This window comes from Rhinopithecus roxellana, chromosome 18 (genome assembly GCF_007565055.1).
Source record: "Rhinopithecus roxellana isolate Shanxi Qingling chromosome 18, ASM756505v1, whole genome shotgun sequence".
Lineage (NCBI taxonomy): Eukaryota > Metazoa > Chordata > Mammalia > Primates > Cercopithecidae > Rhinopithecus > Rhinopithecus roxellana.
In genome coordinates, this window is record NC_044566.1 from 31,673,303 (window position 1) to 31,745,391 (window position 72,089).

The following is a 72,089-nucleotide window of genomic DNA, read 5'->3' on the forward strand; positions in this document are numbered from 1 at the left end:
TCCCTCCTCCCCCCTCCCCATGATAGGCCCCAGTGTGTGATGTTCCCCTTCCCGAGTCCAAGTGATCTCATTGTTCAGTTCCCACTTATGAGTGAGAACATGCGGTGTTTGGTTTTCTGTTCTTGTGATAGTTTGCTAAGAATGATGGTTTCCAGCTGCATCCATGTCCCTACAAAGGACGCAAACTCATCCTTTTTTATGGCTGCATAGTATTCCATGGTGTATATGTGCCACATTTTCTTAATCCAGTCTGTCACAGATGGACATTTGGGTTGATTCCAAGTCTTTGCTATTGTGAATAGTGCCGCAATAAACATACGTGTGCATGTGTCTTTGTAGTAGAATAATTTATAATCCTTTGGGTATATACCCAGTAGTGGGATGGCTGGGTCATATGGTACATTTAGTTCTGGATCCTTGAGGAATTGCCATACTGTTTTCCATAATGGTTGAACTAGTTTACAATCCCACCAACAGTGTAAAAGTGTTCCTATTTCTCCACATCCTCTCCAACACCTGTTGTTTCCTGACTTCTTAATGATTGCCATTCTAACTGGTGTGAGATGGTATCTCATTGTGGTTTTGATTTGCATTTCTCTGATGGCGAGTGATGATGAGCATTTTTTCATGTGTCTGTAGGCTGTATGAATGTCTTCTTTTGAGAAATGTCTGTTCATATCCTTTGCCCACTTTTTGATGGGGTTGTTTGTTTTTTTCTTGTATATTTGTTTGAGTTCTTTGTGGATTCTGGATATTAGCCCTTTGTCAGATGAGTAGGTTGCAAAAATTTTCTCCCATTCTGTAGGTTGCCTGTTCACTCTGATGGTAGTCTCTTTTGCTGTGCAAAAGCTCTTTAGTTTAATTAGATCCCATTTGTCAATTTTGGCTTTTGCTGCCATTGCTTTTGGTGTTTTAGACATGAAGTCCTTGCCCATGCCTATGTCCTGGTATTCTTCTTTTTCAAATTTGTTTTGACTATAAAATGTCTTTTTAATTTTCATGTAAGTTTTATAATCAGTATGTCAATTTCTCCAAAAAAAGCCTTCTGAAATTTTGCAAAGATTTATGTGTAACCTATTGATCAATTTGGAGAAAATGAACATCTTAATACTGAGTCTCTGACTGATGAAGAGGATGTATCTCTTCATTTCTTTAGGTCGTTACTTTCTTTCATCAGTTTTTTAGAATTTTCAGTGTATGGGTCTTATAAATTGTTGAATCAGATTTATGCCTAAGTACTTTGTATTTTTTTATGCTATTTCAAATAATACTGTTTAAAGTTTAAATTTCTGGCCAGGTGTGGTGGCTCATGCTTGTAAACCCAGCACTTTGGGAGGCCGAGTTGGGCAGATTGCTTGAGGTCAGGGGTTCAAGACCAGCCTGGCCGATATGGCGAAACCCCATCTCTACTAAAAATACAAAAATTAGCTGGGCGTGGTGGCACACACTTATAATCCTAGCTACTCTGGAGGCTGAGCAAGAGAATCACTTGAAACTGAAAGGCAGAGGTTGCAGTGAGCCGAGATTGCACCACTGTACTCCAGCATGTGAGACAGTGCGAGATTCCATCTCAAAAATAATAATAATAATAATAATTAATTAAAAAAATTTAAATTTCTAATTGTTTAAGCAACTATACAAACATATAGTTGATCTGTATTTGTTGATCTTGTATCATGCAACTGTGCTAAATTAATTAGTTTCAACACCTTTTTGTATATTTCATTTTATTTTTTTCATAATCAAGTCACTTGTGAATATAGTTTCCCTTCATTTCCAACTCCTTTCCTTCCTTCCTTCCTTCCTCCCTCCCTCCCTCCCTCCTTCCCTTCCTTTCCCTTCTCTTCCCTTCCCTCCCTTTTCCTCCTTTCCCTCTTTCTCCTTTTTCTTTTTCTTTTCTTTTCTTTTCTCCTTCCTTCCTTCCTTCCTTCCTTCCTTCCTTCCTTCCTTCCTTCCTTCCTTCCTTCCTTCCTTCCTTCCTTCCTTCCTTCTCTCTCTCTCTCTCTCTTTCTCTCTCTCTCTCTCTCTCTTTCATCTTTCTTTCTTTCCTTTTGGCACTGGCCAGAGCTCTCAGAAAATGTTGAATAAAACTGATGAGAATAAAAATCTTTGCTTTGTTCCTCATCTTAGGTTGAAAATATGCATTTTTAACTCAATAATGTTATCTATATTTTTGGTAGATGGTTTTTGTCATGCTGAGGAAGTTATCTTCTATTCCTAGTTTGCTGAGATTTTCTTGCAAATCAAATAGATATTGATATTGTCACTTTTTTTCTGCATCTGTTGAGGCAATCATATGCCATTTTTTTTGTCGTTGTTGCTAATGTAGTGAATTCTATTGGTTTGTATTTAAATGTTAAAAATAAAGTTGCATGTCTAGGATAAACATTACTTAGGCATGATATATTATCCTCTTAATATACTATGGTAGGCTGAATAGTAGAACTCCAAAATAACAAAGTCCAAAATCCCAGAACCTGTCTATGTTACTTACATGACAAAAGGGACTTTGTAGATGTGCACAGATTAAGGATACTGGGATGGGGAGATTATTCTGGATTGTCTGTGTGGGCTATACAGTTACTCTTCAGTGTTTTCATAACAGGAAGGCAGAGAGAAGATATACTACAGAGAAAAGGTGATGTGATACTGGAAGCAGAGATAAGAGGGTTATGTTTTGAAGATGGAGGAAGGGACCACAAGTCAAGGAATACAGGTAGCCTCTAGAAACTGAAAAAAGCATAAATAAATAAATAAATAAATAAATACATATAAATAAATAAAAATGGAGTTTCCCCTTGAGCCTCCAGAAGGAATCAGCACTGCTGACACTTTGACTTTAATTCAGTTAAACCGATTTCAGACTTCTGACCTCCAAAAGTATAAGAGAATACATTGGTATTGTTTCAAGTCACTAAGTTTGTGGTGATTTATTATAATAGCAATAGGAAACTCATACATATTTTGGGCATGTAGAAGTGAGATACAACTGTAATAAATCACCAAAAATGTAGATGTGGCATTGGAGTTGGATAATGGGTAGAGTCTGGAAGAATTCTAAGGCACATAATAGAAAAAGCCTACATTGCTTTGAACAGACTGTAAGTAGAAATGTAAATGTTAAAGACTCTTGGTGAGAGCTCATAAGGAAATAAGGAACATGTTTTGGAAACTGGATACATATCTTTATTATATAATGACAGAAAGCTTAGCTGAATTATGTCTTGAGGTTATGTGTAAAAATCTTGTAAATGATTAACGTGGATATTTAGCTGAGGAAATTTCAAAGCAAAGTATTAAGATATGGTGTGTTTTCTTTTCTTTTTGCTGCTTATGGTCAAATGGGAGAGGAAAGAGATAAATTGAGGAAAGAATTATTAAGGCAAAAAGCAACTAAGACTTGATAATTTGAAAAATTTTCAGTCTATCCATATTGAAAAAGATGCCAAAATGAAAAGATTCACTGTCAGAAAAGAGTGCTCTTGAGAGCAATCCAAGAAGTAAGTAGACAACTTTTTGCAAGTGCTTCAGAAGTATTGCAAGATTAAAGTATTCAGTCACACAGAAGTCTCTTTGAAAAGATGAGTCAAGTGACATATGGGTTCTAATACATACATAGGAGAACCACAAAGTTTTTGAGAATGATATATTATATATAAAAAAGCTTACAGCAGAAACTCTGTAAGCTTTTACTGAAAGGGACAGAGGGAAGAGGAAATAAAAGAAGGCTGTTGTAGTTCCAAAATTTTACAGGTAGGAAACAGGCTGATAAAGTTATTCAGCTGCAATCACATACTATCATTTATGAAAAAAAAGAAGGGTTCAGAGAATGGAAGCTTGAGACACAAAAAGATAGCCTTGAAATCTAATAGAGTTTGCTCAGTTGGATTTCAAATTTTCTTGGGGTTGTGGACTCCTTTATTTCTTCTTCTTTTTTTTTTTTTCCTCCCTATTAGAATAGAAATGCCTGTAACTCTTATCCCATACCTGTTTCAAGTATTTTGACTTTAGCACAGTGAAACAGATCTCAGAATTCTGATCTCCAGGAATATAAGATAAATTTGGGGTTTTTTAAGTCTATACATTTTTGGTAATTTGTTGCAAAAGCAATAGAAAGTTTATATAAATGTTGTTGTATTCAATCTCATACTTTGTTTTTCAGTGTTATGGGTACACAGATGGAGGGGGATTATGCTTTAGGACGGAGCATATCTAACGACTGATTTATACCTAATTTATATGACTTAGATGATGAGATTTGGGATATCTGAGCTGATAATATTATTTACTTATTTGTTTTTTATTGATATATAATGTTTGTACATATGTAAGCAATACATGTGGTATTTTGATGCATGTATGGAATGTGTAGTCATAAAATCATGGTGTTTAGGGTATCTATTACTTTGAATATGTATCATTTTGTTTGTGTTGGGAATATTTCAAATCTTTTCTAGCTATTTTGAAATATACAATATACTACTGTGTATCATATATTATGTAGTTACCCTACTATGCTACTGAACACTAGAACTTATTCTTTCTATCTAACTGTACATCTATATCTGCTAACCAACCTTTCTTCATGCCCTCCCATCCCATACCATTCTCAACCTCTGGTAACTCTCATTCTTTCTCTACCTCCTTGAATTGATAATATTTAGATGAGGCTTTGGTCTTGAACTGATGTTGTAATAGGTTGAGACACTTGGGGAGGTTGGGATGCATTAAATGCATTTTGCATGTAGGGTGGATGCGAATCTTTGGCAGCCAGAGGGCAGACTGATAGGTTGAAAAATGGCCCCCCAAAATATCTACTTCTTTATCTCCAGAAACTGCAAACGTTATATGGCAAAAGGTATTTTGCAAAAGTGATTATGCTAAGTATCTTGAGATGACATTAGGGAAGATATCCAGATGAACAACAAAAGTAACCACAAGTGCCTTTATAAGAAAAGAGCAGAAGGAGATTTGATTACACGGAGAAGAGGGTGATGTGATTATGGAAGCAGAGTCTTGGAGTGATGCACTTTGAAGATGGAGGAAGATGCCACAAGTTAAAGAATACTGGCAGCCACTAGAAGCAAAAAAGACAGGTGAATGGATTCTCCCCTCAGAACCTTCAAGAAAAATTAACTCTGCGAATATTTTGAATGTAGCACAGTGAAAGAGATCTCAGAATTCTTACTTCCAGGAATATAAGATAAATTTGTGTTTTTTAAGTCTATAATTTTTTGGTAATTTGTTGCAAAAGCAATAGAAAGTTTATACAAATATTGTTGTATTTGATCTTCTAAAATTTTGATTGGAATTTGTGCTTCTGTGTTCATTAATGATATGAGTCTATAGTTTTTTTTTTTTTAAACGTTTATTTATTTATTTGTTTTTTAAATTATAACAATGGGCCAGGCATGGTGGCTCACGTGGGTAATCCCAGCACTTTGGGAGGCTGAGGCGGGCGGATCACAAGGTCAGGAGATCGAGACCATCCTGGCTAACATAGTGAAACCCTGTCTCTACTAAAAATACAAAAAATTAATCAGGCGTGGTGATGGGCACTGTAGTCCCAGCTACTTGGGAGGCTGAGGCAGGAGAAGGGCGTGAACCCAGGAGGTGGAGCTTGCAGTGAGCCGAGATTGTGTCACGGCACTCAGCCTGGGTGACAGAGTGAGACTTCATCTCAAAAAAAAAAAAAAAAAAAAAAAAATTATAACAATGTATTATTTCTTCAGTTTCAAGGGTATAATGCCAGAGATTTTTTTTCCACTTTATTAATTTTATTTTATTGTGGCAAGAACACTTAACATAACATATACTCTTTTAACAAATTTCAAAGTGTACAATGCAGTAGTTTCGACTATAGGAGAATACCTTGGTGATACTGTTGGTTTTGATTCTACACTATATCAGAAACATTAATATCACAATAAAATATCATACTGATTTTTTGGTTTCTGGTGCAAATAAAAGTATGTTTACATTATACTGTAGTCTATTGTGTGCAGTAGTATTATGCCTAAAAATGTACATACCTTAACTTAAAAATACTTTATTGCTAAAAAATATTAAATATCATCTGAGCTGCAGTAAGGTGTAATCTTTGTGCTTGTAGTGGGTCTTGCCTCAATGTTGATGACTGCTGACTGATCAGGGTGGTGGTGTTGAAGGTTGGGGTGGCTGTGGCAATTTCTTAAAATAAGACAACAGTGAGGTCTGCCACATCAATTCACTCTTCCTTTCATGGAAGAATTCTCTGAAGAATTCTCTGAAGAATGCTGTTTGATAGCATTTTATTCACAGTAGAACTTCTTTCAAAACTAGAGACAGTCCTCTCAAATCCTGATACTGCTTTATCAGCTCAGTTTATGAAATAGTCTAAATCCTTTGTTGTTATTTCAAAATGTGCACAGTATGTTCATCAGGAGTAGATTCCATCTCAAAAAAACAATTTCTAGGTCAGGCACAGTGTAATCCCAGTGCTTTGAGTAGCCGAGGTGGGAGAAGTGCTTGAGGCCAGGAGTTCGAGATTAGCATAGGCAACATAGTGAGACTCCTGTCTCTACTGAAAAGAAAAATAAGAAAAAAGAGAAGAAGAAGAAAGAAGAAGAAGGAGAAGGAGGAGGAGGAGGAGGAGGAGAAAGAGAAAGAGAAAGAGAAAGAGAAAGAGAAGGAGAAATCACTTTTTTTGAAAATTGCAGCAATTCTATCATGCCTTCAGGCTGCACTTCTAATTCTAGTTCTCTTGCTATTTCCACCACATTTGCAGTTACTTCCTCCACTAAAGTCATGATCCTCTCAAAGTCATCCATGAAGACTCGAATAAATTTATTTCAAACTTCTGTTAATGCTAATATTTGGACCTCCTCCGATGAATCACCAATGTTCTTGATGGCATCTAGAATGGTGAATCCTTTCTGTAAGGGTTTTGATTTACTTTGCCCAAATCTATCAGAAGAATCAGCTATCTATGGCAGCTATGGCCTTACAAAACATATCTCTTAAATAATAAGATTTGACAGTCAAAATGACTTTTTGATCCAGGAGCTGCAGAATGGATGTTTGTTGGAGACTGAAAGAACGAGAGTCATGACCAACTCAGTATACCACTGGAGGCTATATGAGTAAACTGCAAACTATTCTCATGAAAGCAGGTTGTTGGCAAACTAACTGCATCTGCCACCCAGAAGGAATGCTGAAGGCTAGTCACACCTCAAACACAAGTGTTTCTTGTGATTAGGCACATCTGAAGCCTGTTAGCCATAATGTGAACCTGTGATCAATTAAGCAGCTGATCAATTGTTACCTCGTCCTCCCTGCTCTTTCTACCCAATAAATATGAAGGGATGTAGACGCCCAGGGAGGCTGCCTTTGCTCACTAGGAGTAGGGAGCCCTTTTCTTCCCCTGGTCCCTTTCTTTGAAACAGTTTCTTTTAAGTGTTCATTTCTGTGTTCATCCTTCGTTCAGTCCCGTGGCAAACCATGGCAAACTGTGGTAAGTGGCACCTGAACAGAGACTATGGGGACAGATAGAGATTAGTAGAGACTAGCAGAGAATTGCAGGGACAGATAGGGACAAACAGGGACAGATAGGGTCTTACAGGGACATGAACGAAGAAGGTCTGCTGGAGCAGAAGTAAAACCAGATGAACCAGAAACCCTGTTACAAGTCTGTCGGCAGCAATATAAGGTCAGCGCCCTAAAGAGGTACAGAGAACGGGAAGTTTTATGAATCGGGGTAACATGGGGAATAATTTGGCTATTTCTTTTCCCTTTTTTGTTTGGAGTTTAGTTTGTACTGTCTTTTTGTCATTATTTCGGGGTTTGAGATAATTTTTTGCCGCACCTACAGCACCTGTCGAGGGTGGTGAACAGGAGAGGGAGGATGAAAATTGGCTTATACTGTCTTATTTTGTGGCTACAGAAAGGTTAACTTGACTTTTGAGAGTGCAAACATGGATTGTAAACATGCACTGGTACCTGTGAGATGTACAAAAAAACCTGCGAGGTTTTCTCAGAGCTTGTCAAGATGTGAGAAGTGAGCTTCATTACTCTACAATGTTGGCTCAAACAATGGCTAATTTGGTAGTTGACAGATCTAAAAGGGGCCAAGGGTCAAGCCTTAAAGTGGGAAAATGTTGTAAGTATAGAAAAATTGGACATTTTTAAGAGTGCCGTCAGACCTCTGGGCAGAAGGGATCTTATAACACAGTTCCCCTCCAAACAGAAAAAAATGCCAGGACTTTGCCCTCGTTGCAATAAAGGAAATCATTGGGCTAATCAATGCCACTCAAAATTTCATCAAACTGGAACCCCCCTGTCGGGAAACAGGAAGGCAGCCTGGACCGGGGCACCTCACACAATGAGGGCACTCCTCGTCCAGGCCACAGCTCCGTTTCAGGGGTGGGTTTCTGCAGGCACATCGATTCCCTCTCCCCAGGAACACCTGGAAGCACAGGATCGCCTCTCCCAGTCAGAGAACAGGTTACGTTAATTGGAGGAAACAAACTCACTCAGATTCCCGCTGGTGTTTGGGGACCTTTGCCAACAGGATACATGGGATTAATTTTGGGTAAAAGTCATCTTACAGGGCATTACTGCAGTCCCAGGAGTTGTTGATTTTGATTGTGAAGGAGAAATTCAGGTGGTGGTGGTGTCACAAGATCTTTAGGTTTTTGAACCAGGGAGAATATATTGCACCACCGTTGCTTATTTCCTGTAAATTGTATCCTTCTCCACAAAAGGAGAAACAAGAGAATCAGGGATTTGGAAGTACAACTACACAGGAAATTTATCTATCACAACCCATAGCATCTAGTAGATCCACTTGAGCAGTGCAAATTGAAGAAAAGTTTTGTGGGCTTATGGATACAGAAGCAAGAGGCTGCTCTCTCACGTTAATAGATCTTGAGGGGATTTTTTTGTTTTTTTGTTTGTGGTTTTTTTTTTGCCATACTGTTGCACGAGAAAGATAAGCCTTGATTTGTTTTCTCTGTGCCTTCTGTTAATCAGAAAGAGCCTGCCTCTCCTTATCAATGGAAAGTTTTACCCCGCGGTAGTTAACCAAAGAGGAAGAAGCTGAGTTGCAGCTTGTGGAGCAGATGCTTCAGCAACAGCATGCCTCCGCCTACGGCCACAAAAGCCTTTGCCTTTGTTTCAATTAATTTGTTAACATGGGGACAAGGGTACGCTTGTGTTTTTGCAGGAGATGAACAAACTCTGTGGGTGCCCTCAAGGTGTGCAAGAACATGGAATGGGAGACTGAAGGGACCCATGGATCCTAACCGTGGGCCTGGTTTCCCCAGTACGAGCTAAATGCAAAGACAGAACCAGCAATTGAAGGCTGCATATTTTGCAATTGCCTTTCTCAATTAATTCAAAAACACAAAGGGAGAGATGTTGGAGACCGAAAGAATGAGGGTTGTGACCAACTCAGTATGCCACTGGAGGCTGTATGAGTAAACAGCAAACTGTTCTCACAGGTTGGCAAACTGACAGTGTCGGCCACCCAGAAGGAATGCTAAGGGTGGTCACGCCCCAAGCACAAGTGTTTCTTGTGATTAGGGACGTTTGAAGCCTGTTAGCAATAATGTGAACCTGTGATCAATTAAGCAGCTGACCAATCGTTACCTCCTCCTCCCTGGTCTTTCTATCCAATACATACAAAGGGCTGTAGAAGCTCAAGGGGGCTGCCTTTGCTCCCTAGAAGCAGGGAGCCTTCTTCTTCCTCTGGCCCCTTTCTTTAAAATAGTTTCTTTTAAGTTTTCACTTCTGCATTTGTCCGCCTTTGTTCAGTCCCGAGGTAACCATGGCAAACCGCAGCAGATGTTGTGTTAGGTATGAAAAGAACTATCTCCTTGTACATATTCATCGGAATTCTTGGGCGACCAGATACACTGGTGATGAGCTGTAATATTTTGAAAAGAATCTTTTTTTTTTTGAGCAGTAAGTGTCAATATTTGGCCTACACTATTCACTAAACCATGCTATAAAAACATGTTCTGTCATCCAGGCTTTATTATCTCATTTATAAAGCATAGGTAGAATAGATTCAGCATAGTTCTAAAGGGCTATAAGATTTTCAGAATGGTAAACAAGTATTGGCTTCCGTTTAGTCACCAGCTGCATTAGTCCCTAACAGGAGAATCAGCCTGTGCTTTGAAACTTTGAAGCCAGACGCTGACTTCCCCTCTCTAGTGATATAAATCCTAGATGGCATCATCTTCCACTGTAAGGCTGTTTAACCTACATATAAATTCTGTTTTTTAATGTAGTCACCTTCGTCAATTACCTTAGCTCCATCTTCTGGATAACTTGCTGTAGCTTCTACATCAACGTTTGCTGCTCCACCTAGCACTTTTATGTTATGGAGATGGCTTCTTTTCTTAAACCTCATGAACCAACCTCTGCTAGCTTCCAACTTTTCTTCTCCAGCATTCTCATACTTCTCACCTTTAAGAGATTGAAGTGAGTTAGGGCCTTGCTCTGGATTAGGCTTTGGCATAAGGGAATGTTGTGGCTGGTTTGATCTTCCATCCAGATCACTAAAGCTTTCTTCATATTAACGATATGGCTGTTTCACTTTCTTATTCTTGTGTTCACTGGAGTAGTAGTTTTAGTTTCCTTCAATAACTTTTCCTTTGCATTCACAACTTGGCTAAGTGGTTGTTGCAAAGGTTTAGTTTTTGGCCTATTCCTGCTTTTGACATACCTTCCTCAATAAGCTTAATTACTTAGTAGCTTTTAACTTTAAATGAGAGATGTTAAACTCTTTTATTCACTTGAACACTTAAAGGGCATTGCCAGCTTATTAATTGGCCTAATTTTAATATGACTGTTTCTTAGGGAGCAAGGAGGCTAGTCAGCACAGCAGCCAGAACACGCATCCTATTTATGGTAAGTTTGCTGTCTTCTCTTAATTTTCCAAAAATTTTTTAAAAATGTAAGTTTTTATAAAACTTTTATTTTAGGTTTAGGGTACATGTGAAGGTTTGTTACACAGGTGAACTCATGTCACAGGGATTTGTCGTATAGATTATTTCATCACCCAGGTATTATCCCTAGCACCCAACAGTTATCTTTTCTGTTCTTCTCCCTCCTCCCACCCTCCACTCTCAAGTAGACCCCAGTGTCTGTTCCCTTCCTTGTGTTCATGAGTTCTCATCATTTAGCTCCCACTTATAAGTGAGAACATGCGATATTTGATTTTCTGCTCCTTTATTAGTTTGCTAAGGATAATAGCTTCCAGCTCCATTCATGTTTGTGCAAAAGACATGATCTCGTCCTTTTCTGTGGCTGCATAGTATTCTGTGGTGCATATGTACCACGTTTTGTTTATCCAGTCTGCCACTGATGGGTGTTTAGATTGATTCCATGTCTTTGCTGTTGCAAATGGTGCTGCAATGAACATACACATGCAAATGCCTTTATGGTAGAATTATTTATATTCCTCTGGGTATATACCCTGTAATGGGATTGCTGGGTTGAATGATAGTTCTGCTTTTAGTTTTTTGAGGAATCACCATACTGCTTTCCACAATGGTTGAACTAATTTACACCCCATCAACAGCGTAAAGTGTTCTCTTTTCTTTGCCACCTCACCAGCATCTGCCTTTTTTTTTTTGACTTTTTAATAATAGCCATTCTGACTGGTGTGAGATGGTATCTTGTTGTGGTTTTGATTTGCATTTCTCTAATGATCAGTGATATTGAGTTTTTTTTCATATGCTTGTCAGCTGCATGTATGCCTTCTTTTGAAAAGTGTTCATGTTCTTGACCCACTTCTTAATGGGGTTTGTTTTTCTCTTGTAAATTTGTTTACATTCATTATAGGTGCTGGATATTAGATCTTTGTCAGATGCATAGTTTGCAAAAATTTTCTCCCATTCTGTAGGTTGCTATTTACTCTGTTGATAATTTCTTTTGCTGTGCAGAAGCTAAGTTTAACTAGATCCTACTTGTCAATTTTTGTTCTTGTTACTATTGCTTTCGGTGTCTTTGTCATGAAATCTTTGCCTGTTGCTATGTTCAGAATGGTATTGCCTAGATTGTCTTCCAGGGTTTTTGTACATGTGGGTTTTACTTTTAAGTCTTTATCGTTGAGTTGATTTTTCTATATAGTGTAAGGTGGGGTCCAGCTTCAAAATTCTGCATATGGCTAGCCAGTTATCCCAGCACCATTGGTTAAATAGGGAGTCTTTTCCTTATTGCTTGTTTTTGTCAACTTTGTTGAAGATCAAATGGTCGTAGTCATGTGGCTTTATTTCTGGGCTCTCTATTCTGTTCCATTGGTCTATGTGTCTGTTTTTGTAATAACAGTATGCTGTTTTGATTACTACAGTCCTTAGTTTAGTTTGAAGTTAAGCAATGTGATGCCTCCTGCTTTGTTCTTTTTGCATAGGATTGCCTTGGCTATCTGGGCTCTTTTTTGTTCCAGATGAATTTTAAAATAGTTTTTTCTAGTTCCATGAAGAATGTCATTGGTAATTTGATAGGAATAGCATTGAAAATATGTTCATTACTTCGGGCAGGGTGGCCGTTTTAGTGATACTGATTTTTCCTATCCATGAGCATGGGATGATTTTTTCCTTTGTTTCTTTGATTTCTTTAAGGAGTGTTTAATTCTCATTATAGAGCTCTTTCACCTCCCTGCTTAGTGGTAGTCTTAGGTATTTTATTCTTTATGTGGCAATTGTGAATGGAATTGCCTTCCTGATTTGAGTCTTGGCTTGGCTGTAGTAGGAATGCCAGTGATTTTTGTACATTAATTTTGTGTCCTGAAACTTTGCTGAAGTTGTTTACCAGCTAGCTGAAGGAGCTTTTGGGCCCAAGAGTAGGGGGTTTTCTAGATACAGAATCATGTCATCTGCAAACAGAGATAGTTTGACTTCTCTCCCTATTTCGATGCCTTTTCTTTCTGTTGCTTGATGGTTCTGGCTAGGATTTCTAATACTATGCTAAATAGAAGAGTAAGAGAGGACATCCTTTTGTTGTGTCGGTTTTCAAGGAAAATGTTTCTAGCTTTTGCCCTTTCAGTATAAAGCTGGCTGTGGGTTTGTTATAGATGGCTGCTCTTATTTTGATGTATATTCCTTCAATACTTAGTTTGTTGAGAATTTTTAACATAAAGAGTGTTCAATTTTATTGAAAACCTTTGTGTCTTTTGAGATAATCATGATTTTTGTCTTTAGTTTTGCTTATGTGATGAATCACATGTGTTGATTTGCATATATTAAACCAATATTGCATCCCAGGGGTGAAGTCTACTTGATCATGGTGGATTAACTTTTTGATGTGCTGTTGGATTTTGGTTGCGGGCATTTTTTTTTTTTTTTTTTTTGGAGGAGTTTTGCATTGATGTTCATCAAAGATATTGGCCTAAAGTTTTCTTTTTTTGTTGTCTCTTCTAGGTTTCAGTACTAGGATGATGCTGGGCACTTAGAATGAGTTGGGGAATAGTCCCTTCTCAATTATTCAGAATAGTTTTAGCAGGAATTATGATACCATCTCTTCGTGCATCCAGTAGAATTTGGCTATGAATTTATCAGGTCCTGGGCTTTGTTTTTTTTTTTTTTTTTTTTTTTTTTTGGTTGGTAGGCTATTTATTAGTAATTCCATTTTGGAGCTTTTTATTGGTCTGTTTAGGGAATCAGTTTCTTCCTGGTTCCCTGAGAGGGTGTATGTGTCTAGGAATTTATCCATCTCTTCTAGCGTTTCTAGTTTATGTGCATAGAGGTGTTTGTAGTAGTTTCTGATGGTTATTTTTATTTCTGTGGGGTCAGTGGTAACATTCCCTTTATCATTTCTAATTGTGTTTATTTGAATCTTCTCTTTTCTTTATTAATCTAGTTAGTGGCCTATCTTAATTTTTTCAAAAAACCAACTGATGGATTTGTTCTTTCAAATGGTTTTTAGCATCCCAATTTCCTTCAGTTCATCTCTGATTTTGGTTATTTCTTGTCTTCTGCTAGTTTTGGGGTTGATTTGCTCTTGCTTCTCGAATTCTTTGTTTTGATGTTAGGTTAATTTGTGTTCTTTCTAACTTTTAGTGCTATGAATTTCCCTCTTAACACTGCCTTAGCTGTGTCCCAGAGATTCTGGTATGTTGTATCTTTACTGTCATTCATTTCAGATAACATCTTGAATTCTGCCTTAATTTCATCATTTACCTAAAAGTCATTCAGGAGCATGTTGTTTAATTTCCATGTAATTGCATGGTTTTGAGCAATTTTCATAGTCTCTTACATTTTTATTGTGCTGTGGTCTGAGAGTACATTTGGTATCATTTTGGTTATTTTACATTTGTTGAGAATTGTTTTATGTACAATTATGTGGTTGGTTTTAGGGCATGTGGCAATGAGAAGAATGTATATTCTGTTGTTTTGAGGTGGGGAATTCTGTAGAGATCTATTGGATCCATTTGGTCTAATGTTGAGTTCAAATCCTGAATATCTTTATTAATTTTCTGCCTTGATGATCTGTCTAATACTGTCAGTGGAGTGTTGAGGTCTTCCACTATTATTGTGTGGTAGTCTATGTCTCTTTGTAGGTCTCTAAGAACTTACTTTATGAATCTGGGCACTCCCATGTTTCATGCATAGATATTTGGGACAGTTAGGTCTTCTTGTTGAATCCATAATCATTATGTAATGTCTTTTTTTGTCTTTTTTGACCTTTGCTAGTTTAAAGTCTGTTTTGTCTGAAATTAGGATTACAACCCCTGCTTATTTTGTTTTCCATTTGCTTGATAGATTTTCTTCCATTTCTTTGAGAATATGGGTGTCATTACGTGTTATATGGGTCTCTTGAAGACAGCATACCATTGAGTCTTGCTTTTTAATTTTTATTTTTTTGAGATGGAGTTTTGTTCTTTTCGCCCAGGCAGGAGTGCAATGGTGCAGTCTCGGCTCACTGCAACCTCCACCTTCCAGGTTCAAGCAGTTCTCCTGCCTCAGCCTCCCGAGTAGCTGGGATTACAGGCACCTGTCACCACGCCTGGCTACTTTTGTACTTTTAGTAGAGACAGGGTTTCACCATATTGGCCAGACTGGTCTTGAACTCCTGACCTCAGGGAATCCACCCACCTTGGTCTCCCAAAGTGCTGGGATTACAGATGTGAGCCACCATGCCCAGCTGGGTCTTGCCTTTTTATAGAGCTTGCCATTCTATGCCTCTTAAGTGGAGCCTTTAGCCCGTTTACATTCAAGGTTAGTCTTAATATGTGTGGATTTGATCCTGTCATTGTGTTATTAGCTGGTTATTATTCTGGCTTGTTTGTGTGGTTGCTTTATAGTATCACTAGTCTGTGTATTTAAGTGTGTTTTTGTATTAGCTGGTAATTTTTTTTCTTTCTATACATAGAAAAATAACAAATTCCCTCAACATTTACTAATCTGAAATGGATCTTATTTCTCCTTTAAAAAGGTTTTTGGCTGAATATGAAAAATCTTAGGTAAAGGTTTTTTTTTTTTTTTTTTTTTTTTTAAGAATGTTGAATATAGATCACTAATCTCTTCTGGCTTATAGGGTTTCAGCTGAGAGGTCAGCGGTTAGCCTGATTGGAGTTCCCTTTGTAGGTCACCTGCCTGTTCTCTCTAGCTGCCTTTAACATTCTTTCATTTCAACCTCGGAAAATCTGATGATTATATGTCTTGGGGATGATCTTCTTGTATAGAATTTTGTAGGAGTCCTCTATCTCCAGAATTTGACTGCTGTCCTCTAGCAAGTTTCAGAAGTTTTCTTGGACAATATCCTGAAATAAGTTTTTCAATTTGTTTGCTTTCTCCCCCTCCCTTTCAGGGATTTCAATGCTTCATAGATTTGGCCTCTTTATATAATCCTATATTTCTTGGGTTTTGTTCATTCTCTTTTATTTTTATTTTTCTTCCTTTTTATTTTGACTGTCTTACTTCACAGAGCCAGTCTTCAAATTCTGAGATTCGTTCCTCAGCTTGTTTTATTCTGTTAATACTTGTGATTGCATGGAAATTCTTGTGTTATTCAGCGCTGCTAGATTCATTAGGTTCTTTTTTATGCTGGCTATTTTATCCTTTAGCTCCTGTATTATTTTATTGTGGTTCTTAGTTTCCCTGGATTGGATTTTGCCATTCTTCTGAATCTCAATGATCTTCCTATCTACATTCTGAATTCTATTTTTGTCTTTCCAGCCAGCTCAGCCTGGTTAAGGACTCTTGTTGGAGAACTGGTGTGGTCATTTTGAGGAGATACGACACTCTGGCCATTTGAGCTTCCAAAGTTCTTGCATTGGTTCTTTCTCATCTCTACATGTGGGTGTCCTTTAACTGCAGTGTAGATTGAATACAGTCCATAGACTTGTTTTCTGGATGTTTTCACTGGGCCAAGGTTTTGTGTAGGGTGTTTATTTGAAGCTGACTTTTCATCTCTGGTTTCAGAGAGGGGCATGTTAGTGAGGTATTTTTGGTGCTGACACCTTGGGGCATGATCCAGTAGGTGTTATTTAGGTGTATTTGTCAGTAGTAGACTGTTGCCCAGTTGTGTGGCCCCTCTCTGTTTCCTCAGAGTTGCAGCCACGTTCCTTCCAAATGCTCTGGTGAAAGTATAGGTTCCCCTCCTCTTTGAGTGCTGACTGTAGATAATGGCTGGGCACTCCTGGGCTGCCCACTGCAGCTCAGGGGTGATCTTAGTGTTGCTTTTTTTTTTTCTTTCCTCAACTTGGAGGCAGCAGAAGGGACCTTAATAGTGGTTTGTGGCCAAGGCTGCTTTGCTTGTCTCCTGCGGGCTCCACCCGGGAGAGATGCAGATCAGCAATCACTCAGTGCAATCAGCTCAGAATGGGCCCACATTTGGGGTTCCCTGTCTGGTGACAAGCAGCAGAGGTGGGTGAGGTGAGCTCTGTGGGAGACAAGCTGGCCTCCTATCCTTGGGTCAACTGCAGCTTGTTAGAGGTATGGATAAGGCACTTAGGGTCTTTGCTCCTTCATTAGTCCAAGGGTAGCAAGTGCAATTCCACTGCAGAGGCAGTGACAGAGCCTTTTCGTTTCCCCTGGGAGATCTGCCCAGGGAGTTGCAGAGCTGCTGCTGGCTCAGTAGCCGTGACAGGGAGTGGTTAGAGGACCTGCCCAGTGAGGAGATATGAGAACAGACACCCATGTAACAGTCTGGCCACTTTTCCATAGGGCTCTGTGGTATGCTTGGGCTTGCTCCAGTCCTTGGTCACCTCAAATTTTCCAGTACCTAGAGGTATCAACAGTGAATGCTGCGAAACAGCCAAGGTGGTAGCCTGCACTTTTCTCTGGGAGCTCCATTCCAGGGAGATACAGACCTGTTGCTGGCCCAAACACACCTGTGGGAGGTGGCTGGACTAACTTGGTTGGGAGGTCCCTCCCAGTGAGGAGGAAAAGGATCAGGGACATGCTTTAAAAAGTAGTCTGGCCATGTTTTAGTACAGTAGCTGTGTTGTGCTAGGGGACTGCTTCAGCCCCTGGTTGGCTTAGACTCTCCAAAGTCGGGAGGCTAAAATGGCTAAATCATCCAAACAGCAAAGATGGTAGCCCACCCCTTCTTCTGGGATCTTTATCCCAAGGAAGTTTCAAATCTCTGTCAGTCAGAAAATACCAGCAGCGGTGGACGGAGACCCTGCTTTGGAGGTCTTGCACAGTGATTAGAAATGGGATTTGGGACTCGCTTAAAAATGTCTGGCCACATGTTCCTAGTGTGGCCACAGCTATGCTGTGCTGCAGGACTGCTTCTGCTCCACCTCAGCTTGTACTCCATCTCCAAAATCCGATGGCTCAGCACTTGAAATGATTAAGTTGTTCAAACAGCAAAGATGGTGGTCTGCCCCTCCCCCTAGTAGCTCAGTCTCAGGGATGTGCAACACCACCTGGTGGCTGGTTGGAATTCCAAGCCAGTGGGTCTTATCTTGTGAGGTGCCATGGAAGTGAGGCCTGCAGACTGTGGCTGCTCAGGACCCTGGGTTCAGTCACTTTCATGTGCTTGAGCAGCTGCTCTGCTGAGACTCCATGTAGCTCTGTGTGTCAGACTGAAGGCCTTGGTAGAATGGGTTCATTAGGGGGTTTCCTGACCCAAGGGTTGCAATATGTGTGGGAGAAGTGTGAGCTTCTGGGGTCGCACATTCACTCACTGCTTTCCTGGGTGGGGTGTGGGGTTGCAGGAGGTTCCCCTGGTTCTGTGACTCCTGGGTGGGCTGTCATGCTGCCTTGCTTTTCTCTATTCTTCATGGGACAAATTATTTCCTTGATTAGTCCCAATGGGTATACCTGGGACTAATCTTCATCACCTCCTGTGTTTGCTGTCTTTTAGGAGTGCAATTTGTGGTGCTCCAGAACAGTTACAATAATAACATCAAAAATCACTGATCATAGATCTCCATAAGACATAATAATAAATGAAAAGGTTTGAAGTGTTGCGAGAATTACCAAAATGGGACAGACATAAGTGAGCACAGCTGTTGGAAAAATGGTACTGATAGATTGCCTTCACACAGAGTTGTCACAAACTTTCAATTTGTGACAACTTGCAATTTCATTTTTTGACCCACACTTCACACATTTAAAATTTGAAACAGATTTTTAACTTTTTAAAAAAATATTTCTTGTAGAACATTTGAAAAAGGTATGGAAAAGCACAATGACAGAAGTGAAAGTACAAATAATCCCATCACCCAGTCTCTTTAATTTTACCTTTCTCCTAGTGGCTATATATATTTTTTTCTGACTATAAGAGAAATACATATTCATGATAAAGTTTTCAAATAATACAAAAAGTATGAGGAATGGAATAAAATTGACATAACTCCATTATCTTTAAATAACTACTGAAAATGAGTGCAATTTGCTCCAGTGTTTTAATAATTTTTTTTTTTTTTTTTCCCGAGATAATCTCAGTTGCCCAGGCTGTAGTGCAGTGGTATGATCTTGGCTCACTGCAAACTCCACCTCCCAGGTTGAAGTGATTTTTCCAGCCTCAGCCTCCTGAGTAACTGGGACCTGCGACTTACAGGCACATTCCACCACACCCAGCTAATTTTTGTATATTTAGTAGAGGTGGGGTTTTACCATGTTGGCCAGGCTGGTCTTGAACTCCTGACCTAAAGGGATCCACCTGGCTCGGCCTCCCAAAGTGCCGGGATTATGAGCATGAGCCACCACATCCAGCCTTGTTCCAGTGTTTTTTACTTAACTTGGTCATGCAGTATATATGACCATATGTATATATTTTTAAATAATCTTTTTATTTTAAGGTAATTGTAGAATCACATTCAGTGTTAAGAAATAATACAAAGAGATACCATGTACCATTTATTTGATTTTCTTCAGTGGTGTGTATAACTGTAGTGGAATATCACAACCAGGTAATGATGTTAATGAAGTGATACAGAATATTTCTATCACCACAAGGATCTGTCATGTTGCCCTTTTATAACCCCCTTCACTTCTTCCACCTTCTATTTTCCGTTAAGTTACAGAAACCAATAACTTCTTTCATTTATATACTTTAGTCATTTCAAGAATGTTATATAAATATAATCCACCCCTTTTAGAATTGACTTTTCACACAGGATAATTCTCTAGAGACTTATCTAAGTCTATATTTATTAATAATTTGTTCCCTTTTTGCTCAGTAATATACAACATTACTATATCACAATTTGTTTTACCACTAAAAGACATCTGAGTTATATTCAACTTCTGAAATAAATATGAATAAAGCTGCAATAAATATTCATGTGTAGTTTTCTTTTTTCTTTTTTGTAAGCACAAGTCTCCATTAAGTCTAGGGTAAATGCCCTGAATAAAATATCTGGGTCATATGATTGTTACGCGTATAGTTTCAAAAGAAGCTGCGAAAATGTTTGGCAGAAGGGTTGTACCATTTTAAATTTTCACCAGCTATTTATGAGAAACTCAGTTTCTTTCCATCTTTGCTACCATTTGATGTTATCACTAGTTTGTGTTCTGGCTATTCTGATTAAGTGTCTCACTGGCCACTTGGATTAAGTATGTCACTGTGGCTTGAATGTGCATCTCCCTAAGGGCTCACAATGTTGAACATCTTTGCATATGTGTTTATTTTGCATATGTGTGTTCAGTTTAGTTAATCTGTTCATGTCTTTGCCCATTTTCTAATTGGATAGTTTGATATTTAACTACTGAGTTTTGAGAGCTTTTTACACATCCAGATACAAGTCCTTTGTCAGATATGTAGTTTGCAAATGTTTCCTTCCAGTCTGTTGCTTGTATTTTCATCCTTTGAACAAGATTGTTCAGTTTTTAATTTTGACGATGTCCAATTTATCAATTTTTCTTTAAGGGATTATTCTTTGGTGTCAAGTCTAACAGCTCCTAGCCTAGCCCTAGAAACTTGTCTCTCCTGTTTTTTTTCCCAAAGGTTTTATAATTGTTTGTTTTATATTTCAGTTCATATTTCATTTTAAGTAAGTTTTTATATAAGGTATGAAGTTTAGGTCAAGTTCTATAGTTTTCACCTATCAATATCCAATTTTTCCAGGTTCATTTGTTGAAGAGACTGTGTATCTTAATTTTTTTTTTTTTTTTTTTTTTTTTTTTTTTTGCACCTTGGTTAACAATTAATTGGGCATATTTGTGTGTCTATTCTGGGATCTCCATTCTATTCCATTGATCTATGTGTCTATACTTCCTCTAATAACATATCCTAATTACTACAGCTATAAATTAGGTTTTATAATCAGGTAGACTGATTCCTCCTCCTTTTTCTTTCAAAACTGTTCTAGCAGCCTCTATTTCTCAGGCTCAAACAATACTTCACCTCAGCCTCTCAAGTAGCTGGGACTGTAGCTGTGTGTCACTACACCTGGCTATTTTTTGAATTTTTTGTAGAGATCGGGTTTTGCCATCTTGCTCAAGCTGCTCTTGAATTCCTGGATTCAAGCAATCTACTTACCTCAGCCTCCCAAAGTGCTGGGATTACATGTGGAAACCACATATGCCCGACACCCTCTGATTTTCTGCCTTGTCTGCAACTAGGGACAGTTTAAAAAATTATTTTCCAATCTACGTGTCTTATTTCCTTTTCACAACTAGGATATTGACATTGATGAAGTTAAGATACATAACTTTCTGATTACCACAGGATCTTTTACCTTATCCTTTCGTAGCCACACCTCACTCCAGTATGTGGCTACAATTTCCAGTGTTATGTTAATTAAAGTTGACTTCCTTGATCTTAGAAGTAAGCATTCAGGTTTTTACTCTTACATTTAGCATTAATAAAATAATAGCTGTCATTGTTAAAATATATACATTTTCATTTGTTTTCAGTACGAGCTTTTAAGATCTGAGTTTAAAATATTACTGATTGAAAAAATAATTTTTAAGAAACATAGGCTAATTAAGAAATCCAGAGGGAAATTTGAATGACTATGAAAATACAGCAAGATAAAGACTTTTATTATATTTTTTGCATATGTTATTTAATAAGGTTTCCCTTTATTCTTATTTTCTGGAGAATATTTAGCCTGAATAGCATCAATTGATCATGCAGTTTTTCATCTTTTTTAACCCTTGTTGCATCAATTGATATGATTGTGCAGTTTTTCTTTAGCTTATTAATAGAATGGGTTCTGTTGATTAATTTTTTGAGTATTAAACCAGCTTTGCATACCTGGAATAAACTCAACTTACTCATGCAATATAATTTTTTAAGCCACTGTTGAATTTTATCTGCTAACTGTTTTGATTTTTATACCGGGTCTTATTCTGTTACCAGGTTGGAACTACAGGAATGCACCATCACCCCCAGCCTTTTTTAAAATTAATTAATTAATTAATTAATTTATTTATTTTTTTAGTAGAGTTGGGGTTTTGCTATGTTACCTAGTCTAGTATCAAACTCCTTGCCCTTGCCCTTACAAAGCACTGGGATTACAAGCATGAGCCACTAGGCCTGGCCTATTTAACATTTTCATGAAACATTTTATGTTATAGTCTTGAAATATATTGATTTGTAGTTCTTTTTTTGTGCTGTCTTTGTCTGGTTTTGGCATAAGATTAATACTACATGATAGAATAAATCGAAATTGTCTTGATTTTCTGGAAGAGCTTATGCAGAATTTGTCTTAATTCTTCAAAGATTTGATAATTCTCCAGAACTACACCTGAACCTTGATGTGTATTTCTTGTGGAGTTTTTAAATTAGAAATTCAAATTCCTTAATAGTTATAGGGCTATTCAAATTGTCTGTTTCACATTGGATAAAGTAAAATTGTCTGTGCTTTTCAAGGAATTGATCCATTTAAGTTGACAAATTTGTGTATAGAGACGTTGATAGTATTAGTCATATGATATCTGCAAGGCCTGTAGTAATATCCCCAGTTTCATTCTTGATATTATTTGTGTGTTATTTCATTCTTATCTATTAGTCTTGCTAGAAGTTTCCTAATTTTATTAATTGTGTCACAGAATCAGTTTTCTTTTAATATTCTCTACTGTTTCTCATTTTTAAATTTTATTGATTTCTGCCTTTGTTTTATCTTCTGTTATGATTGCTTTGACTTTACTTTGCCCTTCTTTCTTTTTTTTTTTTTTTTTTTTTTTTTTTTTGAGACGGAGTCTCGGTCTGTCGCCCAGGCTGGAATGCGGTGGCGCGATCTCAGCTCACTGCAAGCTCCGCCTCCCGGGTTCACGCCATTCTCCTGCCTCAACCTCCCGAGTAGCTGGGACTACAGGCGCCCGCCACCTCGCCCGGCTAATTTTTTTGTATTTTTAGTAGAGACAGGGTTTCACCGTGTTAGCCAGGATGGTTTCGATCTCCTGACCTCGTGATCCGCCCGTCTCGGCCTCCCAAAGTGCTGGGGTTATAGGCTTGAGCCACCGCGCCCGGCCACTTTGCCCTTCTTTCTATAGGTTCTTGAGGAAAGAGCTTACATTATTTATTTGAGTCATTTTCCTGATATGAACATTTGTTACTATAAATGTCCCTCTCAACATTCTTTAGTTGTGTCCTAGAAATTTTAATATACTGTATTTAAGTTTTCAGTAAGTTCAATGTATGTTTAGATTTCCTTTGTGACTTCCTCTTTTAACCATGTTATTTAGAAGTGTGACTTACTTTCCAAGTGTTTGTATGTTTGAGGATTTTTCTGTCTGATTTCTGTTATTGATTTCTAGTTTTATTCCACTGTGATCAGAGAACATACTCTACATCAAGTCTTTAAAACCTGTTGAAGCCTGTTTTATGGGCTAGAATATGGTCCATCTTGGTGTGTGTTACAACAAATCTTGAAAGGATGTCCATTCTGCTGTTGCTGGGTGGAACGTTCCATCAATGTTGAATAGCTCCTGTTGCTTGATGGTGTTTTTGAATTATTTTATATCCTTATACTGATTTTCTATAGAGTCGTTTTATTAACTGTTGCAAGAAGGGTGTTCAAAGGGAAATATAAATCATTCTACCAAAAAGACACATGGTAGAATGATTTATATTTTCATCCCATATCTTCATCACAGCATTATTCATAACAGCCAGGACATGGAATCAACCTAGATGTCCATCAGTGGTGGACTGGATCAAATATGGTACACATAACACCATGGAATACTATGCAGCCATTGCAAAAAAAAAAAAAAAAAAAAAAAAAAAAGATATCCTTTTCAGCAACATGGATTCAGCTGGAGGCCATTATCCTAAGTGAATTAATACAACAGAAAACCGAATGCTGCATGTTCTTACTTATAAGTGGGAGCTAAACATTGAGTACACATGGACATGAGCGGAACAGTAGACACCAGGGCCTACTTGAAAGAGGAGATTGGAAGGAGGGTGAAGATTGAAAAATTGTCTATAGAGTACTATGCTTATTAGCTAGGTGACAATCTACACACCAAACCCTTTTGATATGCAATTTACCTAGGTAACAAACCTGCACATGTACTTCATGATACTAAAAATTAAAGTTGAGAAAAGAAAAAAGAGGGGTGTTGAAATCCCTAACTATAATTGTCAACTTATCTATTTTTTTATCTTACCAGTTTTTGCTTCAAATGCTTTGCAGCTCTGTTTGTTTTGGTGCATTCACATTTAGGATTGCTATGCCTCCTTGGTGTATTGAATATATTTATCATTATGTAATGCCCTTCTCTGTCTCTGGTAATTTTCTTTGCTCTGAATTATATTTTAACTGACAATAATACACCTATGCCTGCTTCCTTTTAATTTATGTTTTATATGATATATCTTTTTAATACTTTTATTTTCAACCTACCTATATAATTATATTTGAAGTGAGTTTTTAAAAATATGTAGCATATAGGTGAGTGTGTGTCTGTGTTTACTACTCTGCCAATTTGTTTATTAATTGGTGTATTTTGACTACATATATATTTTCATTATTTTACTTTAATCTACTTGTGTCTTTTTGTTTAAAATGCAATTTTTTTTCATCATTTCAACTTTTATTTTAGATCCAAGGGTACATGTGCAGGTTTGTTACCTGGGTATCTTACGTGATCAAAATGCAAGTCCTACAGAAAGCATTTTGTTAGATCTATTTTTTTGTTTAGTCTGACAATCTTTGCCCTTTAATTGTACAGTTTGATTATTTACACTTAATGTACTTATGTGGTTGGATTTTGTTTTATTATCTTACTATTTGATTTGTATTTGTTTCATCAATTTTTGTGTTCATTTTCCCCTCTTTTCTTGCCTTTTGAGTACATTTTATTTAGCATTTTATTTTATCTTCTCTGTTGACTTATTGGCTATTACTTTTTAAAAAGTGGCTACTCTAAGGATTGCAATATAAAAATCTGGCTTATCATAATTGAATTTCAAGCAATATTATATAACTAGAAATAGAATTCTAGTTTGGTTATTTTCTTTAAAATACCTTACATATTCCACTCTCTTCTTCCATGCACCGTTTCTAACAATAAGCTCTTGTGATTCTTATCCTTGTTCCGTATAGAAGGGTGTTCCCCCAACTCCACACTGGCTCCTTTTAAGTTGTCTATTTGCTTTGGTATTCTCTAATTATGCCTATGCATGATTTTTTTTTTTTTTAAATTTATTCTTGGTGTTCTCTGGCTGTTTGAATCTGTGGTTTGAGGTCTGTCATTCATTTTGGAAAATTCTCTGCCATTACTTCAAATATTTATTCTTCCCTATTCTATCTTTTCTCTCTGGTATTTTCATTATGCATATGTTATATACCTTTTGAAATTTTCTAATGGTTCTTGACTGTTCAGCATTTTTTATTTTTGTATTTTGCATTTCAATTTGGGAAGTTTCTATTGTTATACTGTCAGACTCACTGACTCTTCAGCATTTTTTAGTCTACTGATGAGCCCATCAAAGGCATTCCTCATTTATTGTACAGAATTTAAAAGAATTTCTTGTATTTCCTCATGATTCATTATTAGTTTCTGTTTCTCTGCTTATGGTACTAATCTTTTCTTGCATATTGTCTTGTTTCTTATTTTTATTAGAGTTTATAATTTTTATTGAATATTGGCAAATTATAATGTATATATGTATAACCATAGTTATGTTTAATTGCTTTTCTAATAATATCAACATCTGTATCATGTCTAAGTCTGGTTTTGAAGCTGTTTCTTCAGACTGTGTGGGTTTCATTTTTGTTTCTTTGACTCGTAACATGCCTTGTATTTTCTTGTTGAAAGCTGGATATCTGGTAGTGTGGCAAATTTTACTGAGGTAAATAAGTCTTTAGTATGAGGTTTTATGTTGATTTGGCTTAGAGTTAGACTGTGCTCATTGTTGTAGAGGTACATGCCGTAGGCTTTCAGTTGCTCTAGTGTCCTTGTTTTTGTCTTCCTATTGACTTTGTGCTTCCCTAAGTATTCCTCCTCAGAGTCTGTATTTGCAGCTCTTTCAGCTATGACCACTGTTATGACACTGGAACCCTGTTGATAATGGTGGCAAAGGGTTTTGGGGGAGGCGTTCTGTGATTTTATTAAATCTCAGTCATTTAGCAGGCCTGTCTCCCTGGGCTGTAACTTCACTATTGTTTCTTTGCTTTATGACTCTCCTTTTCTCCATCTGGTAAGACAGGAAGGTTCGAGGGAGCTGGAGAGGGAGAAATGTCCTTTCCCCAGGTCAAATAAGGCTTTGGTAATGTATTTTTCACAGGAGAGTAAGCTTTTTAAAGGAGAATGCTCTCACTATATCTCACAATTGTTACTCTTCCCCTTCTCTGAGCCACAAGACAATCTTTGAGAGCTCTTCACTGTGAGAACCTGGCCAAATTACTGGAGGTAAAAACCCATGAAAGTGTGAGAGCCTCCCCTAACACCTTGGCTTCCAGGATTCTCTCACTCTCATACCAGTCCATATTCAGCCTCCAGCAATTTGTCAGAATTACTATTTAAGTGTTCCTCCTATTTTAGGGCCCTCTTGGCCTCTGCTTTAGATAGACAGATCTTAGCAGTGACTCTGGTATTTCTTGTTTCTCCAGATTTTAGGGTGGCAGTTTTTCCTATGACCTCAGTGTTTTGATGGGTCTGAAAAAAATCATTCATTTTTAGTTTGTTCAGGTTTTTCTATTGTAATAATGGCAGTGATTACTTCCAAGGTCTTTATATGTTGGACCTGACACCAGAAGTCTGCATCATTTTTGAAAGACATTTTGCTGGGTATAGAATTCAAGTTTGATGTGTTTTTCTTTCATAACTTTAAATGTGTTCTACTATTTTCTAGCTGCTATATTTTCCCATGAGAAATCATGCTTATCTTTGTTCGCGTATATGTAGCAGGAGGTCTTGTTTGGTTATTTTTGCTTTGGGCTTTTAAGTTTTTCTTTTTATTTAAGGTTTTGAGCAATTTGATTCTACTGAGCCTACTGTTCCTATTTTTGTTATTAATCTCTTCTCCCCTTGTCTTCTCCCCCTTGTCTCCTCCCCCTTGTCTCCTCCCCCTTGTCTCCTCCCCCTTGTCTCCTCCCCCTTGTCTCCTCCCCCTTGTCTCCTCCCCCTTGTCTCCTCCCCCTTGTCTCCTCCCCCTTGTCTCCTCCCCCTTGTCTCCTCCCCCTTGTCTCCTCCCCCTTGTCTCCTCCCCCTTGTCTCCTCCCCCTTGTCTCCTCCCCCTTGTCTCCTCCCCCTTGTCTTCTCCCTTGTCTTCTCCCTTGTCTCCTCCCCCTTGTCTCCTCCCCCTTGTCTCCTCCCCCTTGTCTCCTCCCCCTTGTCTCCTCCCCCTTGTCTCCTCCCCCTTGTCTCCTCCCCCTTGTCTCCTCCCCCTTGTCTTCTCCCCCTGCTCTCCTCCCCCTTGTCTTCTCCCCCTGCTCTCCTCCCCCTTGTCTTCTCCCCCTGCTCTGCTCCCCTTTTTTGCCAGGGCACACAGAGGTGACCAGAACCTTTGACAAAGAAACACAGATCCTAGCAGGTAGGCTGTGAACTGTTATAAGATGACAATCACACCAGTAGCCAGAACCACACTTATAAGCAGATTTCAGGGATGTCTTAGAATACAGCCTTACATAGTTTTTAATGCACACTTAGCTTTTCCTAAGCACATTAGCCGAAGTGTGATACATTAATTGCACTAGTAGTTTATATGGCCTCTTGCATCCAAGTTCTTTTAATAGTGTTCTGATTCTGGGCTTATCCACATGAATTTCTTTGGCCAATAGGATAATAGCAAACATGATTCAACTAGAGGTTTGAGAAAGTACTTGCATGATTCTACTTTTTTCCTTGGAAACCTAATATTTTTATGAAAACAAGCCTGTGTAGTTTGTTGGGGGATATGAGGCCATATGAAGCAGGAACATTTTTCCAATGATGCTAGTCTAGCTTACCTTTTATTTCTTCAGCTGACTGAAAATCCACGTAGGACCCCAAATGAGAGCAGCTAAGTCCAATCTAGATAAATAAAAAAAAAAAAAAAAATCCAGCTGATATGTAGATTTATAAGAAGTAATAAATAGTTCTTATCTTAAGTCTAAGTTTTAGGATAGTTTGTTACACAGCAATAACTGCTACATGGATCAAAGTTCCAGAAATAGAGAAGAGGGTTCCTTAGAGGCTTCTTAAGCATTTTTGTCCGCTTCTCTACTTCCAAAATTGGTTCACTTAAACTGTCAGGCAGATGAGATTTTTGGCTTTAATTCTTAATTTCAGACCCAAGTAGTTAGTGCTAGACAGACTCACACAAATTCAGCTGAATCCTTCTGAGAAGAGAAGAATAAAAAAGACGTTGGATAAATTATTCTGATTCTCATGACCTGAAACATTGCATGGGTACTTTCTTCACTAGGCTCAGTTTTAAGAAATATTAGTTACTTCATATTATTAATCTCTTAAGATATTTTTCAGTTAAATGTGGAGGTAAGATGAAAACTTAATTAGGAGAACTGGCTTTATTTTTCTCTTAATTTTAAATACCTAAGCTGTTGTTTAGCAAGGGATAACATCCGTTGTGATATAAGGCTGAAGATGCCTGGTCACAAGAATTTGTGGATGCTATCTCAGAGAGAAACTATATTAGGTTTAGCACTGAGGTGAATGAAAACCAAGAGGTTTTGAGTGTGTTTTAAAGGGGAAACAAGGTATCTCGAATAAAATCAGGAGACTGGGACTGTCTACTGCAAATTTCTGTCTTTATAAGAAGTGGCATACACATCAGGATGCTCTATAGGAAAAAACAACCCCCAGTCTCAGTGGCTCTTAACACAACTGTATTAGTCTGTTTGTGTTACTATAGAGGAATACTTGAGACTGGGTAATTTATAAAGAAAAGTTTAATTTGCTCACAGTTTTGCAGTCTATATAGGAAGCATAGTGGCTTCTGTTTCTAGGGAGGCCTCAGGAAACATACAATCATGGCAGAAGGCAAAGGGGAAGCAGGCACATTCTACATGGCCAGAGCAGGAGGAAGAGAGAGTGAGGGGAGGTGCTACACACTTTTAAACAACCAGATCTCTCCTGAGAACTCTATCATGAGAACAGCCCTAGGGGTAGGATGCTTAACCATTCATAAGAAACCACCCCTATGATTCAGTCACCTTCCACCAGGCCCCATGTCCAACACCGGGGAGTACAATCCAACATGAGATTTGATGGGGGCAGAGATCCAAACTGTATTATTCTACCCCTGGCCCCTCCAAATCACATATCCTTCTCACATTGCAGAATCAAATCATGACTTCCCAACAGTACCCCAAAGTCTTAACTCATTCCAACACTAACTTCAAAGTCCAAAATCCAGCATCTCGTCCAGGCAAGGCTTGTCCCTTCTACCTATGCGCTCAAAAAATCAAAAACAATTTAGTTACTCCCAAGATACAATGAGGGTACAAATACTCCTATTCCAAAGGGGATAAATTGGCCAAAAGAAAGGGGCTACATGCCCCGTACATGTCTGAAATCCAGCAGGGCAGTCATTAAACTTTAAAGCTCCTAAATGATCTTTGACTCTATGTCCCACATCCAGGGCACACTGGTACAAGAGGTGGGCTCTAAGGCCTTTGGAAGCTCCACCACTGTGGTTTTCCAGGGTTTAGCCCCCACGTCTGCTTTCAAGGGCTAGTGTTGAGTGCCTGCGGCTTTTCCAGGAAAGGGTGCAAGCTGCTGGTGGATCCACTCTTATGTTGTCTGAATATATTAATACATTTTCACTCAGCTGTAAAGAACTTCTTGAGCCTGGGTAATTTATGAAGGAAACAGGATTGACTCACAGTTCCACATGGCTTGGGAGGCCTCAGGAAACTTATAATCATGGTGGAAGGCAAAGGGGAAGCAAGGCACATCTTTTTTTTTTTTTTTTTTTTTTTTTTTAACTCTACTTTAAGTTCAAAGATACATGTGCAGAACATGAAGGCTTGTTACATAGGCATTCATGTCCCATGGTAGTTTGCTGTATCTACTGACCCATCTAGGTTTTAAGCCCCGCATGCACTAGGTATTTGTCCTAATGCTCTCCCTCCCCTTGCCCCCCAACCCCTGACAGGCCCCTGTGTGTGATGTTCCCTGCCCTGTGTCCATGTGTTCTGGTTGTTCAACTCCCACTTATGAGTCACAACATGCAGTGTTTAGTTTTCTGTTCCTGTGTTAGTTTACTGAGAATGATGGTTTCCAGCTTCATCCATGTCCCTGCAAAGGACATGGACTCATTCTTTTTTACAGCTGCATAGTATTCCGTGGTATACAAAGGCACATCTTATATGACAGCAGGGGAGAGAGAGAGTGAACAGAAGGAAAGGTGCCACATTTCAAAACCAATAGCTCTCATGAGAACTCACATATCACCAGAATAGCATGGGGGAAACCACCCCCATGATTCAATTGTATCCCACTAGGTCCACCCCTCAACGTGGGGATTACAATTCAGATTATAATTTGAGATGAGATTTGGGTGGGGATGCAGTCATATCATATGACTGGAGGATGGTGGCCCTCTTCTCAGAACTTCACTAGGCAATGCCCCAGTGGGGACTCTGTGTGGGGGATCCAACCTCATATTTCCCATTTACACAGCCCTAGTAGAGGTTCTCCATGAGGGTTCCACCCCTGCATTAACATTCAGGCATTTCCATACATCTTTTGAAATCTAGACAGAGGCTCCCAGGCCTCAACTGTTGTGCTCTGTGTGCCCACAGGCTTAACACCACATGGCGCCCTCCAAGGCTTATGGTCTACACCCTCTGGAACAGTAGCATGAACTGTACCTGGACCCTTTTGAGGTATGGCTGGAGCTGGAGTGGCTAGGATGCAGGGACCAGTGTCCTGAGGCTGTGAAGGGCAGCAGGGCCCTGGATCTGGCCTAGGAAACCATTCTGTCCTCCTAGGTCTCTGGGCCTGTGAGGGGAAGGGCTGCCACGAAGGTCTCTGAAATGCCTTTGGTTTTTTTTCCCCATTGTCTTAGATATTAGCAACTGGCTCATCTTTACTTTTGCAAATTTCTGCTGCTAATAGGAGGAATTTTTGAATTCCTCCTTAGAAAATGGGTTTTTCTTTTCTATCGCATGGGCAGGCTGCAAATTTTCCAAAATTTTACATTCTGCTTTCCTTTTAAATATAAATTCCAGTTTCAGATCATTTCTTTGCTCACACATATGAGTGTAGGTTGTTAGAGGCAGCCAGGTCACATTTTCAATACTTTGCTGCTTAGAAATTTCTTCTACCAGATACCCTAAAATCATCACTGTCAAGTTCAAAGTTCCACAGATCCCTAGAGCAGGAGTACAATGCAGACAACTTCTTTGCTAAAGCATAACAAAAATGACATTTGCTCCAGTTCCCAGTAAGAACTTCATCTCTGAGACCTCCTCAGCCTGGACTTCATCATCCATATCACTGTCAACGTTTTGGTCACAAGCATTCAGCAAGTCTCTGGGAACTTCCAAATTTCCCTTCATCTACCCGTCATCTTCTGAGCTGTCCATACTCTTCCAGCCTCTGCCTGTTATCTAGTTCCAAAGGTGCTTCCATATTTTCAGGTATCTTTATAGCAATGCCCCACTCCTTGGTACCATTTTTTAAAATTAGATTATTCTTGTACTGCCATAAATACTTAAGACTGGAAAATTTATAAAGGAAAGGGGTTTAATCGGCTTACAGTTCTGCAGGCTGTACAGAAAGCATAGCAGTTTCTGCTTTTGGGGGAGGTTTCAGGAAACTTAACAATCATGTGGAAGGTGAAGGGGAAGCAGTCACCTCTTACATGGCGAGAGTAGTAGGAAGAGAGAGGAGGTGGTATACACTTTTAAACAACCACATAGCATGAGAACTCTATCATGAGAACAGCGCTAGAGAGATGGTACTAAACCATTCATGAGAAACTATGTCCATGATTCAGTCACCTCCCACCAGGCCCCACCTCCATCACTGGGGATTACAATTTCACATGAGATTTGGTGGGAATTCAGATCCAAACTGTATCACTTACAATCATGGCAGAGGTGAAGGGAGAGGCAACACATCACTTGGAGAGAGTGGGAACAACAGAGAGAGGAAGGAGGTCCTAGGCTTTTAAACAACCAGATTTTGCATGAACTGAGTGAGAGTTCACTTATCACCATGGGGATGGTGCTACATTACTCATGAGGAATCTGCTCCCATGATCCAGTAACCTCTCACCAGTCCCCACCCCAACATGGGGAATCACATTTCAATGTGAGGTTTGTAAAGGACAAACATCCAAATGATATCAACAACTTTACTTTTTTCACTTATCTTATGTCCTGTATGGCTCACATCAGTCTTTTAGGGACATAGCATGAGAAATGCTGCACCTCAACACTCACTTCCATAATTACCAAGTCAATAAATAAATAAATAGGGCCTGTGAATTACATACTAGCTCTTAAAGCCACAACATGGAAAAACCATATGGCACTTTCACATTTTTGTGGCCTAAAAGAGTTAGAGAAAGGGAAATAGAATCCTTTTGTTTGCCTGGAAGGAGAAGGAAACAGAACATATCTTAATATCTTCCACAGTTGTTCCGTGCAATAAAATATTTTAGTTTCTTTTTATGTGCAAAATACACTTACTCCCATCCCAAAAGAAACAACCAAAAAGTCATAGAGCAATGACACCAAATGCAAAGCCCAGGATGCCTGGTGATATGCTGTAGTCTCTACAGCTGGTCTAGATGTGGTGTTGTTTTGGTCTAGAGACTTTAGTAAGTTTTCTCTCCTTTATACATCAAATATACAATGATAGTATTGGATAATTACACTGAACTCTTTCCCACTTGGAAAAGGAACAATTGGGAAATGTATAGTAGAGCAATTCTAAAATCCCACTGCACAGACATTTTGAGAGATCTTTCACTGAGAGCACTGGCCCTCTTTTTTATAATGCAGGTTCAATTCATGTAATTCATGGCCTCTGTCCACCTCCTTACTCATTCTATCCAGAGAAAGAGTTATTTGTCATCAATAAATTTTGAAAAATGAATTGGGGATGCTTACTTAGGTCAGCTCTGCCTTTCTTGCTTGTGGGAGTGAGCAGCCTCAGGTAACGAACATTCACCTGTGCTTCTCCATGTCCATGATTTAGACTCCATCCTTCTATTAATACTTGTCAGGTGAAATGGTCCACTCCGATTTAGCATTGCCTAGTGGATAAGGTAAGCCTGCCAAATACTGATTCAGACAGCATGTCTATTTAGCTGTACAACTAAGCTATATCCTCTGCCTTCAACAATAATGAAATAATGGTGATATTTTGATTTTTTAATCACCGACTTCTTTTTTCAGATGGGAATGATTAAACAGATTTATCTCAGAGAATTAAAGAATTGGGCTTTCTATGTTAGAAATTCCATTTAGCCTTATGTTTGAATGTGTTTTATCAGTATTTTCTCTAATTACTTTGATCCATTTGTTTTGTCATGTGTCCATGACTTTTTCCAGGATGTTCTTTAATGTTAGGAGTAATATTTTCTGGATTCCTATTGTTTTTCTTTCTAACTTTTAAGTTATTTAATAGTGTCATTTTAGTCTTAAATGTTTTAAAGTTATTTAATAGCGTCATTTTAGTCCTAAATTACTGTTTTTGCAGACGTCTCTTTTATACTCTTTTGCTGATATTTGAGTCATAGTCCAGATGTAAATGAAAATCTACATTAATTTTTACAGATCTTGACAAACTGAATAAGAGTGATGAGGGGATGGAAGTGTTAAAGATAGCCCTTGAATGTCTGGCTTCAATAATTGGATGGTACTATTGATATCAAGATTTCAGCAGAAGGAAAATATTTTGATATAGAAAGAAATTTGTTTGCACATTAGACCTGATTGTTTTTCCAGAAACACCTTATACTTGAAAAATTAGAAATTTTGTTTAGCGAAAAAGGAAAAATGGATCACAGGGCAGACCCGAGTGGGTTGTCTCTGTTTGGGTAGAGAAATTTAAGAGACCTGTAGACACTGAGTTTCTGAAGACAGTAGCTCTAAAATGTTAGGAAAGAGTGCTAAAAAGTATTGAAAAGGTGATGAAGAATAACTTAATAAGTTTCAGTAATTTATGTCAGTTTTTACAATCCTGAACTTCAGTAAAAAGGAAACCATGTTTCTTTTCATGGTTTCTTATTTGTGTATATTATGATCCCAAGTTCCAGAATTCCTTACTCTATAATACCATAATTTATTCCACCTTCTAGGTTAGTGGGCTAATATTAGAATCTAGGAGCTATTTATAACATAGGAAAAAAAGCTTCAATTTCCAAAAAGAAGACAATGTATGAGAAAGTGCTATTGAATTGCATGGAAGATAAAACAGGAATTCAAGAAAAAGGGCTGAGGATTGGCTGTTCTTGGTCTCTCATCTCCACATCTTCCCATGCTTCAAGTCCATCTCCATGAGTTAGAGAACTTGGCTACTATCAGCTTAGGGGAATACTGAGTAGGAGGTTTTTATTCAGTATTATAAAACATAATGTAATATTAAAAAATCACCTAAAGGAAAAAGAAGACAATCACCAATACTTCCATCCCTTTAATGCAGTTATTGGAATGTTTTCATTTCTTTCTAGCCATATTCTGTAGATTTATATATATATTTTACATGGTTGCAATCTTAGATTGATTTTTTTCTCAATTAGTAACATAAGAATTTTTTAAAATGTTGTTATATAGTCCCCATACTTTTTAAAATGGCTTTTAAGTTTGTTTTTGAGGGGAGATATATTTGGACACTAAATTTTAACATTTTTGCCACTTTAAATAATGCTTTTATGATTATACTGACAGTGCTTAGGACATGCTGTCCTGAAATATGGCACCTTGGCTTTTGGAAGAAAAAAAAAATAAAGAAGCAGGAGGATCATTTTGACCGTCTCCCACTCTTTGTCCTTGAAGCAGGCCATAAAACTTAGGAAGGTCACTCTCTGACCACCTCTTCCTTTCTCCCCTTGAAGACCTTCATGTGACAAGTATCTTGCCCTAGACCAGGAGAAAAGGAAATGTTACACAGGGATGCCAGTGAGAATCTGAACAAACAGACCTTGCTGAATTCCTCCCAGTTTATCACCACTGGGTACTACTACCCTTTTTTTCTCCAGTCAGCTTCTGCACTATTATTCATAAAAATATGCAATTTCCTGTTTCTTTGGGTCTTCACTTCTGCAGACTGGCATGTCACGTACAACATATTAAATCAGTATGCTTTTCTCTTCTCAGTCTGTCTGTGTTATAGGGGTTTCAGCCCTGAAGCTTGTGATAGGTGAGGAAAATACATTACTTTTTCTCTTCTACATTTTCTGGCACATAGAGTGACAGACATCCTACTGACTCTGGAGTCTGCAAATGAGATCCCGGGAAAACTGACAGAAGGGTAAGAATTCTTCCCAGGGACGGCTCTCTCAGATCTCTGTAGCTCCCTGTAGAGACTGAGAGGTACTGATTTTTTTTTTTTTTTTTTTTTTTTTTTTCCTTGGCTGGCACAATGGCTCATGCTTGGAATCCCAACACTATGGGAAGCTGAAGTGGGAGGCAAGAGAATTGCTTGAGCCCAGAAGTTTGAGACCAGTCTGGGCAACATAGTGAGACCTTACCTCTACAAAAAGCTTAAAAAAAAAATTAGTTAGGCATTGGCATGTACCTGTAGTTTCAGGTACTCAGGAAGCTGGGGCCAGACTATTGCTTGAGCCTAGGAGTTTGAGGTTACAGTGAGCTCTGATCTTGCCACTGGAAAAAAATTTTTTCTTGTCCCTTTTTTTTTTTTTTAAGGTTTAGATTAATCAGCAGGTGAATACTTCACACCCTCCATCTCAGATTGTGAAGTGTGTGAAGTATTTCAGCTGCTAATTAATTTTTTAACTTTTTTCTTGTTAATCTGTTTTTTGTTATAGGAATCTCTGCCATGAACATTGTGACAGGTCAGAAAAACACTGCTTTTGTCTCCTACAATACAAATATAGATAGGCCCTTTCTATTGGATTTTTACATAGAATAAAATTATCACAAAGGAGAGATTACTTGTAGAACAATGAATGTAATTCTTTTTAACCAAGTACTGGCAAATTGCTTTCCAAAAGTTTTCTTTTTTTTTTTTTTTGAGATGGAATCTCGCTCTGTTGCGCAGGCTGGAGTGCAGTGGCCGGATCTCAGCTCACTGCAAGCTCTGCCTCCCGGGTTTATGCCATTCTCCTGCCTCAGCCTCCTGCCTGTAGTCCCGAGTAGCTGGGACTACAGGTGACCGCCACCTCGCTCGGCTAGTTTTTTGTATTTTTTAGTAGAGACGGGGTTTCACTGTGTTAGCCAGGATGGTCTCGATCTCCTGACCTCGTGATCCGCCCATCTTGGCCTCCCAAAGTGCTGGGATTACAGGCTTGAGCCACCGCGCCCAGCCAAAAGTTTTGTTTAATATATGTTGACATCAACACTGTGTGTATATTTTGTTAGTGTTACATGATCTAATTTTAAAGGCAACAATTATTAGTTTTTATTAGGCAGATGTTATTATATAAGTTAAAAGTCAATAATGATTATTCATCATAAAATGTTACTGTTTTAAAAAATTGCCTAGTTTTTGTTACCGGTGAGGCCAAAACTTTTAATATTTTGTTTATGCATTGTATTTTTATGTTAATTGATCATCTATATTTTTGTTCATTGAGCTGTCTGCCTTACCATTTAAATTATTTGGTTGTTCCTTAAAAAGTTTAAGTTTTTGTGGAATTAAATTTGTTAATTTCCTTTTGTTGTTTCTACTACCTTTAAACCTTTAAAAGTCATTACCTCTCCAAAGACATGAAAAATATTCTTTCCTAGGTTTTTTTTTTTTTTTTTTTTCTCTGAGACAGGGTCTCACTTTGTTGACCAGACTGGAATGCAGTGGCACAATCACGGTTCACTGCAGCTTCACCTTCCCTGGCTCAAGTGATCCTCCTGCCTCAGTCTCCCAAGTAGCTAGGACAACAGATGTGTACCACTATCCGTGGCTGCTTCATTTTTCGTAGAGACAAGGTCTCACTATGTTGCCCAGACTGGTTTCAAATTCCTGGGCTCAAGTGATCCTCCCACCTTGGCCTCCCAAAGTACTGGGATTACAAGTGAATCAATGTGCCCAGCCCTTTTCTAGTTTTATATGATTATTGGATTTATAAAGGCAATGTACTCATTGATCTAACAAAAAATATTTTTGTGTAGAATGTAAGATATATCTCTATACCTTGTCTTTTGCCAAAATTTTAACCATTAATCCTGTGAAAGATTTTTTATAGTAATCAGAGCTGCACAGAAATGGAGCGGTTCACTAATCCTACAGGAGGACCATATATTGGACACTGATTATTGTGTATTTCAAGCTCCAAATGGGTTGAATTGAATTATTATTTACAGATAGGATCTTGCTATGTTGCCCAGGCTGGTCTTGAACTCCTGGCTTCAAGCAGTCTTCCTGCCTTGGCCTCCCAAAGTGTTGGGAATTACAGGCATGAGCCACCATGCCTGTCCTGGAAGATGTTTTAAGAACTCCTTCAAACTGGAAGTTCAAGGAAAAGATGTGTTTAGATGGGAAATTATATGTGTCTATTTCTCATTTGTGAGAGATTTCCTAAGAAAAATAAACTCTTTATTGCTTTCCAGATGACTAATTGCAGAGGATTGTGATGACAGTTAATTTAAAAAACTGAACTAATGATTTATTTAGAAAGTATTTTCTATCGACAAGAAGTAATCTGCTTAGTCACAAGTCAAACTCCTCACACTTGATCAGTTGTTAGTCTTTACAAATGACTGTCTGAAAAACTCTTCCTACTGTTTGATTTGCCACAAAGAAGAGCTAACTATGTATCTTTTGGGTATGTAGAGAGAAAGCTTCTTTGGTCCTGTAATGAATTTGTTCTCTTAGTCAGGTACAAACCACTCTTCAGTGGAAAGTAGTACTCAATTGTTCACAGTCTGAGTGGTTTCTGATGAAATTTTTTACAACCACTTTATTTTTAATTTTTTTGTGACAGAGCCTTGCTCTGTTGACCAGACTGGAGTGTAGTGGTGTTCATTGGTCATCACAGCCTTGATGTCCTGGGCTAAAGTGCTCTTCCTGCTTCAGCCTCCCAGGTAGCTGGAACTACAGGCATGTGCCACCATTCCTGGCTAATGACTCTTTTTTTTTTTTTTTTTTTTTTTTTGAGACAGAGTCTCGCTCTGTGGCCCAAGCTGGAGTGCAGTGGTGCGATCTCAGCTCACTCCAAGCTCTGCCTCCCGGGTTGGCACCATTCTCCTGCCTCAACCTCCCGAGTAGCTGGGACTACAGGTGCCCGCCACCATGCCCGGCTAATTTTTTTGTATTTTTAGTCAAGACAGTGTTTCACCATGTTAGCCAGGATGGTCTCAATCTCCTGACCTCGTGATCTGCCCGCCTCAGCCTCCCAAAGTGCTGGGATTACAGGTGTGAGCTGTCGCACCCGGCCTTTTTTTTTTTTTTTGTAGAGACAAGGTCTCTGTTTTCCAGGATGGTCTTGAATGCATGGGTTCACACAATCCTCCCATCTCAGCCACCTGAAGTGTTGGGATCACAGACATAAGCTACTGTGCCCAGCCTACAGCCACTTTAAATTCTGCATTGACTACTGTTGTTCATTGTCTGCACAATGGAAGGCAAGGTTGTTTCGTACTGTTATTGGTGGAAGGTATCTGAGTTACCAGCAGCAAACCTATACATGTCTGCAGCAACCTCAACTCTTGCCTCCTCAGAAGAAAAAATTTGACTGAGGGGCATAAGGCAGAAAAAGAGACTGAGGCAGTTTCAGAGCATGAGTAGAAGTTTAATTTAAAAGGCTTTAAAACAAGAAAGAAAGGAAAGTACACTTGGAAGACACCCAAGCTGGCAACTTGAAGGACAAGTGCAATGTTTAATCTTGATCCTAGGACTTTCTAGGCTGTCCCACTTCTGGCATCTTGCACCTCTTTCCTATGATTCTTCCCTTAAGATGGGCTGCCCACATGCTTAGTGCCCTCCTTATCCTTGGAAAGTGAGCATGTATGGTGTGCTTAGGAAGTTGTACGCATGCCCATCTGAGACTTTCTTCCCTTTTCAGGTAGAGTGCCCCCAGAAGGTCATATCCCGCCATTTTGACATGTACATGCCTGGCAAGTTGCTTCTCCCTGGTATCTATGCTCAATTAACACTTTAGTGCAACAAGTGTGGACCATCAGGAAATGGCCTTTCCCTGGCACTGGCTACCAATTTATCACTTTTAGAAAGGCAACGTGACAATTGCCAAACCATCACCCAACATGCTTGGTGGGTGGGGGAGAGCCCTCCCTTGCCCCACTCATGCCTCTAACTACCTGTAACCGTACCAGAAGTCTTTAGTTTCACAGTGGCATATTTCCTTGTTAGACATCAAAATATGCCACACTAAAATATTGCTGAAACTTTTCATAAAACAAATTTACACCTATGAAGGGAATCTTCATTTGTAAGGTTGTCACTCTGTCCCCACACTGAGAAGAGAAGGATGACTAAATCTCTAGAGATTCCAAATCAATGTCCAAATCAATGGCGAAGGTACTGACTTAAATCTGTAGTGCAAATTTTTCTTTAACGTGATTTACCTGCTCATTCTATTTTGACTAGACATTTTCTCACATCCTTTTTTCTTTGTTTCACAAAATGGTACTTAAACTATACCTTTGAAATCAACTCTAAGGATTTATTCATTTCTCTGGTTATCTTTCATGTATATCTTCCAGGGAGATATACATATTATCAGACATACAGGAAGTGTACATGTTATTAAACTTCTATTTGCTTTTCTCGTGTTAACCTGTTTTTTTGTTGCAGGGAGTACCATTTAAGAACTATGAAAAGTAGACAAAAAATCATTTGTTTTCGTACACCTGTATCTGGAAACAGGATGGGGCAAAAAATAAGATAGTTTACTCATTGGTGATGTTGGGGCTCAGAAAACAGTATCCCACAATATGACACTTTGTTATACTCAGTACTTTGAATTAATGGCAATTGAAAGGCCTCAGAACCAAAATCTCCCTAACTTTTGCCTGCCCCCATTTTCTTTCAATTCCAAAGTTCAGAAAGGGATTCTCTCTGAAGTTTCCTTATCTGATAGAAGGAAGTTCCTCAAAGGAATGCAATTGTCACAAACCCTCTTTCTGGAATCTACAATAACCAGAAAAATTAACTTGTATCGCTGGAGAGGAGACTAAAAGGCCTCCACACCCAGGCCTCAGGCCCTGACAGACTTTTCACCAATTCTTCTAAGGGCTGCTCAGAACTGGTGAGAAGCCTGTCTGGGCATAGCGACCTAAGAGACTTTAACTGCATAGTAAGACAACCTTTGTTCATCACGCATTTCCTTCCCTCACCCTCCACAGCTTGTGTCACCACTTCTCCAACGGAAGTCACCATTTTTTTTTTTTTGGTAGCTCAAAATGCTATTTAAAGTTAAACCATCTGACCCTTCTTTGAGTCTCATATTTTGTAGTACTACCATGCATATACACATAAGTTTGTATGTGTTTTCTTCTATTTAATCTGTCTACTGTCAAGTTTACTTCAGAAATTCAAATTATCAAACTTTCAGAAAATAGAGGAAAAGTTAAAAACATTCATATGGAGAAAAAAAGCACTGGTTATTATCTCTATTTACAAACGAAAACTGAGAATAGAAAAATTAATATCTGATCTATTTTGTCAGTAGACTTATTTTATTTCACAATTACATAGTGATTATTAGGTGCCAGGTATAATTCAACCCTATGAGGTTAGCATTATTTTTATTCCCATTTTAAGATAAGGAAGCTGAGGCACAGAGAAGTTAAGTAACTATCTCAAGTCACAGAGTCTGGCTCCATAGACTGTCCTGTTCACCACTCAGTAATGCTAGGACAAGAAAGAAAATCCTGGCTTGTGGGGTTAATCCTCTTTCCAGTTAAGGTAGGTGCACATTCACTTATCTCATGAGTAATCAAAGCCATATTTATATTTCTGTCCAACGTATTCTTGAAAAAATCTCTTCCTTCTCTTCTGGGTTCATTGGGTTGTCTGTAAATTAAATTAAATTGACGTAAGGCAGATTAACAAGAGAAAAACAATTTTAATTATGTACACATGCATGAGAGTCCCACAAAAATATGAGACTCAAAGAAGCTACATGATTGAGGCTTATATATTATTCTGAGCTGCAGAGAGGAATAGAGGTTTGGAGTATCCTGGGAAATAATGGAGACACATTATGGGAGGGTGAAGAAAAAAAACCCAGTTAAGATGAGATGGCCAAGAAAAGCACCTTAAACAAATGTAAGGTTTCTCTAGTCAATTAAGACTCTCTAGGGATTTAGTCATTTTCTTTCTGGTGCAGAGGAGATGCCCTTACAAATGAAGATTTCCCTTATAAATTTCTGACAAAATGGTAACTTTCCTGAGCTTCTGTATCTGCAGTTTATGAGAATAACCAGCTTAAAATGATCAATATGCCAAAGAGGCATATGTTTTTTATTTTTATTATACTTTAAGTTATGGGATAAATGTGCAGAACATGCAGGTTTGTTACATAGGTATACACATACCATGGTGGTTTGCTGCACCCATCAACCTGTCATCTACGTTAGGTATTTCTCCTAATGCTGTCCCTCCCCTTCCTCCCTACTCCCACCCCGACAGGCCCCGGTGTTTGATGTTCCCCTCCCTGTGTCCATGTGTTCTCATTGTTCAACTCCCACTTATGAGTGAGAACATGTGGTGTTTGGTTTTCTGTTCCTGTGTTAGTTTGCTGAGAATGATTTCCAGCTTCATCCATGTTGCTGCAAAGGACATGAACTCATCCAAAGAGGCATATTTGAGGGGGGTATACTCTGGCCTCCTACCATAATATTTTGAGATGGCATTTTCTGAACCCCATCAGTACATACTCTATCAATTGTTTCATTAGGTGCACCTACCAATCGTACTCCTTCACTTGATCTAATGCTTGTTTTATGTGACCCCACCATAAAGAAAAAATCAATTCCATTCTGTAATGAGATGAACTACTGGTACATGAGGTTAGAAAGTACTTGCAAATGAAAAATAAAATTCTAAGGCCTCTCAACCATGTGAATGGACTCCCTCGTCTTGGCCAAGACACTCTAATGTTAACCTGAAAGACTAGTTCAGGCCATGACAGAAAGTAGGGGTTGGGCATGCCTCATTATGCTCTCCTCTCCTTTGGAATTTAAGGAAAGCTGACCAGCATTTAATATCAAGACAGACCTTAAGTCTGATAAGAAACATGTATAATCTATTCTCTCAGAAGCCTGCTACCTGGAGGCTCCATCTGCCTGATAAAACTTTGGTCTCCACAACCTCTTGTCATAACCCAGACATTTCTTTCTATTGATAACAACTCTTTCAACCAAATTGCCAATCAGAAAATTTTTAAATCTACCTATAACCTGGAAGCACCTGCTTTGAGTTGTCCTGCCTTTCTGGACTGAACCAATATATATCTTAACTGTATTTGACTGATGTCTCATATCTCCCTAAAATGTGTAAAACCAAGTTGTGCCCCATCCACCTTGGGCACATATCAGGATCTCCTGAGGTTGTGTCATGGGTGTCTCCTTAACCTTGGCAAAATAAACTTTCTAAATTGATTGAGACCTGTCATAGATACTTTTGGTTTCACAAACTGAAACTTTGAGCTGGAAGCCATATTCTTTAAAGGATACATGTATTAAAGCAGGATATATTAGTTTGGCTGCTTCAAAGACATAAAAAGGAAATCAGACAAATGTGGTCAGGTTAAAAAGAATGGGAAGATCTTGCATTCTCTCATATAGAAAGTTGGAAGATGACCACACTAATCTTGTTCTCATCACTAGGCTTGTTCACAAGTAATACGAAGGCAAGGATAACCCTTTGTCAACCAAAAGAGATAAGGAGACTATCTTAACATTACATTATTGAATTGACTATGAAATAGGATGCAGATAATTATTACAGTGATTTTCCCCACTTCTATTATAACCTGCATTCAATTGCTACAACTATAAAGTATCAACTAACTTTGCTGTGACTCATAGAAGAGAAGGAATCATGAGCTTATAGAAATTATCTTCTATTTTTATTCTGTTGGATCTCTTCCTTAAACAAAATATACATTTTGAAGAATTGTGCTAAAATGTTTGGTCATTTTGTGTTTCTTTGAAATATCTAAATTTTAGGTTTTCCTGATTTAAAAAATTAGAAAACAGAATACAACTTAAAATGTCAATGTTTGTCACAGAGGTATCAATATTTTTATTAGTATACCCTCTTCTCATAGTAAAATATTTACTTTTCTGTATAATGAACTCAAGAATTTCTTTAACCAGAACTTTGAGCTGCCTGCTTACGAGAACTGCAACATATGGTTTTCCTCTTCCACTTCTTAATATTTTGGTCTCCAGTGAATCCACATACAAAAGCTTCCTTCCTCTAGCTGGAGTCCACAAATGAAAGGCTTTTCTTTTTCTAATTGTAGATTAGCCTGCCAAGAAACAAACACGAACTGGAGAGCATCACTTTAATTTATTGATGGGATACAGATGACACGGAAGTCTGTCCTCTTCTAGGCTTTTGGGAATGCTTTAGGCTGACCCAGCACAGCTGAGTTCATATGGCAAAGACAGCTTTTGCCAAAAACCAAAGCCAATAGTCATTGCAAACCTCTGAACCAAAACATTCCTTAAGTGCTTGAATTTCCCTATAATTTGTGTAGGTTCCCTTTTTGTCAATGAAGCTAGCAGTGGATAACGAGCTCAGCGCAATCAGACAAAACAACTGTACCATTCATTCAGTAATTAGATGATAGCTGTACTGCATGCTTTATGGTTTCCGTTCTTCATTCTTTCTTTTCAAGTCCTTGGAGACAAACTGGGATGTTTGGCAAAGCAGAAGTTCTTGTTGAAAAATATCCTGTCTTTACTTCGGGGTTGCTAATAAGTCCTATTCTCAGAGGCAAAACATTAGCTGCACACAGCAGGGGAGGATCAGCCAAGTTAAAAAAAAGTTTGGTTCTTGTGTATATTATTACCTTTTGCCTTACTTTACGGTTCTGCCTTACTCAACACTGAAGAAGGTTTCTTATATCTAGCGGGATGTAAATGAATTTGATACATGAGCTAAATGCTTAGTCGATTTTACATAAATTTTAAGATTTTCAGATATAAAAGTTTTAAGCACAGTCAAAGATAGAATAATTAAATGGAGAGGAAGGTTGTGTGATTAGAGTTAATCTGCTTTGAAGAGCACATGGAAGATTAAATTACTGCTTGTGAAATTGGGCTAAGAATGGTGAACTAATGCTTTTTCTTTTTTCCAAACTGTTTTTGTTTCTGAAACCATTAGAATAAAAAGGGAGGGAAACTTTCTACAAGAAAACAGTAATATACTCTTAGATTTCGTTGCCATTACTGCCTTTAAGAAGTAAAGATATCACATTCATGAAGTTGATGCTGCCTGCTGCCTGCACTGAAGATTATCTGGTCTTATTAGTCAGGAGTCTTGGTTGCAAGTGACATAGCTTAAGCTATTTGAAGGAAAAGAATTATAGTTTTGGCTTTTCTGTCTAAACCAGGAAGGGCAGGAGTGGAGCTGTCTTTAGGAATATCTCGAATCGGTGATATAGGTCCTCATCAAAACTCTTCCTCCTTCCCTTCTCATAGCTGTTGCTGCTTTGGCTTGACCTCCTGGGGCCATCTGGAGCCATAGCTAGAAATGTGGCTAATGAAATATTCAGCCTCAATTACAGCTCTGAGATCAAACATTTGAAAATTTGAAACTCTTAAACTCCAGATAACCCAGGACAGTCCTATGATTTGCCTGGCTTAAAGATATGTCCCTTCTCTTGAATCTGCCACTTTGGACACTGAGATGAGACGTAACTGGCCCAGCATAGGTTGTAAACTCATCCCTGACTTTGATGCCAAGGGCTCAGGACATGTATCCAGAACAGGGAAAGGAGGACAGAGCAAACAAAAATAAGAATCTCTAGAAATTTCTCACTGTTCCTCAGTTTGTCCCCTCAAAAATAGTATTTGATATTTGGAAATGTGTTGAGATTCTTCTCTGAAAACGTAGTATGACTGAGTATACCAAGTAGATTTTACTTGTAATATTGGGAGACAGGAGGTAGTCAACTGAATTGCAAAGGAAATGGTGTTGTAGTCCTTGATATATGAGCACAAGAAAGATTGTATACTTGGACTGAGGTTATGCTTGCCTTGTACTTTAAAGAAACAAAACTATTTTTTCTAAGTTTACTCAATGGGAAAGTAGTACTTACAGTACATTACTGTTAAATATAATCTAATTTGTCTCATTATTAAAGTGTAAAACACATTGGCTTGAAGGTCAGGTTAGCCATAGTGTTCAGGAGAGAAAGGGGTGCATAAAACTGTCACCTTGCTCCAGAGCAGGGGTTGTCAATTTTTTTCTGTAAATGGTCAGGTAATAAATATTTTTGGTTTTGCCAGGCATACAGTCTCTACTGCACCTATTCAAGTCTGATCTTGAAGCAGAAAAGTGGCCATATGTAGATGAATGTGTGTAGTTGTGTTCCAATAAAACTTTATTTACAAATAGAGAATGTGGGCATTGTCAACCCTGATATTTATAATATATGTCAAAGAGGTGTGCAAAAATAAATATTAAAGAAATTCTATGTATTAGCATTTAAAGGTATATTCTTGAGTGACCTAAGAGTATAGTTATAGAAATAGCTTGATCTGGCCTGGCATGGTGGCTCATGCCTTTAATCCCAGCACTTTGGGAGGCCGAGGCGGGCGGATCACAAGGTCAGGAGATCGAGACCATCCTGGCTAACACAGTGAAACCCTGTCTCTACAAAAATACAAAATTAGGGCATGGTGGCAGGGGCCTGTGGTCCCAGCTACTCGGGAGGCTGAGACAGGAGAATGGCCTGAACCCAGGAGGCGGAGCTTGCAGTGAGCCGAGATTGTACCACCACACTCCAGCCTGGGTGACCAAGTGAGACTCCATCTCAAAAAAAAAAAAAATTAAAAAAAAAAAAAAACTTGATCAGAAGATTGGCTATTACATGTAGTAAACAGAAGTTTAAAAATGCTAATTCTTGAGTAAAAACATAATCACAATTAAACTATTTCCATTATTGGAGAGTGCTTGCAGATGAACTGCTTATTTTGTGTTAAAACATTTTTCAAGAATGAACATAGCATTGATTTGAAATTAAAACCTAATATAAACATTTGGAAATAAATGTGCTTTTTACAGTGTGTGGGCATACCTAACTCTTCTGGGACAAACAGTTCCTGGCAACATATATGGTGAGCAAATTTGTTCTTTTATTTGTAATGCTTGCAGTCATGTGGGTGTACCATTTGACATTTGAAATATGTCTCAATTGAAACATGAAACTTTTTCGTGAACTGAAAAAGTTGGAACTCCTTCAAGCAGAGGGTTATTTTTACAACGTAACATTCAATATTTCCATTATATTCCTTTTATTTTTAGGCATTTATTAGGTAGATATAAAATCACTTTGGGGCCAATTTTGATATACTTCTTAAATATAATTGTAGCAAATAAGAAAACATATTTTTCATGTTTCATTAATTCTAAGATGCACTTTTTTAATATATATATTTTAAGCTCTTTGATGTCAGGATTCTTCTAATGATGGAAAACTACTTACAAATTGCTGTCTGCGAGGTTGCAGTAATGAAACAGTTGTGATTACCTGCATGAAATTAGTCTGCAAACCCTCCTTTGGAACTTTAGTGTAAGATTCAGAAAGTCAACACGAATATTTGTGGTATGAGGAACCGGGTCATGGAAGAAAATTCTCCAGACCATGAGGGAGTATTCTTTTAAGGAATGTGCATAACACTGACATTGATTTTGCAGAGGAGAGTTGTGTGTGGAAAGTTATAGACACTGGTGATGCTCAAACTTTGATTTAGAAGAGCAAGCTTTAAATGCAAAGAAGTTTGGAAATGCCTTTACTCATTTATTTTGCTACTATATTCATTTTACATATACACAAAAGTAATATACAATAACAATCTGTATCTAAAGAAGTCTAAAATAACTCTTCTAACAAGTATAATCACTGTAAGTGTTAAAAAAGCATTCTGTCATAATTTAATTGGAAACATTTTTTTTCTTAGTGGTATATAGGAAAATGGGGCTTCCTATAATCAATTATGTATTTGATGCAATGATATAAAGTAATATATACATATATTTAAATATTAAATGCCAACTTTATTTCCTATACTTAGTGACAATAATAAAAATCATATTACTGCTCTTATTAAATAAAATCTAACTTGTTAACAAAAAAGACCACCGCAGCATCCATTTATTCATACACATCTCACTGACTCTTCCAAAACACAACTTGAAAAGATCCAGCATGAATGCTTAATTTCAGTACACTGAATTTAAGGCCAAATATACACTGTGTAAGTACCAAGGCTAAATTGTGATCAATACATTAGTTTGATTCTATATCTTTGCTCTTGTGAATAGTGCTGCAACAAATGTGGGGATACAGGTATCTTTTTGATATACTGACTTTTTACCCACTAGTGGGATTGCTGGATCATGTGGTAGTTCTATTTTTAGTTTTTCTGAGAAATCTCCACACCGTTTTCCATAATGATAGTAATTTACATTCCCACCGAAGTGTTTAAGAGTTTCCCCCTTTTATTTTTCACATCCTCACCACCATCTGTTATTGTTTTCTTGATAATAGCCATTCTAGCTGGGGTGAAATGATACCACATTGTGGTTTTGATTTTAAGTTCTCTGATCGTTAGTGATGTTAAGCATTTTTTCATATACTTGTTGGCCATTTGTATGTCGTCTTTTCAGAACTGTCTACTGGGATTATTTGTTGTTTTTCCTATTGAGTTGAGTTCCTTGTATATTCTAGACACTAGTGGCTTGTCAGATAAATGGTTTACAAATATTTGTCTCTATTCAACAGGTTGTCTCTTTACTGTGTTGATAGTTTTCTTTGCTGTGCAGAAGGTTTTTTAGTTTAATTTAGTATCATTTGTCTTTTTTTGTCGTTGCCTGTCCTTTTGAAGTCATACACATGAAACCTTTGCCTAGACTTATTTCTTAAAATGTTTTCCCTAAGCTTCCTTCTGGTAGTTTTATAGTTTCAGGTCTTACATTTAAGTCTTCAACCTGTTTTGAACTGATATTTTGTATGTAGAAAGAGATAGAGGTCCAGTTTCATTCCTCTGGTTACAAATATCCAATTTTCCCAGCACCATTTCTGGACAAGAATATCCTTTCCCCAATGTATGTTCTTGAGACCTTTGTCAAAATCAGTTGGCTGTAAATAGATGGATTTACTTCTGCATTCTCTATTCTGTTCCATTGGTCCATGTGTTTGTTTTTATGTTGGTACCCTGGTGTTTTGATTACTATAGCTTTCTAATATTTTGAAGTAAGGCAGTATGATGCCTCCAGATTTGTTCTTTTTGCTTAGGATTGCTTTGGGTATTTGGGCTCTTCTTTGGTTCCATATGAATTTTAGGATAGTTTTTTTCTATTTCTGTGAAAAATGACATTAATATTTTGATAAGGATTAAATTGAATCTGTAGATTGCTTTGAGTAATACAACTGTAACAGTATTCTACTGATCCATAAGCATAGAATATTTTTCCATTTGTTTGTGTCCTCTTCAATTTCTTTCATCCGTGTTTTGTAGTTTTTTTTTTTAATAGACCAAGTATTAATCATTGTTTAATGGAGTATCATGTGGTGATTTTTAAAATAAGAATTACACAGAGTGTATGAAAACATAAAAAAATCCTAACAATGATGAATAAAATATTCAAGATTTAATATGCTAAAAATTACGTAGTTTTATGTAGATTACAAACTTGTCAAACTCGATTCATACTTGGAGATAGTTGATTTACTTATGTAAAATATTCAAGGACCAAGTGCAGCAAATATAAATATATACAATGTCTTTTGCCTTTTAAATGCTCAATATATATTTGATTGCAAAATGTGACTGAAATAATGGGAGCAATAGCTCAGCTTTTAAAATTGTGTTATAATGAAGCAGTGGTTCTTAACTGGGGGTAACTCCTCCCAACTCCATTTCCAACCCCAGGAACATTTTCAAGTGTCACAACTAGAAAACTGCAAGACAAGAGCTACTACTTGCATCTAGTTAAAAGACGCCAGAGATACTGCTAAATATCATTCAGTGCACAGGATAGCTCCATACAACAAAGAATCACCCAGCCCAAAATGTCCACTGTGCTGCCCTTGAGAAACCTTGCGATATGGGTATACTGTTCTTCTTGTTCATAGACAAAGGGCAAAGAAAGATCCTTAGAGTAGAACAAATAATCTTATGTTGTTACTGACAGACTTCTCCACAGTGAGCTATTTAGGCAATAAAGGGGAGATATCTAGAGACTTTGTGTCTAGAGTTACATTGTACTCTATAGAATAGTGGTCAAATACACATGGATGCATATACACACATACACATACACACACACATACACGTTTAATAGACAAGAACTAATCTGCAGGAAAACTACTATAATCTCCACTTTACAGATGTAGTTTTCTTTTTAGTGGTCTTTCACTTCAGTTAAATTTATTCCTAGTATTTTATTTATTTGTAGCTGCTGCAAATGAGATTGCCTTCTTGGTTTCTTTCTTAGTTTGTTACTGGTATGTAGAAAATGCTACTGCATTTTGTATGTTGATTTTGTATCCTACAACTTTACTGAATTTAGCTTTTAGATCTTAGAGCCTTTTGGTGGAGTCTCTAGGTTTCTCTAGATATAAGATTACATCATCTACAAAGGGGGACAGTTTTACTTCCTCTTTTCCAATTTGTATGCTTTTTATATATTTGTCTTGCCTATTGCTCTGGCTAGGACTTTCAGTACTATGTTGAACAGATCTGGTAAAATTGGGCAGCTTTGTTGTGTTCCAGCTCTTAGAAGAAAGGCTTTCAACATTTCCCTATTCAGTATTATGATAACATTACATTAGTCATATATAGCCTTTATTATGTGGATGTGTTTTCTTTCTATGCCTAGCCTGTTGAGAATTTTTGTTATGAAGGGATGTTGAATTTTATCAAATGCTTTTTCTGTGTGTATTGAGATGATCATATGATTTTTGTTCTTCATTCTGTTCATGTGATGTATCACATTTATTGATTTGTGTATGTTGAACCATCTCTACATCCCTGAGATAAATCCCACTTGACCATGGTGTGTTACCTTTTTGATGCACCATTGGATTGGATTTGCTAGTATTTTAAGGATTTTTGGATCTATATTCCTCAGTGACATTGACCTGTAGCTTTCTTCTTTTGCATCCTTGTCTGCTTTTGGTTTTGAAGTAATGCTGTCAGCGTAGAATATGTTAGAAAGAATTCCTCCTGCTTCAATCTTTTGAAATAGTTTGAAGATAATTGGCGTTAGTTCTTTGTAAGTTTAGTAGAATTTGGCAGTGTGTACACTGGACAGGGCTATTCCTTGTTAGGAAATTTCTATTGCTGATTCAATCTCATTGCTCATTATTGGTCTGTTCATGCTTTCTATTTCTGAATCAATCTTGGTAGGTTGTATGTGTCCAAAAATTTACACATTTCCTTTAGATTTTCCAGTTTTTCAAGTATATAGTTGTTTTTGTCTCTGATCTTTGTATTTTTGTGGTATCAGTTACAACATTTTCTTTTTCTTTTCCAATTCTGTTAATTTGGGTCTTTATCTCTCTCATCCCTTTTTATTAGTCTAGCTAGTGGTTTATCAATTTTATTTATCTTTTCAAAAAACAAACTTTTCATTTTATCTATCTTGTATATTGCCTTTTAGTCTCTATTTCTTCTTTTTTTTTTTCAATTTTTTTTTTTTTATTTAAGTTCTAGGGTACATGTGCATAACGTGCAGGTTTGTTACATATGTATACTTATGCCATGTTGGTGTGCTGCACCCACCAACTCGTCAGCACCCATCAATTCATCATTTATATCATGTATAACTCCCCAATGCAATCCCTCCCTCCTCCCCCCTCCCCATGATAGGCCCCAGTGTGTGATGATCCCCTTCCCGAGTCCAAGTGATCTCATTGTTCAGTTCCCACCTATGAGTGAGAACATGCGGTGTTTGGTTTTCTGTTCTTGTGATAGTTTGCTAAGAATGATGGTTTCCAGCTGCATCCATGTCCCTACAAAGGACGCAAACTCATCCTTTTTTATGGCTGCATAGTATTCCATGGTGTATATGTGCCACATTTTCTTAATCCAGTCTGTCACAGATGGACATTTGGGTTGATTCCAAGTCTTTGCTATTGTGAATAGTGCCGCAATAAACATACGTGTGCATGTGTCTTTGTAGTAGAATAATTTATAATCCTTTGGGTATATACCCAGTAGTGGGATGGCTGGGTCATATGGTACATCTAGTTCTAGATCCTTGAGGAATTGCCATACTGTTTTCCATAACGGTTGAACTAGTTTACAATCCCACCAACAGTGTAAAAGTGTTCCTATTTCTCCACAACCTCTCCAGCACCTGTTGTTTCCTGACTTCTTAATGATTGCCATTCTAACTGGTGTGAGATGGTATCTCATTGTGGTTTTGATTTGCATTTCTCTGATGGCGAGTGATGATGAGCATTTTTTCATGTGTCTGTTGGCTGTATGAATGTCTTCTTTTGAGAAATGTCTGTTCATATCCTTTGACCACTTTTTGATGGGGTTGTTTGCTTTTTTCTTGTATATTTGTTTGAGTTCTTTGTAGATTCTGGATATTAGCCCTTTGTCAGATGAGTAGGTTGCAAAAATTTTCTCCCATTCTGTAGGTTGCCTGTTCACTCTGATGGTAGTTTCTTTTGCTGTGCAAAAGCTCTTTAGTTTAATTAGATCCCATTTGTCAATTTTGGCTTTTGCTGCTGTTGCTTTTGGTGTTTTAGATATGAAGTCCTTGCCCATGCCTATGTCCTGAATGGTACTACCTAGATTTTCTTCTAGGGTTTTTATGGTATTAGGTCTAACATTTAAGTCTCTAATCCATCTTGAATTAATCTTCGTATAAGGGGTAAGGAAAGGATCCAGTTTCAGCTTTCTACTTATGGCTAGCCAATTTTCCCAGCACCATTTATTAAATAGGGAATCCTTTCCCCATTTCTTGTTTCTCTCAGGTTTGTCAAAGATCAGATGGCTGTAGATATGTGGTATTATTTCTGAGGACTCTGTTCTGTTCCATTGGTCTATATCTCTGTTTTGGTACCAGTACCATGCTGTTTTGGTTACTGTAGCCTTGTAGTATAGTTTGAAGTCAGGTAACGTGACGCCTCCAGCTTTGTTCTTATGACTTAGGATTGTCTTGGCAATGCGGGCTCTTTTTTGGTTCCATATGAACTTTAAAGCAGTTTTTTCCAATTCTGTGAAGAAACTCATTGGTAGCTTGATGGGGATGGCATTGAATCTATAAATAACCTTGGGCAGTATGGCCATTTTCACAATATTGATTCTTCCTATCCATGAGCATGGTATGTTCTTCCATTTGTTTGTGTCCTCTTTGATTTCACTGAGCAGTGGTTTGTAGTTCTCCTTGAAGAGGTCCTTTACATCCCTTGTAAGCTGGATTCCTAGGTATTTGATTCTCTTTGAAGCAATTGTGAATGGAAGTTCATTCCTGATTTGGCTCTCTGCTTGTCTGTTACTGGTGTATAAGAATGCTTGTGATTTTTGAACATTAATTTTGTATCCTGAGACTTTGCTGAAGTTGCTTATCAGCTTAAGGAGATTTTGGGCTGAGACAATGGGGTTTTCTAAATATACAATCATGTCATCTGCAAACAGGGACAATTTGACTTCTTCTTTTCCTAACTGGATACCCTTGATTTCTTTCTCTTGCCTGATTGCCCTAGCCAGAACTTCCAACACTATGTTGAATAGGAGTGGTGAGAGAGGGCATCCCTGTCTTGTGCCAGTTTTCAAAGGGAATTTTTCCAGTTTTTGCCCATTCAGAAGGATATTAGCTGTGGGTTTGTCATAAATAGCTCTTATCATTTTGAGGTACGTTCCATCAATACCGAATTTATTGAGCGTTTTTAGCATGAAGGGCTGTTGAATTATTTCTTCTATTTCTGCTCTGATATTTACTATTTCTTTCCATCTACCAATTTTAGTTGGCTTATGCTTGCTTTTGTCTTTAATTTTTTTAATGAAGTCACTTAACCAACAAATGTGCGATCAAGTCTGCTGTAGGTGAGAGCCAATGTGCTTATTTATGTAAAATCATTATCCATTAATTCTTTCATGTTACCCAGATTAACTTTTTATATGGAATATAGCCCAGTTTCATGTTCTTATTTCCTAATATTTTTGAAAATATTTAAAATACAGTCCAGGTTTCTCTTGTCACTAAGTTAAAAAAAAAAAATTCTACCTTGGAGTGATAACTTCTTCCTCCGCCTTCTCTTCCTCTCCCTTGTCCTCCTCCTGCTTTCTTCTTTTCTTCCTCTTTCTCTCTCTTTTCATACACACACACACACACACATACACAAATACATGTACATATTTATCAATAATTGAGTAGATAACAAATATTGGGAGCTTTTCAAATAATTTCAGTGGGAAAAATCTCTCATTTCAGTTGATATAAATACTGAATGTTGTACAATAGTGGGTGGACAGCTTTTCAGTTAGCTATAGATACCTAAACCATTCTTTTTGGGTAAGACTGGATTTGGCGCAGAAACACTGGGGTTGTTCTAGATACAGTAACTGGAAAGGATTTGGAGATCACTTCATTTGGTGAGGGAGGGAGTATACTTATATAGGCGTGGGTATTTTTGAAATTGTGCATATGTAATGAAAAGTATGTTTGGATGTTGAATGTTATAACAAAGATGTGGACTGAAGTGGGATCACCTTTTGGTGGTCTCCTCAACATCTGTTACATCTTTCCCCCTCATCTCACCAACAATCTCCAGCAGGGGTAATCATGAGACCCCCAAGGAAGCCTGCCCCACTGCTGACTCTAGAGAATAGTTTTTATTAGAGCAGCAGAAAATTTTATGAGACCATTCCTAAAGCTTACTCTACTTGTGGATCATTTTGTTTTAAAAAGTCAATAAATTCTTGTTTTTTAAGCAATCCAAGTTGGATTTTATATTTGTCACATAAAAGATAAACATATATACTGCTCAACTCTTTCTGAAGAAAGAAAGCCTCCCTTAGCTTTTATCTCCTTCTAGCTAGCATTTTATTATTACTTTTCTCTTCATAACTACAGTTGTTGAAATGTAGTGTTTGCTTCATTTCTGTAATTTCTCTTCTCCCATTTACTTGGCAACACACTGCTTTCTGCTTTCTATCCTTGTCACAGTACAGAAACAGCTATTGACAAGGATATGAATGGCTTGATAATAGTCAAATCAGTGACTGTATTTCTATTCTTATCCAATCTCCATTGGTTTCAGTTTACATAAACTTTCTGTCTTTCTTAGTTGTCTTAAAGACCCTGTCTCATTGCTTTTTAAATAACTGCCTTGGTTCTTTTTCTGTTTATAATAGAATATCTGAAACTAGGTAATCTATAAAGAAAATAAATATGTTTATTACAGTTATAGAGGCTGAGAGGCCCAAGGTTGAGGGACCATATCTGATGAGAGCCTTCTTGCTGGTGGGGACTCTGTGGTCCTGAGGTGGTATATAAAACCACAGAGTGAGGAAGCTGAGTGGGCTAATATGGTAGGTCAGGTCTCTTCCTCCTCTTGTAAAATCACCAGTTCCCTTCCATATTGATCCATTAACTATTAAACCATTAGTCTATAAATAGATTAGTCAACTTCTGAAGGCAGAGCCTTCATGATCCAGTCACTTCTTAAAGACCTCACCTCTCAAAATTGCCACATCAGGGAATTAAGTTTTAATGTGAGTTTTGGAGGGAACATTCAAACCATAGTCATAACTTCAAACAGCTTCTGTTCAGTCTCTGTTTTCTTTTCTTCTGCCTATCAACTACATTATGTTTTCCAGAGTTTCATTGATGCTATATCTTTTTACCCTTGACTTTAAGTGAACCAAATCTTACTACACATCCTTATATAAATTATAAACACTTCCTAGGCTTATGGCAAGCCCCAGGACTCTTCCAATATTCCAGTCCATTTGTTTCTAACCTGAACTCTTGGCTCTGTGAGTTGAAACTTTTAAAATCTCTGATACTCTGCACTTGGTATCTTACATGTATTTTTAGAATGGCATGTATTCTTAAATGTACTGTAAGAACTTGGTATTCTTACATTTGAATCTCGGTATAATCCTATTAATTTAAGCTTGGCTTATCACTTCCTTTCTCAATTTTTTTCTGTTGCATTGGTTAGGAATTATCTGTCCTATCTCGGGACTATGGAACACAACCACTTCTTTATTTTTTCTCAACCCAAAGACAAGGGAAATAGTTTAATGTACATTTATTTTCCTTCTTACCACCTGTTCACCAACTAGAAGTGGTTTTGTTGAAGCAAAAGTAAAGTAAAAATTGCTGTCCTCCCATGTTTAACCAGCAATATTTCAGTAATATAAGGCAATGAAGATAAAAAAAAAAAATCAAAAGACCAGGGAGTAACTGGGTTATAGATCAAGAGGCTGACTAGAGACACTCAGCACTTTACTCCTCCACAAAGAAATACCAAAACAACAAACAGATAACCACATGTCAGATAGTGTCTACAGGAACACACTGGAATAGAGCAAAGTAATGACAGAGACACCCAGAGGCACAGAGACTTGAGATAGCAGCGTAAAAAAAAAAGCGAAGTACTCGACCAAGATCAACTTGGAGCTAAGATGGACTCCCCACTATAGGGGAAAGGTAAGCAAAGGACATTCCACATTCCCACCATAGATGCCTTCAGCCCTAGCAATAGGAGAGCCCCACAGACCTTGCAGGCCATGATCCAAGTATAGGAACTGCCTGGAGTCCACATGACTGCATTGGTCAAGAGAGGTAATTTACACTGTGCTACCCTCTACCCTCTGGGACCCAGGCCACCAGAGCATATTGTCTTTTTTAGAGCTGGGTGATCAACAGAGTGCATCCTGCTCTGGGGCCAAATACCTCCTAATTGCCACATCCATGGGGCCCTACCAACATCCTGTCACATTCATCTAGAGGCTGCAGCATTTCAACACCAGCTGGACCCAACTGCAGCCATCATCCTGGTACCTGAACCCATGCTGTATACCGTACCCTGGGGAACAGGTGGTTCAGTAATATGGGGAGGCTGCCCCCAGGACTGAGGGAACTGACATTCATGCTGTCTAGAACCTGACAGCAACTTGCCTGGGGCCCACCACCACCAAAACTGACACTAACCCTACCCACAGTGGAGCTGGCATCCTTCTGGGGCCTCAAAACCCGCTTGCTTGAGACTTGCTGCCTCTCCAACGACGCTGCCCTCTTCAGTGGCAGAGCAGCTCTGTTCTCACATGCACCTCAGAGGCCTGATGACCAGCTAGCCTGTGATTTGCCACCACTATCACCACAGGTAACCCTACTCCCTTCAGTGGTAGAGCAGCTGTATACCCACATGTGCCCCTCAGGGGTATGAGGACCAACCTATTTGGGGATTGTTGCTGCCAGCAACCTCAAACTGCTGAAAAACCTTATCGTTTTCAGCAGTGGAGCAGCCACACACCCAAATGTGTTCCTCATGGGTCATGGAACTGGCTTGCCCAGGGCCTACCATTGTCACTGGTGGCCCCACCTTCTCCAGTGGCAGAGCAGCTGTGTACCTGTGCATGCTCCCCAGGGACTTGAGGACCACCCTGCCCAGGATTCATTACTGCTACCAACAATCTTGCTTTCTCCAGCCGTGGGGTCACCTGGCACACAAATATACCACCGCAGTGGCCTGAGGATTGGTTTACCTGGGGCCTGCCTCTGTCACTGCCAGTGACCCTGCTCCTTCCAGAATACACATTCTTATCACCATAAACATTCTCCAGCATAGACCACATGTTAGGCCACAAGACCAGTCTCAACTTTTAAAAAATCAAAATTATATCAAGTATCTATTCTATGTATTCAGGCCACAGTGGAATAAAACTAGAAATCAGTGACAAGAGGAACATTGAAAACTGTAAAGCTATGGAAATTAAACATGCTTCTGAATGACAAGTCAGTGAAAATAAGAAAAAAATGCCTTGAAACAAGTGAAAAGAGCAACATAACATCCCCAAACCTACGGAATATGGCAAAAGTAGTATTAAGAGGGAAGTGTATAGCAATAAACACCTGCATCATAAATGCAGAAAGATTTCAAATAGCCAAACTAATGATGTACCTCAAGAAGGAAAAGAACAAACCAAACCCCGGATTAGGAGGAAAGAAAGATCAGAGCAGAACTAACCAAAACAAACTAAAAACATAAAAAGAGCAAAATGAAAAGAAAAAAACTATCAATAAACCATTAGCTAAACTAAGAATAAAAAAATACCCAAATCAGAAATAGTAAAGGAGGTATTACAGCTGATACCACAGAAATACAAAGGATCACAAGAGTCTATTATGAACAACTATACACCGAAAAATTGGAAAATCTAGAGTAAATGAATAAATTTCTGGATATATACAGCCTGCCAACATTGAATCACGAAGAAATAGAAAACCTGAACAACCAATAACAAGTAATAGGATTGAATCAGTAATAGAAGTTCTTTCAACAAAGAAAAGCTCAGCACTGGATAGCTTCCTTGATGAATACTACCAAACTTATTAAGTATTAACAATAATTCTTAAACTATTCCAAAATATTGAAGAGGAAGAAATTCTTCCTAGCTCATTCTATCAGGCCAGTGTTACTCTGATACCAAAAGCATAAAACAACAAAAAACCAGCAAGAACAAAATAAACTGTAAAGCCAAGCCAGCATCACTGATAAACACAGATGCAAAAATCAACAAAATTCTCCCACACCAAATCCAATAGCACATCAAAAAGATTATATATCACAATCAAGTGGGAGTTTTGCTAGGAATGCAAGGATGTTTTGACATCTGAATAAGATGCATCACATCAACAGAATGAAGGACAAAAACCATACAATCACTTCAATAAATGCAGAAAAGCATTTCAGAAAAGAATTTCATAAAATTCAACATCCCTTCATAACTCTTAAAAATTATACAGAAAGAACATACCTTAACACAAAAAGGCAAAATATAACAAGACCACATCACATTGAACAAGGGAAAACTGAAAACTTTTCTTCCAAGAACTGGAGTAAGACGAAGATGGCCACTTTCACCACTCTTATTTCACATAGTACTGGAAATCCTAGCCAGAGCAATTAGGCAAGAGAAGGAAATAAAGGACATTCAAATTGAAAAAAGGAAATCAAATTGTTCCTTTTGTTCAGATGACATAATCTTATAGATAGAAAAGCCTAAAAACTTCATCAGAATACTCTTAGAGAAATGAAAACCAACCACAATGAGATACCATCTCACACCAGTCAGGATGGCTATTTTTAAAAAGTCAGAAAATAACAGGTGCTGGCGAGGCTGTGGAGCAAAAGGAACACTTTTATACACTGTTGGTGGGAGTGTAAATTAGTTCACCCATTGTGGAAGACAGTGTGGCAATACTTCAAAGCCCTAAAGACAGACCATTTGACCCAGCAATCCTATTAGTAGGTATATAACTGAAGGAATGTAAATGTTCTGTTATACACATGAAACACATATGCTCATTGCAGCACTATTTATAATAGCAAAGACATGGAATCAACCTAAATACCCATCAATGATAGACTGGATACAGAAAATGTGGTACATATACACCGTGGATTACTATGCAGGCTGAAAAAAGATTATGTCCTTTGCAGGGGCATGAATGGAGCTGGAGGCCATTATCCTTAGAAAACTAATGTGGGAACAGAAAACCAAGCACCACATGTTCTCACTTATAAGTGGGAGCTAAATAGAACACCCCAACACATAGAGGGGAACAACACACACTGGGGCCTATTGAAGGGTGAAGGGTGGGAGGAGAGAGAAGGTCAGGAAAAATAACTAATGGATACTAGGTTTAATAGCTGGGTAATGAAATTACAACAAACCCCCATGACACGTTTACCTATTTAACAAAACTGCACATCCTGCACATGTATCCCTGAACTTGAACAATACATTATAAAACTGAAAAAAAAAAAAAAAAAAAAAAAAAACCTCTTAGAAATGGCAAACAAATTCAGCAACGTTGCAGGCCACAAAATCAACATACAAAAATCAGTGTTTTGGCTGGGTACGGTGGCTCACACTTGTAATCCCAGCACTTTGGGAGGCCAAGGCAGACAGATCACCTGAGGTCAGGAGTTTGAGACCAGCCTGGCCAACATGGCAAAACCTTGTCTCTACTAAAAATACAAAAATTAGCCCAGCACAGCAGCAGGTGCCTGTAATCCCAGCTAACTGGGAGGCAGAGACTGCAGTGAGCTGAGATGGTGCACTGCACTCCAGCCTGGGTGACAGAGCCAGACTCCATCTCAAAAAAAAAAAAAAAAAAAAAAAAAAAAAAATTTAAAAAATAAGTGTTTCTACACAGTAAAAATGAGCTAGATTTAAAGAATCAATCTCATTTACAATAGCTACCAGAAAAAGAACCTGGAATAAATTTAACCAAGGAAGTAGAAGACTTCTACAAAAAATACTACTAAATACTGGTAAAAGAAATCTAAGAGAACACAAAAATTGGAAAGAAATTTTATGTTTATGGATTTATAAGAATTAATACTGTTAAAATAACCATTCTATTTAAAGGATCTACAGATTCAGTGCAATTTCTATTAACATATCAAAGACATTCTTCACAGAAATAGAAGATAAAGTCCTAGAATTCATATGAAACCAGAAAATACCCTGAATAGCTAAAGCAATCCTAAGCAGAACAAAGCTAGAGGCATCACACTACCTGACTTCAAAATATACTACAAAGTTATAGTAATCAAAGTAGCATGGTAGTAGTATAAGAACAGACACATAGACCAATGAAATAGAATAGAGAGCCCAGAAACAAATCCGCTATTTACAGCCAACTGATTTTTGACAAAAGAACCAAGAACATTCATGGGGGAAAGCATAGCCTCTTCAATAAATGCTGCTAGGAAAACTGAATATTCATATGCATAGGAATGAAACTTGACCTCTGTCTGTCACCATATACAAAAATGAACTCAATATGGATGAAAGACATAAATGTAAGACCTGAAACTATAAAACTAGAAGAGCTGAGCACAGTGGCTCATGCCTGTCATCCCAGCACTTTGAAAGGCCAAGGTGGGAAGAGTGTTTGAGGCCAAGAGATTGAGACCAACCTGGTCAACATAGCAAGACCCCATCTCTACAACATTTTTTTTTAATTAGCTGGGTGTGGTGGTGCACACTTGTAGTAATAGCTACTCAGGAGGCTGGGGTGGGAGGATTGCTTGAGTCTAGGAATTCAAGACTACAGTGAGCTATGTTTACACTGCTGTACATCAGCCTGGGTGACAGTGAGACCCCATCTCAGCCTCCCTACCCTCCCAAACCCCCCCCCCAAAAAAAACTATTGGAAGAAAACATAGAAGAAATGCTTCACTATCTTATTCTGGGTAAAGATTTAGCTGGACACGGTGGCTCATGCCTGTAATCCCAGCACTTTAGGAGGCCGAAGTGGGCAGATCACCTGAGGTCAGGAGTTCGAGACCAGCGGGGCTAACATGGTGAAACCCTGTCTCTATTAAAAATACAAAAATTAGCTGGGCATGTTGGCAGGTGCCTATAATCTCAGCTACTCAGGAGGCTGAGGCAGGAGAATCACTTGAACCTGGGAGGCGGAGGTTGCAGTGAGCTGAGATTGTGCCGTTGCACTTCAGCCTGGGGGACAAGAGTGAGACTTTGTCGCAAAAATAAATAAATAAATAAATAAATAAATAAATAAATTTATGAGTAAGACCAAAAGCATAGGCAACAAAAACAAAAGTAGCCAAAGACAAATAAAAAGCTTCTTAACAAAGGAAAAAGCAGTGAAGATACAGTGCGTAAAATGGGAGGAAATATTTGCAAACTATACATCTGACAAGAGACTAACATCCAGAATATACAAGGAACTCAAACAGCTCTACAACAATAAGAATAATCCTATTTAAAAATGGGCAAAGGATCTGAATAGACATTTTTCAAAAGAAGAGATACAAATGGCCAGCAGGTATATAAAGAAATGCTCAACATTACTAATCACGTACATATATGTGTATATATATATATGCGTACACACACACACAAACACACATTGGAATATGATTCAGCCATAAAAAAGAAAGGAATTCTATCATTTGTGACAACATGGATGAGCCTGGGGGACATTATGTTAAGTGATATAAGTCAGGCAAGAGAGAGAAATACTCTCAGGCATGTTCTCACTCATAGGTAGATGTTAACAAAGTTGAACTGATAGAAGTAGAGAGTGGAATTGTGGCTATTTGAGGCTGGGAAGGGAGGGAGAGAGGCTACGGAGAGGTTGATTAGTGGATAGAAAATCACAATTGATAGGAGAAATGAGTTGTAGTGTTCTATAGCACTGTCAGGTGAATAAAGTTAGAATAATTTAGTGTATAGTTTTAAATATCTGGAACAGAGGATTTTAAATTTTCCCAACATACACAAAGAAACAATTTGAAATGATATGCTAATTACACTGCAATTGGATCATAACACATTGTATACTTTTGTCAAGGTTTACTTTGTACCCCACAAATATATACAATTATTATATGTCAATTGCAAACAAACTTAAGAAAAAAAACAACCTGAGGAATAACTGGTAAATCTCTTGTGGGTCAAGCAGATCCTAACTGAATGGCTAAAGCAGGGCTCTGCTTCTTTGGAACCCATAAACTCAGTGTGGTCCCAGGGGGAAAGTAGAGAAACTCTGTACTTAGAGATATATACAGAAGTATTAGTGATGGGCAGGTATCTTCATATTTCAGATATTGCCTAAAATGCAGAGGGATTTGCTGTTCTTCAAACCTGGAAGACAGAGGTCTTTGGAAAAGAACGTGGGGCTTAGATCTTTGGCTAGAAACGTGAGCAAATAATTATTTGAAATTGTTGCTCACAAAAAAGCTTCCAAAGATAAATGATTTTCAAGTAGCACTACATGTCCAAGGAAATTATGTAGAGCAATTGAATTCAAACCATCTCCTCAAGAAAAAACTGTGGTCCAGAATGATGTGATTTATTTTCTAGGCCTCTCTTCCTAAGCTCATCTCTTAAATTATGGTATTCTTTAGATGTGTATCCTGGACCCAGTGTTCTCATGCTGTGAACTCTTCCAGAATGATCTCATTTCCTTTCATGATTTCAGTTCCTGATGACTTAAATTCTCTATCTTTATCCTTGACATTTCCCACAGATTCATCCATCTGTCTCCCATAGCATTATCTTAAAATCTCAGACTCAGCTTTTATAAAATAGTAATTAGTCCCACCACCACATCTCCTTCACCCCTGCCATCTGCCCAACTCCTTCATTATTATTATTTTCCTATCTTTATTGTGTTTAGAACTACTGACAACAACTTTATTTACCCAGGCAAAAACCATCAGCTGAGACTTTCTTCTCTTTATCCCAATATCCAATACATTTTTGTGAATTTTAACCCCTGACGATTTTTCAATCCTGCCTGCCTTTTTATATCGTGCTGCCCTTGTTTTAATTCAGGTCACTATTCTCTTTATCCTAAATTATTATAACTTCTTAACTGGTCTGTGTCAATCAGAATTTGCATTGTCAGCAATAGAACATGATTTTGGTTAGCTCAAACAGAAGAGGATATTTCACCAGGTTTGAGAATACTTATAGAATCAACAAGGTAGTTGGACAGTGAGACCCAGAAGATGTGACAGAACCAATGAAGTCTGGTTAGCTGGGGCCACAGTGATCGTGATTCATCAGAACCATCTGCTTAAGACACCACCACTAGCACTGGCACTACTGAAAAATATTCCATTCCCACCTGTGGCTCTGCTGATGCTTTACCCTCTGGATGGTGTTCTTGGTGAGTGAAACAGCTAAATGTTCGTTCACCTTATTTAATACTCCAGATTCAAAGTCCCAAGTGTTTGTATCAAATTGTCTGAACCTAAATTGTATGCTCATGCCTTAGGTACTGGAGGATGGGGAAGGAAAAAAATCTGTTCTCTTTCAATTACTGTGATGGAAAGTACAGTCTGCTTCCTCCAAGCTCTGCACAACAGGTCATTTTCTTTTAAGTTGGAAATATCAAAAAATTGGGCAATAAAAACAATAATAATAATAAAAAAATAAAATAAAATTCCAGTAGGTGGTCTTTTTATTTTATTTTATTTTATTTTATTTTATTTTATTTTATTTTATTATACTTTAAGTTCTAGGGTACATGTGCATAACGTGCAGGTTTGTTACATATGTATACTTGTGCCATGTTGGTGTGCTGCACCCATCAACTCGTCAGTACCCATCAATTCATCATTTACATCAGGTATAACTCCCAATGCAATCCCTCCCCCCTCCCCCCTCCCCATGATAGGCCCCGGTGTGTGATGTTCCCCTTCCCGAGTCCAAGTGATCTCATTGTTCAGTTCCCACCTATGAGTGAGAACATGCGGTGTTTGGTTTTCTGTTCTTGTGATAGTTTGCTAAGAATGATGGTTTCCAGCTGCATCCATGTCCCTACAAAGGATGCAAACTCATCCTTTTTTATGGCTGCATAATATTCCATGGTGTATATGTGCCACATTTTCTTAATCCAGTCTGTCATAGATGGACATTTGGGTTGATTCCAAGTCTTTGCTATTGTGAATAGTGCCGCAATAAACATACGTGTGCATGTGTCTTTATAGCAGCATGATTTATAATCCTTTGGGTATATACCCAGTAGTGGGATGGCTGGGTCATATGGTACATCTAGTTCTAGATCCTTGAGGAATTGCCATACTGTTTTCCATAATGGTTGAACGAGTTTACAATCCCACCAACAGTGTAAAAGTGTTCCTATTTCTCCACATCCTCTCCAGCACCTGTTGTTTCCTGACTTTTTAATGATTGCCATTCTAACTGGTGTGAGATGGTATCTCATTGTGGTTTTGATTTGCATTTCTCTGATGGCGAGTGATGATGAGCATTTTTTCGTGTGTCTGTTGGCTGTATGAATGTCTTCTTTTGAGAAATGTCTGTTCATATCCTTTGACCACTTTTTGATGGGGTTGTTTGTTTTTTTCTTGTATATTTGTTTGAGTTCTTTGTAGATTCTGAATATTAGGTCTTTTCTTTCAGTCATTTTCCCTTTATTCATTTTTCTGCATAGAAACCAAGAAGAAATAAGGCAGAAGTAATTATCAGGAAGCTGCTGCAGAGACCCAGGCAAGAAATGATGGTCTCCTGAAGTAGACTTGTGACAGAAGAGTCTGGAGAAATAGGCGGATCTGAGAGAGATCTAGGAACTAGAATTAATAGTGGTTCAGTCTGTAGATGTGTGGCCTGTCAGGTATAGGGATATGAAGATTGGAGTTGACTTTTCTTTCTCAAGCAATTAAGAAGTGAGAGACTTTTAGTTTTATATGTATGTAAATTCTGAGCTTGTGAAGGTGTTGGGTAAGTAGGTGGCTATATGATCTGGTGCTTAGAGGACAGAGCATTACTGGAGATGTGTCTTTGTGAGACACTAACATACAGTTGATCATTAAAGTGGTAGGAGATGTTGAGATCACTCAGGGAAGGTACACAAAGTAAGAATATCCAGCTCCAGTGAAGCTCAAGCATAAAAGTTCAGTCCCCTCTCGTGCCTCCTTATGGCAGACATTCAGAGACATTTGGACCATGTCAGACGTCAATTCTTAAAGGATTAGCACTTAATTTATTGCTCCTCTCATGTGAACATGAATCTTACCAAACTCTTGGTATTTTCAATATACTTCTGTTGAGTGTATTTCCGTTACCCTGGTCACTCAAATTCGAAACCTCTTCATTTCCAAAGATCTTGCTCTTCACTCCAGCACAGCAACCCACTTTCCATAGCCAGACCCGAGACTGCTGTTTTTCAATCACCATTTTAGCAGATCATGAATCAATGAAGTTGTCACAAACATCATTTCTTCTCAATGAAATGTAATAGAAAATATCGTCATGCTTAGCACATGCTTAGATGTAAACTGGGTTTGTTTTGATCATATCTGGTTGTACACAAGATTTACAACTGTTCATATTTGGAAAAGACCAGTTGAAAGCAAGATGACAAGTTTGGGTGGTCTTTGAATTTCTTAGTGAATTAAAAATGCACAATCTTCAGAAATGAGACAAGGACAAAAATGCCTTTGGGCAAAGGGGAATGAAGTTCAATTATCAGATATTATTTCTACTGCTCTCTGTTCTTCCGACATGATTAGTTTTTCTTTTTCCTTTTTTTTTTTTGAGATGGAGTTTCACTCTTGTTGCCCAGGCTGGAGTGCAATGGCATGATCTTGGTTCACCACAACCTCCACCTCCTGGGTTCAAGCGATTCTCCTGCCTCAGCCTTCTGAGTAGCTGGGATTACAGGCATGCACCACCATGCCTGGCTAATTTTGTATTTTTAGTAGAGACAAGAGTTTCTCCATGTCAGTCGGGCTGATCTTGAACTCCCGACCTCAGGTGATCTGCCCACCTCAGCCTCCCAAAGTGCTGGGATTACAGGCGTGAGCCACCACGCCTGGCCTAGTTTTTCTTCTCTACAAGGTTATTCTCATCCACATACAAGATGGTATAATATCATCTGTCTGAAAAAGGAAATATCCAAGTTACTCCACATCCTATTTCAATTTGCTTCATTTCTTCTTCTTCTTCTTCTTCTTTTTTTTTTTTTTCTGGGGCTCAGAAAATAGTATTTCAAAATGAAGGCCTCAGAAGCAAGTTTTTCTCGGACCTTATTCTGCTCTCTTGTCTCAGTCCCATTCTCCCTGGAGACTATCTATAGAAACTAGAATCCTTCTTCCCCAAGGCGGGCCATAGAAATCAAAACTCTTTCTCCTTGAAGTTAGTTGTAAAACATAAAAAGTGTTACTCTAAATTTCCCTCTGCCTTTCTGTGTAAAAACTTTCCATAAATAGTTATCTGACCTACCCTGTTTGGAGTGTATGTCATAAGACCTCCATTCCAGAGGTAATCCTGCCCCATATTCTGAAGGGGGAAATACATGCTCAGAGAGGCCAAGAAGGATCTAGACACAAAGGCCTTGCTGAGTTTCTCCACTCAGTCTATTAGCATTAGATCATACCCTGTCTGTCAAATCCTGTTTCTACATGGCTGTTCATACTTTGCCAGACCTAAGTGTAAAATGAACAATTTCCCAAGTATCTTTGGGTCTTCATTCTAAAGGCTCTCACATGCACACGTCAAATAAGTTTGTGTGCCTTTTCTCCTATTAATCTGACTTTTGCAAGTTAATTTTTCATTGAATCTTTAGCCTCTACAGTTTCTATTTATAGAAAATTTTCCTTAAAGGATTTTCTGTACTCATTATTTCATTTCTTTCTTTTCTTGCAGCTTTTTGAGCCCATTGCAGATTCTCATTTCCAACATTCCACCAAAGCTGCTCTTATTAACCTGTTTTACACACTCAATGCCATTTGATCATACTTGATTTTTTAACAATGTTTGACAGTGTTGATCATTATCTTCTTTTTAAAACTCTTTCCTCACTTAACCCTGAGTCTTTATCACCCTTCGTTTTTCTCACACTTCACTGGCCAGTCCTCTCTAGCGTTTTACTATGTTAACCACATTATTTAACTTAAAATAGAGCTTCCGTTGGTTACCGTGACACTGGCCCTTCTGGTTTACTGGCCCACTCTTTGGAGGCTACTCAGTATTTCATACAAGGTTCTCTTAATTTTATTTCCTCAGTCCCCAAATATCATGATTTCTTCAGGGATTCCTGCTTGGATCTATTTTTATTCTTTCATTTATTCATCTAACAAATATACAGCAAGGGTTTATTATGGATGGGCTATCATGAGCTGAAATGTAGCAGTGAACCAAATAAGGAGAATTTGTTTGCATGAATTACAATCCAGTGGGAGTAAACAAAAAATATACACATAAGCAAAAAATATAGAGGTAAATGGGAAGAAGAAAAATAAAACCTGATGAGAGGGTACAAAATGACTCAATAGGGAGGTAATTTTAGGTAGGAATCTGGGAAGTTTTTGAAAGAAGTTAGGGGCCGGGCGCGGTGGCTCAAGCCTGTAATCCCAGCACTTTGGGAGGCCGAGACGGGCGGATCACGAGGTCAGGAGATCGAGACCATCCTGGCTAACACGGTGAAACCCCGTCTCTACTAAAAATACAAAAACTAGCCGGGCGAGGTGGCGGGCGCCTGTGGTCCCAGCTACTCGGGAGGCTGAGGCAGGAGAATGGCGTAAACCCAGGAGGCGGAGCTTGCAGTGAGCTGAGATCTGGCCACTGCACTCCAGTCCGGGCGACAGAGCGAGACTCCGCCTCAAAAGAAGTTAGGAAAAGTTGTAGGTTGTAATTTGAAAATGAGCATTTCAGGAAGTGAAAACAGCAATGTGCAAAAAGCCTCAAGTAGGAGGATGCCTAGTATGTATAAGAAAAACCAAGTAAGCCAGTGTATCTGAAGTGGAAAGAGAGAGAGGGCAGTAGGATTAGAAGCAAGTGAGGAAGCACAGGACTGGATCAAGGAAAGCCTTGTGATTCATGGTAGAAACTTAAGATTCTATTCTGAGTGAGATGTAAAACTATAAGAGTTTTAATCAGCAAGGATCTATGCCTTAAAGGTTTAACTTTGTTAAGTGGAGACTGAATGGCTTCAGTGAAAGTTGGGAAGGAGAGAATGGAACCAGAGATGCCAGTTAAAGGGTTATTGATACTGGCCCTGAGAGAAGAGATGAGTCTGCACTTGGGTGGTGGTGGGAAGATGTTGGGAACTGGGCAAATTTTGGATATATTTTAATAATAGAGCTTGTAGGACTTCTGAATGGTTGGGATGTGAAGTCTAAAAATAAGAAGGAAGTCAAGGATACTCTAAGCTTTGGGGCTGAGCAACTGATAGAATGGAGCTACCATTAACTGAGATGAAGATGACTGTGGGGAAAGCAGGTAGTGGGAAGGTGTTGAAGTAATCAAATATTTGGGTTTGCTCATTTAAAGTTTCATTTACCTTCAGTCATCCAAGTGTATATGTCAAATAAATGAGTGAGTATATGTTTCCAGGGTTTAGGGGAGAAATACAAATGTCTACAAATAGATATTTGGCTATTGTCAGATGATATTTGAAGCCATGCAACTAGATGAGAATAACCCAGGATGAGAGAGTATTTGGTATAGAATTAATAAGGAGAACGTATCATATATGACATTTTCTGGCAGGGGTAACCCCACTTAATTCAGCACTCTTCACTCTCAATTCACCTCTGTTTTGTCTTGAGCTCCCGTAATGTCAGCCATGTTACTGTCATTGACAATACAGTGCGGTCAGTGTGGAGCCCCTGACACTGAGTAGGCATTGGAGCTAAGACTAATGGAATATCAAAAACATTCTAGTTCAGGGGAAAATAAAATGCACTTGGTTGCCAAGAGTAAAAGGCTACCTTTAACAAGCCAGAACTTTGTCATGGCATATTGCCAATTTTTTTAAGAGGGTGCCCTGCCAAGAAGGCAGTTGGAGGACAAAACTATCAACAATGCAGGTCATGTTTGAGTCTTCCTGGAATGTCCACCTCTTTGTGGTAATGCTTGCAGGATTATCAGGCTAGGCTGGACTCATGGTAAGTGAGCATATCCTGCTCACTGGTGGATCTTTTTATTATAAGAAAAGAGAATCATGTGAGGAATATGTCAGAATTGGAGCCTGGAATTATGTACTTTTGGTTTTCTCCACTTTGTCTTGTGGAAACATTAAGTCTTCTCCTTTCATTGCTGTTCCTGTGTTGCCTTTGGCTAGCATCCTTTCTGAGGTCGTGTGTCTTCTGGATTCTGACAGTTGGTGCAAGGGGCCAGTTTCTATGTAAGCAGTGTGAGTAGGATCATGCCTGTTGGCATGAATATTATGGAGATGTCAGCTGAAAGAATCACACTTGTTATTTTAAGGCTTGGAGTCAAATCCCTACTCATCATCTTCTCAAAGATTATAACAGTGCATGTGCCTTTTGGGAAAAGAATATGTTTTTATAAATTTTAAGAAGTGATAAAACACAACAAACAGTAAAAGCTATGATTTTTGAATGAAGATATGTCACATAAAGAAACCAATGATCTGAAATATACAATTATGAACTTCCAAATCAACCAACCACATTTGGGGAATTTTCTTCAGTTTGTTGAACTGTTCGGTGAGAGGGGTGTTAAATTTTATGTGGTGATTTGTGCCAATAAAAAATGCAGTTGTAACAATGATTTATGTAAAATAAGTGATTTTGATGCAAATAATGTTAATTTTAGGTAGTACCAAGATTCTAGAGGAAGCCAGTGATACCAGCTTTGGAGTAGGTGCTTCACAAGGGCCATTCAGAAAGCCTCTTAAGTAGTGGGGAAAGCTCAAGCAGTAATATTATCCACAAATAACTTGACTGACAACTATCAATTTGCTTTTTGGTGAATAAAATTGTTAGGGATTGGCAGAGAAAAGAATTGTTCGACGTTTTAATCTTGTTCGTAATTTAAAGACTCAAACTTAAAGGCTGCATAAAGATGGGTAGTATGCAGTCTACCATCTGAAAGGCTTTTGTGAAACCTGTCAATGTTGTCAAGTTTCAGGATAATGGGAATAAACAATGGAAGCAGTTATAGTTGGACATCATTATTTTCCCTCAAGACCTTTTCAGATAAAATAAATTTGGTCATTCAGGAAGAGAATTGCTGCCATTCTTCATTTCTTCATCATTATTCTAATTGAAAATTTGAGTTATTACCTTTAGAGAATAATCAAGAAGTTACTCAAAGTGAATTTTTATGAACTCCTCAGTGCTCATAACTCACATGCAGAGATCTTAGAATTAGATGTCTTCCATGGTTTTGACACTCTGAAAACATTAATCATCTGTGTTTTCCTTTTAAGGACTCAGTTTTGGATAGGTTCTTGACAGTATTACTGGCCTGATTTGCTCAGGTACACATATGCCCCTTAACTAACTGCATAGAATGCTACTTATTTCTAAATTATACCAGGAAATTCAGTATCACTTCTTGAGCAAAACTTACTTCGCCTACCTCTGGATTGCACAAAAGGAATGTTTTTCTCTGAAACAGAAAAAGAACTACAGAATCTGAACAATCCACCATTGCTCTTGATTCTGTTGCCATTCTACAGACTTTAACTAAGTCTTCAGTGATAGACTGGCTGTCTTCCAGCTCTGCCTAGGTCATGGTCATGCCCACATAGACTTTAACACACAAACTCTTAAAATTCTCACACTTGTTTATCCTTTGTTGTAAAAGAGTGGATATTATATGAGTAAAGAGTTTTAGTTTAAAGGCCAGGTACAAATGGAAGAAAGAAATTAATTGAAATGATACTGCAACTCCCAGATTTACTGGGAAGGCAGAATAAAGAGGTTTAGATTTAATGCAGCAAGAGTCACAACAACAACAACAAAACACATCATGTAACTGGTCTGGAGAAAATAATAGTGGGTACACTGCTGAGAGCTATACCTTCAGATGTGTCTTACCTACACTATTGCTGGTAATTCCTGAATTTGACTCTTGAATTTCAGCCTACTGTCCCTGAAAAGCAGATACTATGCTACCACCACCATCAGCAGAGCACATTTTCAACTATCCTTTCTTTTTGTCATTAGTTCCTTATTTATAATACAGGCTGGGTACATATGATTGATGCTGTGGAAATGTGCCTGTGCCCTAGCTGCAAGAAAGTCTGGGATAGCGAGTCTATACCACCTTTTGCTTCTGCAGTAGGATATGCCTCCCATCAAGATCTGTAAGTTGTGAATGTCTCTAAATTTAAGGAGGAAGATCAGATGCTAGACACCCTCCAAAAATGACAAATGTCTATGATAGGATACCACTCTTTGACTGCCTAAAATCATAACATATTTCTTTCTGCATGTATACTTCTATTTTTTCAGATATCATAGTAAAATTATCTCATAATAGACACTGGAGACTATGAACAGTGAGAGCATGGGAAGGGGGGTGAAAATTGAAAAACTACCTAATCAGCACAATGTTCACTATTTGGGTGATGGGTACACTGAACGCCTAGACTTCACCACTACATAATCTATGTATGTAAGAAACCTGTGCTTGTGGATGTGAAGGACCTCTTCAAGGAGAACTACAAACCACTGCTTAATGAAATAAAAAAGGACACAAACAAATGAAAGAACATCCCATGCTCATGAATAGGAATAATCAATATCGTGAAAATGGCCATACTGCTTAAGGTACTTTATAGATTCACTGCTGTCCCCATCAAGCTACCACTGACTTTATTCACAGGGGAATAAAGTCACTGTGGAAAAAACTACTTTAGCAGTTATAGTTGGACATCATTAATTTCCCTCAAGACCTTTTCAGATAAAATGAATTTGGTCATTCAGGAAGAGAATTGCTGCCATTCTTCATTTCTTCATCATTATTCTAATTGGAAAAAAACTACTTTAAAGTTCATACGGAACCAAAAAAGAGAGCCCGCATTGCCAAGACAATCCCAATCAAAAACAACAAAGCTGGAGGCATCATGCTACCTGACTCCATACTATCCTACAAGGCTACAGTAACCAAAACAGCATGGTACTGGTACCAAAACAGATATATAGACCAAAGGAACAGAACAGAAGCCTCAGAAATAACACCACACATCTACAACAATCTGATCTTTGACAAACCTGACAAAAGCAATGGGAAAAGATTTCCTATTTAACAAATGGTGCTGGGAAAACTGGCCAGCCATATGTAGAAAGCTGAATCTGGATCCCTTACTTACATCTTATACAAAAATTAACTCGAGATGGATTAAAGACTTAAATATAAGACCTAAAACCATAAAAACCCTAGAAGAAAACCTAGGCAATACCATTCAGGACATAGGCATGGGCAAAGACTTCATGGCTAAAACACCGAAAGCAAT